This window comes from Podarcis pityusensis, assembly GCF_964106645.2.
Source record: "Podarcis pityusensis genome assembly, chromosome: 1".
Classification (NCBI taxonomy): domain Eukaryota; kingdom Metazoa; phylum Chordata; class Lepidosauria; order Squamata; family Lacertidae; genus Podarcis; species Podarcis pityusensis.
Window position 1 is genome coordinate 6,085,100 of NC_138028.1, and position 71,604 is coordinate 6,156,703.

General features: G+C 46.9%; 1 protein-coding gene across 3 annotated transcripts; it reads left to right on the forward strand.

Annotated features, from left to right (window-relative positions):
• The first annotated feature begins 973 nt into the window (after positions 1-973).
• Positions 974-56,676, forward strand: ARMH4 (armadillo like helical domain containing 4). Of its 3 annotated transcripts, none has more exons than XM_080971564.1 (8): positions 975-1,155; positions 11,054-12,368; positions 19,336-19,560; positions 29,406-29,630; positions 37,789-38,079; positions 49,205-49,236; positions 52,643-52,777; positions 54,608-56,676. In XM_080971564.1, exons 1-8 carry the CDS (start codon positions 1,141-1,143, stop codon positions 54,674-54,676), a joined length of 2,307 nt encoding a protein of 768 aa, XP_080827690.1. In that variant the 5' UTR covers positions 975-1,140; the 3' UTR covers positions 54,677-56,676. The 3 variants fall into 3 exon arrangements, with proteins under 3 accessions (XP_080827692.1, XP_080827690.1, XP_080827691.1); XM_080971565.1 differs by having other exon boundaries at positions 37,795-38,079; XM_080971566.1 differs by lacking the exon at positions 19,336-19,560 and having other exon boundaries at positions 974-1,155.
• The last annotated feature ends 14,928 nt before the right edge of the window (positions 56,677-71,604 follow it).

Here is a 71,604-nt window from a genome sequence, read left to right on the forward strand (position 1 = left end):
GTATTTTTATCTTGTGAACCACTATCTTCGGATGCAGGACGGTATATAAATTTAATAAATAATAATAATAACAATTAGGTGAAAAAACAACGATCTGAGTGAAAACCAATCGCATTCGCTTATTGAATTCTGTTCCTGACCACAGACGAACATGCGAACTGCAGCCGTTTCTGCTTCCTTTTCTCGCAGAATTCTCCTTTGCATCGAGAAACTCTCAAGCTCGATCTCCTGGTAAGCTCACCTGGATGGAGGCTGCACACCTGTAATTCATCGAGGGATGCATCAAATCCAGGAGGAAGCCATTGTTTCTGTTATTATTGTGGTGGTTGATTTGTCCATCCAGCATCCTTCTAGGGCAGGGGTCAGCAAACCTTTTCAGCAGAGGGCCGGTCCACTGTCCCTCAGAGCTTGTGGGGGGCCGGACTATATTTTGAAGGGAAAAAAAATCAATGAATTCCTATGCCCCACAAATAACCCAGAGATGCATTTTAAATAAAAGCACACATTCTACTCATGTAAAAACAGCAGGCAGGCCCCACACATAACCCAGTGATGCATTTTAAATAAAAGCACATATTCTGCTCTTGTAAAAACACGCTGATTCCCGGACCGTTAGTTTGCCTACCCATGTTCTAGGGTCTCAGGCAGGAGTCCTGTCCTTCACCTAAACTCTGCTCCTTTAGATGCTGAACTTGGGACCTTCTACATGCCAAGCAGGTGCCCTACCTCTGAGCTATATGGACCCTCCCTTTTGCAACCCAAGTGTTTTTTGCTTTTTTTTAAGACTTCAAAGTGCTGTCCAAGCTCTTGCTATTTATGATTCCACTGGAGGAACCTGCTGGCATGAGGAACACCCCCCCTCCAACTCCTATAAGCACAGCACAGGTCTGCGGCTGGTGGGCGGGGCGAAGGAGGGCCCCCATGGGTGGGAGTCTTGCTACTGCCGCCTGGCCCAATCCCCAAGCCAGCGAGGAGGAGTGGCTGATGAATATGAACAGCAGCCTCTTCCTTCCCCTCCCTCTTCTCCTTTCCTCCTCCCAGTCTCTCCTGGCCATGAAGGCAGCAGCAGAGCAGCTGAGAGGAGGATGCTGAGGACCAGCCCAGACAGCATCTTCCTGAAGATGCTGCCTAGCTGAAAGGATGGAGGACGCTCAGGTAAGGCAGGGATGATACAGAGGCTGCCCTGTTTCCTGGCAACGAGGGAGAGAAGTCTAGGTCCAAGGGAGGCGGCGGGGGGGGGGGGGGGGAGAACTTGTCTGCAGAGAGACTTCTCCCAAGTCACTTTGCCCAGTCGCAGCTAAAAGATCCCTAGACAAGGGATGCTCACTGCCCTGGGCTTTTTGAGGGCTGGGGATGGAAGGAGGCCTTGATGGGAGGATGCCCGGTCCTTCCCCTTTGCAAGCCTTGCATTCCACAAGAACAGGAGCACAGCTTCTTTGTGTACTGTTCAGCAAATGGAGGCTTGCTGCCTCTGCCTGCCTTTTGTTTGGGGATTTGCTTCCCCCATCCCTCCACCTCTCTTTCTCTCCACCTCTCTCTCTCCCCTTTCCTCCCAAGTTTCTTGGGCACAGATCGAATTCCCCCCTCCGATTCATGGCTTTGATTTCATTCATTTCTCTAGCTCTCCAGACTTTGGAGCAAGAGCCTCGTTGTGGAATTCCAAGGTTTAGACGATTGCAAGAAAGGGATAGAAAAAAAAAGAGATGAGAATTGCAAGCCTTTCTTTGAACTTTTTGTGCGTCGCAGAAATACCTCTGAAGGTTACCGTCTGCTGCTGTCCTTACAGCTCCTTTCCCTTGGAAAGGAAAATAATAATAAAAATAAGTGTTTGGCATTTAATGTTCAGAACAGCCACAGGGAATTGGTTTATTCGGAGATGGAAGCGAGCTGGTGGGGGAGGAGCGAAACTTCAGACCATTTGCCATTTGTCTGCTGTGCAGAGATGGTTCACCCCACTTTGAAAATAACAGAAGGCAGCATTCTGGTGCAATGATATATAACAAGAGACACATGCTGTGATCTTTGCAGATGGGGTGTTTTGGAGGAAGGGACGGTCATTTTCATGTGTGTTTTAATTCATAAAAACCAATAGATCTGCGTCCTGGAAATTTAAGGGGGCATCTTTTTCCCCACAGAGAAATAGCTAAGTGGATTATTAGTGCTGTTTGCATGTATCCCTGTAAAGCCGAATAAACATTTTTAAACATTTTGACTTGTATCCCTGTAGCAAATGGATCGCCAGATTTTGGAGAAGGTTGGAGGAACAGGGAGGTGAGGCCTGCAAAGCTAGCCACAGATTCACGCTTTAAAAAAGCAAACAATTTTTTTTGGGGGGGGGGGCGGGGGCACCTGTGCCCAGCCCAGATCTGATGCCATCAGTGCCAATGTTCTGCCTGGGGCTATGACAGGTTCGGTGAACATAAGCTACTAGCCATGTGTTGGTCCCAGGCCCATGCAGAAAAGGAAGGTTTTTTTAGCCCCTGGTTTGTGCGCTGGGTTTGGCTTAGCTGTGCAGCCCTGAGATATAGGATTGAGGTTGAATCCTGACAAGACAGAAGTACTGTTTTTGGGGGACAGGGGGCGGGCGGGCGTGGGGGATTCCCTGGTCCTGAATGGGGCAACTGTCCCCCTGAAGGACCAGGTGCGCGGCCTAGGAGTCATTTTGGACTCACAGCTGTCCATGGAGGCACAGGTCAATTCTGTATCCAGGGCAGCTGTCTACCAGCTCCATCTGGTACGCAGGCTGAGACCCTACCTGCCCGCGGACTGTCTCGCCAGAGTGGTGCATGCTCTGGTTATCTCCTGCTTGGACTACTGCAATGCGCTCTACGTGGAACTACCTTTGAAAGTGACCCGGAAACTAAAACTAATCCAGAATGCGGCAGCTAGACTGGTGACTGGGGGCGGCTGCTAAGACCACATAACACCGGTCTTGAAAGACCTACATTGGCTCCCAGTACGTTTCCGAGCACAGTTCAAAGTGTTGGTGTTGACCTTTAAAGCCCTAAACAGCCTCGGTCCAGTATACCTGAAGGAGCGTCTCCACCCCCATCGTTCTGCCCGGACACTGAGGTCCAGCTCTGAGGGCCTTCTGGCTGTTCCCTCCCTGCGAGAAGTGAGGTTACAGGGAACTAGGCAGAGGGCCTTCTCGGTGGTGGCACCCTCCCTGTGGAACACCCTCCTATCAGATGTCAAAGAGATAAACAACTACCTGACATTCAGAAGACATCTTAAGGCAGCCCTGTTCAGGGACGTTTTTAATGTATGACATCTTAGTGTATTTTTGGTCTTTGTGGAAGCCGCCCAGAGTGGCTGGGGAAACCCAGCCAGATGGGTGAGGTACAAATAATAAATTATTATTATTATTATTATTATTATTATTATTATTATTATTTTCTTCTCTCTCTCTCAAAAGCTGAAATTACATACCCTCCAACATCTTGAGTCCCAAAACTGGGGTGCCTATCTTCCCGCCCGAGTCACATGTGGCCCGCCCAAGTTCATGGAGCCCCCAAAGATGCACTTTTTGGGGTTATGCTTTCAGGCGCTCCAAAACATAAGATTGCAGCCCCGAAAGAGAGCTTTTTTTTCTGGGCGAGATCTAGGCACAAATAACACAAAATCGCAGCACCCAAAATGGCCACCTTGTTTTCGTGCAAGAAAGCAGGACGCCCTGATTTTTTCCACAGCGCTTGCAGAGTATGAAATTAGTTTCATACTGCGTGCTTCTTGATCACGCTAATTTCCTGCTTTTTCTCCAAGGTGTCCAAATTGTGGAGGTTGATGCCATATTATCTTCTCAGCAACCCTGCGAAGCGGACTAGGCTGAACAGTAAAGCTACCTAGCAAAGTAGGCCCCATCTTCTCCATACATTTAGAGCAGTGTAACACAACTTTAAACAGCCATGGCTCCCCCCCCAAAGAATCCTGGGAACTGTAGTTTGTTAAGGGTGAGAGTTGTTAGGAAATCCCTTTGTTTCCTTCACACAGCTATGATTCCCAGAGTGGCTTCCCAGGGATCTCGGGGAATTGGAGCTCTGAGAGGGCAATGAAGGGGTCTCCAAACAACCCCCGACACCCTTAATAAACTACAATTCCCAGGATTCTTTGGGGCAAGGGAAAGCCATGACTGTTTAAAGTTGCTTTTAGATGCATAGTGCAGATGGGGCTTAATTCCCCTGATTTCACTCAGGGAAGGTTTGTGTCTGACTGGGGACCTGAGCTGGACTCTCTTTGTTCAAACAGAACATTAATCTGAAGAGGTGAGGAACTTTTGTCAGTCTCAGGATATCACAAGTTGGTAAATGCAATACAGTGCCGTGCAAGAAAAAAAATAGTCTGGTAAGACTGCTGTCTGGAACGATTAAAGAAAACTTGTAGTTTATTGCTCTTAGCAAAGAAAGACATTTTTATGCATAGTGAAATATACTCGGAGTCGAGAGTGGATTTCATGCTTTTTATTCAGCTCATAGCGGTGAGGAGGAATGAAAGTTCCCTGCTTTATATACATTATATATTATCTGCTTTATATACATTATTTACACAATGGGCTGCACGTGATTGGCTAATTCCGGGATTCTTCTATAGGCCAATCGGGTTGTGGATTCACTTCCACCTGGAGCTGGATTGGGTGGCTCCTGCAGACCAATCAGACTGCTGCATTCTGAATCCTATTGTTCTAGGGCCAATCAGACTGCTGCATTCTGAATCCTATTGTTCTAGGGCCGATCAGACTGCTGCATTCTGAATCCTATTGTTCTAGAGCCAATCAGACTGCTGCATTCTGAATCCTATTGTTCTAGGGCCAATCAGACTGCTGCATTTTGGATCCTATTCAACTCAGTATATAGGTTTTCACATGTGGTCAAGGCAGAGCAAAGAAGTTAACACAAACGCATGCTAGCTCAGTGGTGTCCAAACTTTTTTCAAAGAGGGCCAGACTTGATGAAGTGAAGGGCCATGAGGGCCAACCAAAGTTGTTTACTTTTTTTAGGATTGAAGTTGTTGAGCTTTTTTTATGATTTTACCCCAAAGTTGTTGAGGAATAAACTGACACACGGACCAGATTATACAGACCGGGGGGCCGAATTAGGCCCCCAAAACAAACTCTGGACATGCCTGTGACACCGACTGACTTAGAGAAGAAGCAGGAGGAAGCGAAGTAAAGGAAGCGATTTGCTTCACCAACAATTAGTTATGAAGAAAGGAGGAATCGGTGAGGAGTAGCAGGTTTCCTTTCGATCTGTTGCCCCTCCACTGGTTCACGTAGCTTATTACAAGTGTTGTTGATTTACTCTCAAAGGAGGCAAAGTCCCCAAACACTCAGTGTCTCCATGCCCTGAAAAAAAACATAGCATTGTTGTATTGCCTTGCTGTTGCGATGCATTGATTATCCGGGATTCAAAGAACCCCTCTTTTTGTGTGATAAACCTTTTGCTTCCTTTGAGGCCGGGAGCAAAACTTCAAATCGTGTAATGATTCCTTTAAAAAGAAATAAATAGAAAAGCAATCTGGGGAGGCTGCAGTTTTAAAGTGAGAAACAGCGTGTGTGTTTGTCTGTTTGTGTGCATGCGGAGCTGCTTAAATTTTCTCCCCGCCATTCATTTCTGGTCAAATAACTCCCCTCCCAATATCATTCCCTGCTGCTGGGTTTAATAATAATAATAATAATAATAATAATAATAATAATAATAATTTATTATTTATACCCCACCCATCTGGCTGGGCTTCCTCAGCCACTCTGGGCAGCTTCCAACAAAATATTAAAATACCGTAATACATCAGAATACATTCTAGCTGCTTATTCAACTTGTAATTGTGCAGGGGGAGTGGATATGTCCCAGGGAGGGAGATTTTGTGTATCAAAATAGCTTACCAGTGTAATAAACGTAAATCTGCCCTTATTCCCTTATGGGGGACACAAGAGCCCTTATAGAGTTCTTTGCAGGTTCTCCATCTGTCGGAGAAAATAATAGAGGCCAACCAGAGAATATTGAGAAGCAAAGCAGCTAGTAAGCCTGATCTTTACTAACTGTTGCAACAGGGTGCTGCCCTCACACGCAGGAAAGGAGGAGGACCCAGAACCAAGGTGTGTCCACCCTTATATAGACATTTTAAATTGCCCGCCCCGGAATCCAAGACCACCCCCTAGACATATCATACCTACATCACAGAAAGGGTGGTCTACAACAGAAATCTGAGTGCATTGTTTACCTCCTGTCTGGCAGGTTACCTGTTAATCCTTACTTGATTGGATCCCCAGGGGAACCTGGCCAGTCTTTTGTAATGACAAATACTTAGTTCCTGAGCCAGGTCACTGGCTCACCCTATTCATACACAGACATACCCTTAAGACAGGATTTGTGAAGGAAAAGACAATGGGGAGGCTTTTCCATTTTCCTTGACCTTGCAGAGAAAACATTTGGTTATTTCACCAGAAAGGGGTTAAGCACACTCAGCTCCTGCTATCAGCTCAGAACAGCAGCTTTCCAAGGCTGCTTCTCAGGTTTAAAATACCACCCCCTCCTGGAACATCACTATATTGGATTCCCTCCTTTGTCACCTGAAGTGGGCTGGGCCAGAAAGAGCTATACCAGGTGGTTTGCCACCTGCAGATTTGAATAGACCCCAGGTCCCATCACCATGCTTGCAGATTAATCTTGCAGAGGAGCAACGGAGGGGTACAGATTTTCTTCAGAGGGCACTTACAGGCTGTCGCTCTTTTCCGGTGCAGATTCGATCAGGTTCCACAAATTTGGGTTGCACAATTATGTTGTTGTTTAGTCATTTAGTCGTGTCCGACTCTTCATGACCCCATGGACCAGAGCACGCCAGGCACTCCTGTCTTCCACTGCCTCCCGCAGTTTGGTCAGATTGTTTATAATTGTTTGCACAATTATAGCTGATTGTTATTGCCTTGCATAAGGAATCTGCTTCCCCGAAACATGGGAAGTACATTTTGCAATGGGTGTGCTTTCCCATAGAAAGTAATGCAAAACGGATTAATCCGTTCCAGACTTTTACAAGCAACCCCTAAAACAGCAATTTAACATGAATTTTACTATCTAACGAGACCATTGGTCCATAAAATGAAAGCAATAATCAATGTACTTTACTATAAAATAAATAAGACAGTATTGTAGATGATAAAAATTAATTTTTTTTCTTATCTGCACTGATGATAGTCATTGTTTGGATTGGGGGCGCTTTTATCCATTTCCGCAGTCACACAATCAGTCAGTCAGTCAGTCAATAGCTGAACTGGGTTCCACACCCAGTCAGAAAAACAAATTAACCGAAAAAGCCTCAAAAACAGCACCAACACTTTGAATTGTGCCTGGAAACGTACTGGGAGCCAATGTAGGTCTTTCAAGACCGGTGTTATGTGGTCCCGGTGGCCGCTCCCAGTCACCAGTCTAGCTACCGCATTCTGGATTAGTTGTAGTTTCCGGGTCACCTTCAAAGGTAGCCCCACGTAGAGCACATTGCAGTAGTCCAAGCAAGAGATAACCAGAGCATGCACCACTCTGGTGAGACAGTCTGCGGGCAGGTAGGGTCTCAGCCTACCTGTATGGGGAAAATATGACTTTTGAGCTGCCTTGGCCAAAAATGGCAACAAGGCATTCCGTTTTGGAGACTGTAATCCTGGTTTAAGGAGCCATTTGGCACCTAGCTTAAAGATGTGAATTGCCTGTTCTTGGCCACTCATGAAAATGCAACTTGCTTTTCCGGAATCTTAGCACATCCTTAAGCCCTTGAGATGTTTTGGACCACAACTCCCATCAGCCCAAGCCAGCATAGGCATCCTTGCTGGAGCTGATGGGATTTGTAGTCCAACAACATCATTGTCCCAAGTCAGGGAAGGCTGTTCTAGGGATTAACCCTGTTCTAGGGTTGAATCCTGACAAGACAGACGTACTGTTTTTGGGGGACAGGAGGCGGGTGGATGTGGGGGACTCCCTGGTCCTGAATGGGGTAACTGTGCCCCTGAAGGACCAGGTGTGCAGCCTGGGAGTCATTCTGGACTCGCAGCTGTCCATGGAGGTGCAGGTCAATTCTGTGTCCAGGGCAGCTGTTTATCAGCTCCATCTGGTACGCAGGCTGAGACACTCCCTGCCCATGAACTGTCTCGCTAGAGTGGTACATGCTCTGGTTATCTCTTGCTTGGACTACTGCAATGAGCTCTACGAGGGGCTACCTTTGAAGGTGACCTGGAAACTGAAATTAATCCAGAATGCGGCAGCTAGACTGATGACTGGGAGTGGCCGCCGGGACCATATAACACCGATCCTGAGAGATCTGCATTGGCTCCCAGTTCGTTTCCGAGCACAATTCAAAGTGTTGGCGTTGACCTTTAAAGTCCTAAACAGTATTCCTGAAGGAGCGTCTCCACCTCCATCGTTCTGCCCGGACACTGAGGTCCAGCACCGAGGGCCTTCTGGCAGTTCCCTCACTGCAAGAAGCCAAGTTACAGGGAACCAGGCAGAGGGCCTTCTCGGTAGTGGCACCCGCCCTGTGGAACACCCTCCCACCAGTTGTCAAAGAGAACAACAACTATCTGACTTTTAGAAGACATCTGAAGGCAGCCCTGTTTAGGGAAGCTTTTTATGTTTAATAGATTATTGAATTTATTGTTTTGTTGGAAGCCGCCCAGAGTGGCTGGGGAAACCCAGCCAGATGTGCGGGGTATAAATAATAAATTATTATTATTATTATTACTATTATTATTATAACTGAGCTTTTCGTTCCACTTACGAAGACCTTTTGCCTCGTCTGCGGTCTCCAAACACCCTTAACTGGGGAGCCCTGAGCAGGAGTGTGGAAATGTTCCGCTTTCCTTGAGGGAAGACGTACTTGTGCCGTTGGGTATTATTGATCTGCTGGTTTATACAATATACTCGCCTCCATCCTTTTCTAATTAGAAATCACTAAGGAAGACGATTGCCAAACAAGCTGAGCTTCTGCTTTTGGAGACCAGAGAGATATCTTTGTTTTTGTTTTAAATCGTTTCAGATCAATACGTTCCACCTCCATGGTTGGAGGCGGTGAAGGCAGAACAGCTATAGCTTAAATTTCTATTAATGTTTGATTGGTTTTTAAAACAATTATTATTATTATTTCCATGTTTTTAGCTGTTCTGATTTTATCTGTCAGCTGCCTTGAGATGCTGTCAGGGGAGAAGGTGGGGTATAAATAAATATATGATAATAACATAACGTAACATAACATAACATAACATAACATAACATAACATAACATAACATAACATAACAACAACATAACATAATGATAATAAACATTCAGCCAGTAACTTAAAGGGCTTGTTTGTATGGTTCAGTCCAGAACAGAATGGTACAGTCCTCTTCAGTCTGTAGAAATCTGATATGCAGGAGAAATTATCATTATTAACTTGCCTGTTTATAAGATTACTTACCTGCCATTTGCCGTAAGGTACCAGTAAGGGTTGCAAGTTTATAATAATACAACAGAAAACCTAATAAAAGAGTTGATGGATTATTAAAAAAATAAAACAAAACAATTCCCAACAAAAGCAGCACAGTATAGGTTCAACGAAACAGAAAAGGTAGGTGCCACAAAATTGCCCGTCTAAGAGCACAACTGAGTGTCTTGTGAAGTAGAAAAATCCCTTGCACGTAGAAAGCTAGCCTCTCCTGGAGAAGTGTCTTGGCCTGACCTTCTCCCTGATGTGCTAGTTTTCCACATGCAAGGAGATTTCCTATTTTTCTTTTTATGGCACCTTCTTAGTATGTTTGCATTTAAATTTCTCCCATCTCTCACCCCTTTGCAAAGCAGCTGCCCCTGGATTAAGGGCGAAAGTATTGTAGCGAAGCACGGTTGGGATGCTTTAATCGCTGCACCTACCAGTGTGCCTGACTGAGCCTGGCACCACAGGGTGGCATGTTTAGAGATGCCAGCTGCCAGCTGCTTGCAGTTCTCTCCATCAAGCCTGCCAACAGGCTGTCATGTTCCTTGAACTTCAGGGATGGAGGTGTTTGCGATGAGCAGAGCAAGCACCTCGATCATCATGGGTACCTAGTAGCTCCGCTCAGAGGATGGCCACATCTGGCTGTGCTCTGTTGTCCATCGATCCCACCTTCGTCGCCAGTGTTAAGTTGTGGGTGAACATATCAGACGAAACAGCGATTCTTCAAACAGCTCTTGTTTATTCACAGGCCAGAACAGAACTGAACTGAAGGGTTCAGCTAGCCTGCTTTATTATAGAGCTCCACTAGAACGCAACAGTAACCATTTTCTGTAACTATACAATCACTGAACGTCACTTTCGATCCCTTATTTGCATATGTGAACCTGAACTTTCTACAGTATCCCCCTGCTGGCCCAGGGTGAGAACTTCAGTACATAACAGCAACCAAACCTTTATCCCAGCTTCCAAATCTGCATCCTTTTGGTGGCATATCTGAACTGTAGGTAAAAGTAAAGGGACCCCTGACCATTAGGTCCAGTTGTGACCGACTCTGGGGTTGCGGCGCTCATCTCGCTTTATTGGCCAAGGGAGCCGGCGTACAGCTTCCGGGTCATGTGGACAGCAGGACTAAGCCGCTTCTGGCGAACCAGAGCAGCGCACGGAAACGCCGTTTACCTTCCCGCTGGAGCAGTACCTATTTATCTATTTATCTAAACCACAGAGCCTAGGACTTGCTGATCAGAAGGTCGGCGGTTCGAATCCCAGCGACAGGGTGAGCTCCCGTTGCTCGGTCCCTGCTCCTGCCAACCTAGTCAAAGTGCAAGTAGACAAATAGGTACCGCTCCGGCAGGAAGGTAAACGGCGTTTCCGTGCGCTGCTCTGGTTCGCCAGAAGCGGCTTAGTCATGCTGGCCACATGACCCGGAAGCTATACGCTGGCTCCATCGGCCAATAAAGCAAGATGAGCGGCGCAACCCCAGAGTCAGTCATAAATGGACCTAATGGTCAGGGGTCCCTTTACCTTTACCTATTATATGTATAAGTCCTTAAATTTTTTATTTCAAGAGCTTAACTGAACTGAGAGCTCTCTTTTGCTTCTCGCTTCCAGGTCTTGCTCCCCGGCACCGTTCGCTCTCCTCGTTCCCCCGCACAACGCTCCGCCAGGATGGGCCCCCATCCGATGGGTTTCCCTGTCTGCCTCTCCCTCTGCCTCATCCTGCTCAGCTCCTGCAGCCCGCAATGCCTCGCTTTCTGGGAGGCGGAGGGGCGGCCCGCGAGACAACTACGCCAGGCCTTTCCCGAAGACCCTGGAAACATGAGCGTCCCGGGTCCAGAAAGCCCCTTCAGCTCACCTGCGCAAGCAGCCGGCAGTGCAGCTTCCGGAAACCTCTACGAAGGCGCCACAGCCGAGCCGGCCGGGGAGCCGTTAAACACCGCCACCACCATCAAAACCACGCTGCCAACCAGCCTGGATGCTCAAAGTCCTTCAGGACGCCAGGGTTTGGATGTTGATGCCACTGCCTCAACCCCAGAGGTGGGTGGCAGCGAGCAGCAGTTGGACCCCAGTGTGCCCAGTAATGAACTGGGGAGCAACGGGCAAAGCGAAGTCCTGCTTGCCCCGGTTGTGACAGCTCCAGACCCGAACGTGAGGGGTGATGGGTTCAGCACCACCGCAGGAGAGCCGGTGGAGGGTGGCGGGGCAGGAGACGGGCTCGGTTCAACGGCGGACATTTTCGCGCCAGGCGTCTTGGAAGGAGGCAGAAGCGCCACATGGCGACCGGCCACAGAAGAAGCGCCCATTTCCAAAACGATAGCCAGCGGCCGCTCCGTGACTCCTTCCCCTCCAGCGGGTCAATATGTTGATTCTGAGCAAGGGCCGGACAGAGACGACCCCTCGGTTTTGAGCAGCACAGAGGGTCCTGTCTTGGCTCCGACTGACGCCGCCTCGGGTTTGCAAAAGGGGATCTCCACCGATTGGGAGCTCTTGAAAGGCGTTCCTAGTGCTGCGGCGACTGTCACGCCGCAAAGCGACGACTGGGATGATACAAAATTTGGGCCCGCCAGTCGGGTGGGTGCTCTGGGACCCGTGGCGGAGCTTTATCCCTCCGTGGGGGGAGAAGAAGAGGAAGACGATGTGAAGAAGGCTCTGTCGCCGAGATTATCGGCAGCCGCGGCGAAAGGAAGCAAAAATGTTCAGACCGGGTTGGGCCTGGCATCCGCAGCAAGCGGGGAGCCCACCTCGCCCTCTGCCAGCATGGATCCTGCCCGTGTCGCTGACCCATCAGCGAAAGCCCTCTCTGGGAGCGCAGTGGAAAATGGAGACCCCTTTGCCACTTCCCTTTCCAGATCCGTCGCAGAGACCACCGCTACGACGGACGCGACCAAATCAGATGTCTTCCAAACCCCGAGAGATTCGTCAAGAGGTAAATAAATTCCTCCTTTTGCTTTCAGTTTATTTGGTATGCGTCCCTATGACCCGGAAACTGTATGCCGGCTCCCTCGGCCAATAAAGCGAGATGAGCGCCGCAACCCCATAGTCAGCCACGACTGGACCTAATGGTCAGGGGTCCCTTTATCTTTACCTTTACCCTATCCTGCCTTCCCTTCAAGCTGCTCAACAGGGCATACACAATCCTGCCCCCCTCCCCATTTTATCCTCACACCAGTCCATTGGGATGGGTTATGCTGAGCGGCCGTTACTGGCCTGAGGTTGCCCAGTGACTTTCATGGCCAAGGGGGTGGGATTTGAATCCTGGCCTTCCAGGTCCTCATCTAGCACTCTAACCATTACACCACACTCCTCCTCCTTGGCAGTTCCTTTTTTCAAGAATGGCTTGGAATAAAGAGCCATTGGCGCGAGAGGACTTGGCCTACATTGCCATCAGGCAATGAGATCACCTCCTTAGGTGGCACTGTGGTCTAAATCACTGAGCCTCTTCGGCTTGCTGATCAGAAGGTCGGCAGTTCGAATCCCCGCGACAGGGTGAGCTCCCGTTGCTCTGCCCCAGCTCCTGCCAACCTAGCAGTTCGAAAGCACACCAGTGCAAGTAGATAAATAGGTACCGCTCCAGCAGGAAGGTAAACGGTGTTTCCGTGAACTCTGGTTTCCGTCACGGTGTCCCGTTGCACCAGAAGTGGTTTAGTCCTGCTGGCCACATGACTTGGAAAGCTGTCTGCGGACAAACGCCGGCTCCCTCCGCTTGCCTTCTATCACTGTGCCATTGAGAGCGTGCTCACTTATGGCTTATGTGTGTGGTACGGAAGCTGTACTACCCAGGACAGGATGGGGTTGTGCAGGGTTGTTAAGGCAGCAGAGAGCATTGTTGGCTGCCCACTCTCCACCTTAGAGCAGATTTATGCCACAAGGTGCCATAGGAAGGCACTGGACATAGTAAAAGATCCATCGCATCCTGGTCACTGTCCCTTCGAGCTCTTGCCGTCGGAACGGAGATACTGGACGATGAAGACAAGAACGAGCCATCTTAAGAACAGCTTCTTCTCCAGAGCGATCTCGGCCCTGAATGGGAAGCCCGGACTTTGAAAGTCATCTAATCTCCCTTGCTGTATTATATTGTATTGATTAATTAGAGTTTTTATGGAGCAGTCAAGTAATTTCGTTGTCCCCGAAGGGGGCAATGACAATAAAGATATTATTATTATTATTATTATTATTATTATTATTATTATGAGCGCTGCAACCCCATAGTCGCCTTTGACTGGACTTAACCATCCAGGGGTCCTTTACCTTTTTTTTTACCTGCACTTTGGAACTCCCTGCCTGTTGATACCAAGGAGGTGTCTTCAGTGTGCCCTTTCCGATGCCTGTTAACAATGTTTTTGCTTAGGAAGCCTGCCTAGATTTTGTGAAAGCTGACACGTCTTTTAATCTGTTTTTAGTCTATTGTAGTTTTTAAAAAATATAAATTCTGGTTGATTTTATTGTTCTATCTGTTTTGTAAGCCGCTTTGAGGGTTTGTTTGATTTTTTTACAGTCAAGTGGCATATAAATTTTATGAAATGAAAAAAATAAACCTTCCTTACTCTGTGTCCCTTATCTGCCCAAAATGAGCAGAAGAGATTTTATCTTCTTTGAGCCTCTTCCTTGATTCCATTCCCTGTTTGCTGGCTGAGGTCTGGCACCAGAGCCAAGACGTTTGCTTTGGTGTCCCAGATATCCTGTGTATCTGGGCTCTTTGGTATTTGACCCGTATTATAACACTGTTGCTGGCAGCATTCACTCATTCATTGGCCCAGATTGCTCAATAGAGGGTGTGTTCGCATTACTGCCTTCAAGGGGTAAGTTGCTGGGCTCTTATTTTTTGTGTGTGTGTGTTTTTCACATCTCCTTTCTGCTCACATCAGCACAGCTTCATTAGTGTCGGATTCATTTCTTTCTTTTTTCTTTTTGTATGGAATCTCCTGGCCCTTCAGGAATTTTATTTACAACATAACACAACCCCCCCCCCCCCATTACACAAACCCACCCTCATTAAACGTGAACATAACATGCAGCGAGCATAACATACAACAATACAAACAACCAAATAGAAGACTTCCTTTATCCTGTATCTGGCTTCCTTATTTACTTCTTATAAGCTGTTTCCTTTATGCATAATCATTAAGTTTTTTATAATTATAGTTTAAATATCCACAAAGTCTCCTGCAGACATTAATCAAAACAAGTCCAGGTATGTATTTTAGGGCACTGTTTTGTGAAGTATTCTCTGCATTTCCCCCATGCTTTTTGAAACTCTTGTCTAGTGTGATCTCTAATTGCCTCGTTAATCTAGCCAGTTCAGTATACTCTAACAGTTTGTCTTGCCATTCCTTTTTTGTTGGCACAGTTTCTTTTTGCCAGTTTTTAGCAGTTAGGATCCTTGCCGCTCCTGTGGCATAGAGGAATGTTTTCTGATCTTCTCTTGCTATACCTGTGTCTGTTATCCCTAGGAGATTCATTTCTGTGCGTTCCAGAGAGTGTTGACAGGGCAGGGATGCTGTTTATCCTACTGAAAGGTGTTCACACCTTGGCTTGAGATGAATTAGGTTTAAGGACTCCAATTGGTGTGAAACTGGTTGGAGAAAAACACATCAACGAACTGAGATGTATGCATTTTGGATAATGTCATGTTGACACAGACTAATGTTAATGGAGAAATCTGAGGGCTCCCTAGGACAAAAAACAAGGACACCAGCCAGGAATAGCAGAGCCAAACAGCAGCCAGTAGGCTTGGTCTTGATTGAAGACTGTCGTAACAGGACTCCCACCTGCCACAAGGTGGAACAAGATGGAAGCCTTGAACAAAAGAGAACCGAAACTTTTATTAGCTGTTAATCCCCATGTTACACCCCCCCAAACTACATCACTCATACATCACGGTTACATCATGAAAGGGGAGGTCTGGTGGCAGTAATCTGAGCATCCTGGACTCTGCCCCATGGTTCCCCTTGCCCTCCACCAAACACCCATCAAGTGTAACAAAAGAGATCTTTACATTTCCCTGTTTCCCAGCCAAGTGAATCACACCCTTTTGTCTTCATCTGGGTTTGTTATTTCTGGAATGGCACTCAGGTATCAGGATGCCAGGAATTATCACTCAGGCAGAGGGGCTGCTGAGTAGCTGAGCTCACTTGTCTACAGTCATACCTCATGTTACGTTTGCTTCAGGTTGAGTGTTTTCAGGTTACGTCCCACGGCGAGCCGGAAGTACCGGAAAGGGTTGCTTCTAGGTTTCGCCTCTCGCGCATGCGCAGACGCACAAAATGACGTCGCGCGCATGCGCAGAAGCGGCGACCCGCGCACCCGCAGATGTGGGTTGCGTTCCTTTCAGGTTGTGAACGGGCCTCTGGAACGGATCCCGTTTGCAACCAGAGGTACCACTGTATATGAATTTCTGAAGTTTTCCCAGTGAGCCAGTACATAGATACATTTATCAGTGAGTTCTTACATTTGGTATTGTGCAGCAGAGGCCCTTTGAATAGATAGGAAGAAACTGTGATGAAGTGTTTTGTGGGGACAAATCACAAAAGTCACAAAAGCGATTGTGCCGATTTTGGTAGTGGGCTGCATGTGCATGATATCTGCTGGAGGGGCAACCCCCCCTCAACCTATACATAAATTCCTGCAACTATTTTAATCAGGGTCACATGGAGGGAAAGGATTAAAGGACTGCAGTCCTGATTCTGCTCGAGAAGGGCTGCGCGGCTACTCCCATTTAAAAACAAAACACCAGGCGTATTGATGCAAGGACACATTTAACACCATGGTGCTACCAGTGGCAACTAGCCGCTGTCATGGCTGGGTGCTGCTGACGAGTCGGGGGGGGGGGCTCCAGCTGGGGAACCCCCCAAAGGGTCAAAAAAGAGGCAGGAATCGCAGTCATCGGGAAGTCTCATCGGGAAGTCGTGGGTTGCTGCAGCCCCGTACTGCCTGGCATCTGCTGGAGGGGCAACCCTCCCCCAAACCTATACATAAATTCCTGCAGCGCTAAAAACCCAGCCATGGAAATGCAGTGAGTGCTCAGTGAACGGTTGTGGTTTGACTGTCAGACTAAGACCTGGGAGACGAGGGTTCAAATCCCTGCCTCGGCCATGAAGATCACTGGGTGACCTAAGAGCCAGTCACTCACTCTTAGCCTAACCTACCTCACAGGGTTGTTCTGAAAATAAAAATGGGGAGAGGGGGGAGAAAATGATGCACGGCAACCTGAGCTACTTGGAGGAATAGTGGAATATAAATGAAAAAACTAAACAAACAAATAAATCTTAGCTTACTTATACTGCAAGCCGAACCATGCCTGCTCAGAAGCCACTCCTGCTGAATTTGATGAGAGTAGGATAAGTGGTGTTTGATGTTTGAAGCTCAACATCAAAAAAAACGGAGATCATGGCCACTGGTCCCATCACCTCCTGGCAAATAGAAGGGGAAGAAATGGAGGCAGTGAGAGATTTTACTTTCTTGGGCTCCCTGCAGATGGTGACAGCAGTCACAAAATTAAAAGACGCCTGCTTCTTGGGAGAAAAGCAATGACAAACCTAGACAGCATCTTAAAAAGCAGAGACATCACCTTGCCAACAAAGGTCGGTATAGTAAAAGCTATGGTTTTCCCAGTAGTGATGTATGGAAGTGAGAGCTGGACCACAAAGAAGGCTGATCGCCGAAGAATGGATGCTTTTGAATTATGGTGCTGGAGGAGACTCTTGAGAGTCCCATGGACTGCAAGAAGATCAAACCTCTCCATTCTTAAAGAAATCAGCCCTGAGGGCTCACTGGAAGGACAGATCCTGAAGCTGAGGCTCCAAGACTTTGGCCACCTCATGAGAAGAGAAGACTCCCTGGAAAAGACCCTGATGTTGGGAAAGATGGAGGGCACAAGGAGAAGGGGACGACGGAGGACGAGATGGTGGGACAGTGTTCTCGAAGCTACCAGCATGAGTTTGACCAAACTGCGGGAGGCAGTGGAAGACAGGAGTGCCTGGCGTGCTCTGGTCCAGGGGGTCACGAAGAGTCAGAGACAACTAAACGATTAAACAACAAAGGATAAGTGGTGTTAGGTTTGCATTCTACAGCTCCCAGGATTCCTGATGCCCTTGCAGGAAACAGAGACTGGTAAATAGGATTGCCAGGGCATATATTTTGCTTCCCCTAAAGTTTCATTCCCCTGATTCCCAAAGAAGAGGCAGGGGAGCTTTCAAAATTCTGGCAAGTTTGCATTTTTAGCCAGCTGCCACAATCAGATGCTGGTCTGGCAGCAGCAGCAGGAGGAGATTTTTTTGACCTTCAGTCTCTGCATTCTGGAGCAACTGCTGCCGCTGTGGAATTTTTCCTGCAAGCAGCACAGAACTTCTGCAGCCTCTATCCAGTGTTTTTTGGCTGTTTCTTTGCCACTGCAGTGAGCTAGTTTGGGCAGGCCCAGGCTCTGGCGGTGGCTGGCTGCTTTGACGGAAATGTCCCCAAATGAAAAATGGAAAAAACCCCAGAGAAAGTGTCATTGCAGGAGGGGAGCCTTGGTTACGCTAGGGTCTGACGCAGCTGGAGAGATGGCAATTGCTGCCATCTGTCTTGCTCTCGCTTTCCGGACGGGAGGCCGGGTGATCAATGGAGACCATGTGGGTGTGAGGATATTGGAACATATCCGGCTCGGCTCCTGCAATGAACGGCTGTTTCTGCAGCAGGAGGACTAGGTCAGCAAACGCTTGCTGCAAGAAGAAAAAAGGGAGAAATTCCTGCCAACTTCTTGCACACGTTGTCTTCTGTACAATGTGCATAGGGGATAAAATTGAACCCAGAAGAACCCCACATTGAAGGCTCCATGCGGCTGAAGAGCACTCCCCAAGCTGCTGCTTCTTTGGCAATCACCTGTAGCCGAGTCAGATTGTCTTCCATAAACACAGTTTTAGCAGTGAGTCCGTAAGTGACTGTGGAGGCCAATTCTGGATCCACACATCCTTCCACAGTGGGGACATAGGTTTCCGGGCAGGAGTTGATCACCGTGAGGGTTTGTCAAGCGTGCCTTCCTCTTAGCACGTTTCTCCCTTTCGTCCTGAGTTCGAGTGTCTTCAAAGCCCAGGACACCTTTGGTCAAGGCTGTTCTCCAACTGGAGCACTCGCAGGCCAGTGTTTCCCAGTTGTCTGTGTTTATACTACATTTTTAAAGATTTGCCTTGAGAGAGTGTTTAAGTCAGTGTGAGAGAGCCAGTGTGGTGTAGTGGTTAAGAGCAGTAAACTCGTAATCTGGTGAACCGGGTTCGCTTCCCCACTCCTCCACATGCAGCTGCTGGGTGACCTTGGGCTAGTCACACTTCTCTGAAGTCTCTCAGCCCCACTCACCTCACAGAGTGTTTGTTGTGGGGGAGGAAGGGAAAGGAGAATGTTAGCCGCTTTGAGACTCCTTCGGGTAGTGATAAAGCGGGATATCAAATCCAAACTCCTCTTCTCCTTCTTCTTTTGCTGACCACCGGCACTACATATTCCATTTTTAAGTTCGGAATAGAGTAGTTGCACCCCAAGTATTACCTTCTGGAAATGTCTATCCAAGTAGGACTGGAACCACTGCAAAATGGTGTCACCCACCCCTAGTTCGGATGGCTGTTCCATTAGGATACCGTGGTCGATGGTATCGAAAGCCACTGAGAGATTGAGGAGAATTAACAGGGATACATAATACAGTTTCTGTTCCAAAACTGGGCCTAAACCCCGACTGGAATGGACCTAGGAAATCACTTTCTTCCAAATACATTTTAAAAAGAATAAAAAATGAATGAATGAATGAATGAATGAATAAATAAATAAATAAATAAGGGTGCTCTCAATGCATTCGGCTTTCCCTAAATGGGTCGGTCCAGTAACAGATATTTTATCTTCTTCTGTGTTTCCCACCCCACACCCACCAGGCGTTACTCCTGGGGCAGCAACATCCTTCCACGAGGCGGGTGCCGTGCTTCTTCCAGCTGTGACACAAGGCGACTTTAGCACCCAGCAAGCCGCAGGGCCAGAGAGGGTGATGGAGGGAGAAACACCAACAGTTTTCAGAATCTCCCAGCTGCCAGAAGACTCTGTGGCTGCTGCTTCCCCCCTTGCCACCAGTTTGCCTGTTCTTAAAACACCGGATGCAAAAGGTTGGTAGACTCTTCTTTCTTTCTTCTTGGCCGTGACTCCATAATAATATTACTTTTATTATTTATATCCCGCCCATCTGGCTGGGTTGCCCCAGCCACTCTGGGCAGCTTCCAATACATGCAAAAACATGATAAACCAGCAAACATTTAAAAAAAGAAAACACTTCTTGATACATGGTACAGCCCACAGCTTGTGTTATACGAAAAATACTGTTCGCTTTCCCTTATGGGGTATCTAAGAGCCCGTATAGAGTCCTTATGTAGGTTCTCTATTGGTAGGATAAAATAACAGAGGCCAACCAGAGAATATTGAGAAGCAAAGCAGCTCATAAGCCTGATCTTTATTGAACTGTTGCAACAGGGTCCCCTGCTCACCCCACGCAGGGAGGGAGGAGAGGAACCCAGAACAATGGTGCGCAAGCTTTTATATAGACTTTTGAAATTGCCTCCCCTGTAGCTCAAGACCACCCCCCAAAACATCATACATACATCACAGAAAGAGGTGGTCCTCAGCAGAAATTTGAGTGTGTTGCTTCTCTCCTGCCTGCCAGGATACCTGATAATGCCTTATCTGATTGCCTTTTCTGGGTAGCCTGGCCATTCCTTTGAGATGGTAAATACCGTAGATTCCGGCGTATTAGGCGACTGGGCGTATTAGACGACCCCCCAAATTGGCAGCTGCAATTTGGGGATTTGCTCAGCTCCGTGCCGGGAGAAAGCCGCCCGGTACGGAGCTGAGCCTGCCGCTCGCTGCTGCTGCTTCGGGCGCCACCACCAAGAAGGCCCTCTGCCTGGTTTCCTGTAACCTCACTTCTTGCAGGGAGAGAACTGTCACAAGGCCCTCAGAGCTGGACCTCAGTGTCTGGGATGAATGATGGGGGTGGAGACGCTCCTTCAGATATACTGGACTGAGGCCGTTTAGGGCTTTAAAGGTCAGCACAAACACTTTGAATTGTGCTCGGAAACGTACTGGGAGCCAATGTAGGTCTTTCAGGACCGGTGTTATGTGGTCTTGGCGGCCGCCCCCAGTCACCAGTCTAGCTGCCGCATTCTGGATTAGTTGTAGTTTCCGGGTCACCTTCAAAGGTAGCCCCACATAGAGCGCATTGCAGTAGTCTAAGCGGTGTAGACAATATTGTATAGCCAGTCACCAGGCCTTCCATGCATGTTGAAAGACTTCAGTTCATTCGGCCTTCCTTCTTTGGTTCTGTATAGCAATTAGGATGCCTCCAACTCTGATTCTATGACTAAACCAACAAACAGCAGCAATAGTAGGAAGAACTTTCTGGCAGTAAGAGTTTTTTGACAGCGGGACAGACTCCCTTGGGAGGAGGACCACGGAGGACCTTGCGGTCTTCAAACAAAAACATCTTGGAGGTCCCGGACCACAGGGAGCTTATGCTGGCCTCAACCAGAGCCAGGGCTTTTTTGGCCGTGGCCCTGATCTGGTGGAAGTCTCTGTCACAAGAGACTAGGGCCCTGCGGGACTTGACATCTTTCCGCAGGGCCTGCAAGACGGAGCTGTTCCACCAGGCCTTTGGCCAAGGCACAGTCTGACCCCCTCCTTTGGTGATCCTCACAGTACTCTAGCCCAATGGTTGCCATCAATTTGATTTTTAATTGATTTTAGAGTGAATTGGTTTTAGAATGCATTTATATCAATTGATTGTGATTTTATTTGAAGTGTGTTACTTTTATTGTTGTTAGCTGCTCTGAGCCTGGCTTCGGCTGGGGAGGGCGGGATATAAACAAACAAACAAACAAACAAACAAACAAACAAACAAACACCGTATTTTTTCTCTATAAGACTCACTTTTCCCTCCCAAAAAAGTAAGGGGGAATGTGTGTGCATCTTATGGAGCGAATGCAGGCTGCGCAGCTATCACAGAAGCCAGAACAGCAAGAGGGTTGCTGCTTTCACTGCGCAGCGATCCCTCTTGCTGTTCTGGCTTCTGAGATTCAGAATATTTTTTTTCTTGTTTTCCTCCTCCAAAAACTAGGTGTGTCTTGTGGTCTGGTGCGTCTTATAGAGCGAAAAATACGGTAAATAATAATCTGCCATGGATGCTCTAGTTGAGATTCCTGCATTGCACAGGGTTGGACTAGAGGACTCTTGGGGTGCCTTCCAACTCTATGATCCTGTGCAAGAGGTTGTTTCCTCCCTCTGCCAATAATCAATATTCCACCCCACCGAGCATGCTCAGTTCTTGTCGGGCTGTTTTGAGAGGGTTCCTCCCCTCACTCTTTTTGGGTGTTTCTCCTAAAGATTTTGTGGTACAGTGGTACCTCAGGTTACATACGCTTCAGGTTACATACGCTTCAGGTTACAGACTCCGCTAACCCAGAAATAGTGCTTCAGGTTAAGAACTTCGCTTCAGGATGAGAACAGAAATCATGCAGCGGCAGCAGGAGGCCCCATTAGCTAAAGCGGTGCTTCAGGTTAAGAACAGTTTCAGGTTAAGAATGGACCTCCAGAACGAATTAAGTTCTTAACCCGAGGTACCACTGTACTTCTGCAAGTCTAGAGGTCCCTGCCACCTGCTGATAACTGCGAGCCCCTCGTGCACTACCCTTCACAGGTGCGCCTGGTCACGCAGCTGCCAATCATCTTAGCATCCCGATGATGTCATGTGAACCGTTTTCCTCCCCCCCTTAATTTATTTATTATTAATGTCGCGATACATATATGAAATCTTTACACATTGATACATATACATTATTCAATTTTTCGCAATCAAATAATTGATTGAAAAATTGGAAAAAGTGGTTTTATACCGACAAAAATAGAGTGGCTTGCCAAATTATTGGAGTATTACAATATATCCAAAACAATGGGAGAAATTGGAAGGATCTCAAAAGAGAAGATAGACAGGGACTGGAAGGTATTTAAAGGATACTTGCAAAACCATATTGAAAAATCAGAACTCCTATTAGAATAAACAAGTTCCGTTCTAAATACTGAAATACTAAATAAGATTGATAATAATGTCTAATAGAAAAAGCATGAAATTAGGTTAAAAGTGTGTGAAGGAAAGTCACAGAAGTGGATAGAAATTGCAACTGAGTAGATTGGAAGTCTAACACAAAGGTGGGGTGAGGGGTGGTGGATGGTGATGGGAAAAGGAATTATCTGTGGGATTGAGTGTAGGTATGTTTGAACATTTTTAAGGACTGTATGAAATGTATGTTTGTATGCTTGTATATTCACAATATGTGTGTATTAATGTTGAATTATTTTAATCATAAAAACTAAATAATAAAAAAACGAAATAAAAAAAAGATACATATACATTATATACCTAAATTCACATTTTCGCATTTCATTATGTACCAACATTTATCCATTTCTTGTTTCTTGCCCTGTGTCTTCCCTCCACCCGTGTGTGACTTCCTCGTTATTATTTTGTAACTATTATTGAGATTGTAATTTTGTATCTTAATAATTAAACATTCAATCTTAGTGAACCGTTTTCCTTTCCCTGCGCAGTTTGAGATCCAGTGGTGCGGGCAAAGGCACAGCCCGTTGCGACCACGAACGGTCAGCTGATTTTATGCGCTGGCAGAAGTTCTGGCCTCTGCAGGAACTGCCCTGCACACCTGACATCATATAGGATGTCATGCAGAGGGCCAAATAGGGAGTCTGGTGCATTGGATTAGGCCCAAGGGCCGAGTTTCTCCACCACTTACCATATTTTTCGCTCTATAGGACACACCTTTTCCCCTCCAAAAATTAAGGGGAAATGTGTGTGCGTTCTTGAGCAGATTGATTTATTGCTCAGAGAAGCCTGACGTCCGGCACGCTTCAACTGCGCAGCTCTTGCTGGCCAGGCCTCTGCATTCCAAAGTCCACATTCCGATGCTCTGAGCAAAGCAGAGATCAACAGCGGCAAGAGAAAGACTGCAAAAAGCTCCAGAGCATTCTTCAGTGTGCTTAAATAAAGTCCACTCAGGATCTTAGCAGCTAAAAGCAGTTTTATTTACAGCAGACTATCCATTATCTATCACAGCGAACAGCATCGTGAAAACACGTCCTCTCTCCTCAAAAGCAAAAGTAGAGAGAAAAACAAAGGCTTGAGGCTCTCGGAAATGACGAACCTCCCCCCTCCCAACAGTAGGCAGGGCGTACACTCTGAGCTGTTTAACCCTGTAAGCTCAGGTTCTCCTCACTACAGAGCAAATGCAGGCTGTGCAGCTAAGCCCAAATCCAGAACAGGAAGACGGAGCGCTCCGTCTCACTGTTCTAGCTTGGGGACGGCTGCGCAAAGCCTCCGCAGGGGCCCTTCACCCCGCTGCCGTGCGGAGGCCACAAAGGCTGTCCCGGAAGCGTCAAGCCTTTGGAGTGCAGCGGGAACTTGCGCTGCGCTCCAAAGGCTTTGGGTCAGCGAAAGGAACCCGAAGCCTTTGGAGCGCAGCGCGAAGTCTCGCTGCGCTCCAAAGGCTTCAGGGATCTTTGAGGCTGGGGGTGGGGGAAAGCAGCGCTTCCCCCCACCGCCAACCCCACAAGCTCGGGGGGCAGCGGGAAGGCGGCATGCCGCCTTTGTGCTGCTCCTCAGCCTCTTTGAGGCTTTTCCCTGAGGAGGGAGAAGGGACTGACTGGCCATGTCAGTCCCTTCTCCCTCCTGGTCGAAAAGCCCGCAGGAGCTGTGCGCTCCTTAAAGGGTGCGCGGCTCCTGTGGGCTTTTGCGGGAGATGGGGGAATTCCCCCACCTCCCACAAAAGCAAGGAGAAGATCTGGGAGTAGTGCACAGGCTGCGTGCAGCCTGTCCGCTGCTCCCAGAGCTGGGGGGGGGGGAATCATATTTTTTTCCTTGATTTTCCCCTAGGTGCGCCCTATGGTCAGGTGCGCCCTATATAGGATGTAGTCCTATTCTCAGCTCCTGCTTCCATCTGCATTTTCCAAGCTGTAAAGGCAGAGGATCCAATTGAGATCTGAGCTCGCATTTCAGCCCAGAGCCTTCCCCGGAGGTTCAGTTCACTTTGCCTCATGGTGCACAAAAACGGAATACTTTTTGGTTTTTTAAAAATAATTTTTATTAAGTTTCTTTTTTTTTTAAGAATATTTTTTTATTAACTGACCAATCACATCAAATCAAACCAAATTACATAAATTCCAAATTACACAGCCGAATTTTAAATTTTTGTTGGGGGTACCCATATTTCAAGTTCCGAAGGGATCCAATCAACTTCTTGCTTCTTACTGCTGTGTTAATGTCCACGAATCTAACCTTATGATGTTCACAGTACTATCCAGTCCTTTCTTATTATTTTTCCACATCTCTTGTTGTTATTTTCATATATTTTTCCTTTCTCTTTGTGACCTCTGATAGTCTCCGCAAGCTGGTTAGAACAGTTTGTAGTCCTGCGTGGATATATATATTTTTAATCCAGTAGCCATATACAGACTTTTTCCATATAACATCACTTCCATACATCAAAACAGTCTTAGCGTCATTAATCTTCACCAATCTGCCTCCTTTCTCAAAACCTCTGAGGAGATTCACTAGGAATGCAGTCTGAAAACAAATCCGTTCTTCCTCCCGGCTGTAAATCCTTTGGCAAGATGGTGACTCCGAATTAATTGCTGAGCCATTCCCAAAAGCTCTTATTGCTTCTCGGTCTCCATAAAGCATACTTTTGGTTAAAGTTTATCTCCACACAGACCTTAATCATCCTGCTTGGGCCAGTTCAACCGACGGTTCTAATGAGGAGGGGTTCTTGTAAATCACATAGAAGGAAAGTAAAAAAGGTTTCCTCCCTCCATTCAGCCCCGTTGTCAACATACCCCGCCTTTGGTGTATCTTCATCGTAAAATATTCCTGTTTCTCCAGCCCGTCGTCTTCTTTCGCAGAGGTCACTTAAATTAGCAGACTTCACTCCCCTTCTTCACTTGAAATATGTGCATTTGCTTCTTTTGTAATTAATTATTCCAAATTGCTGCAGCTAGTGCGCGATCAGAGACAGCGTCCAGGAGAGCCGAGGTCCACACGGGGGCATTCTGCCTAGGGCCCTCACCCCCTTCTTTTGAATTAGGGGGTGATTTATGGGCACAGCAGGCAAGGGCAGTGTTCCCCATTTCCTTGGGGCAACAAGGGAGGCTGCCTACTCCCATAACAGCCTCTTAATTACCCTGTGTGGGTCGGAGAGATGGTATTGTCGCCCCCTGTAAGTTTCTTACAGATATAACGCATATGACAACAAAAGAAAAACAGAGAAAAAACAAAAGAAAAAAGACAAGATAAACAGAAAATAAAATAAAAGCAATACCTAAATACCTAAACAACCTAATCACCTAAACAACACAAATTAATTATTATTTAGATTTCTAACCCCATAAACATATTTTGGGCTTCATCTGAACCCTCCCATGTAAATTTCCTTGTAATTAAAATGTAGCAGTTTTCTGGTATCATTTTTTTTTAAAAAAACACAGTATTCCAATTAAGATAAAATTTCTTCACTTTCCTTTAGGTTCTAAATCTTTTTATGAAAACGGAACACTTTGGAGAGGGAAAATTTAAAAAACCAAGGGGTGCATCTTTCTTACCGCGCTGCTAAAATATTTAATAGGGATGCATTTATAATTAAGCTTGCTGGAAGCAAACTAATTGCGTGGGGACTCTGACGGTAATCTGTTAGCGATGGGCCCTTGGTGTGGCTCAGACCAGCTCCTTGGGATCACCACAAAGAAGAATTTGAATAATAATAATAAATAATAAATAATAATAAATTATTATTTATACCCTGCCCGCCCCTGTTTAAAAACCAGGCTCAGGGCGGCTAACAGCAAATATAAAACATGGATTAAAATGCGACTTAAAAAGAGCATAAAACAGAATAAAGTACAACATAAAATGCAGCATCAATATCAATAAAATTCTAAAATTCAGGGGTCATTTTTTTTTGGGGGGGGTGAACCCGGTCAGTAGACATCAAGTGATAACCAGGGCCAACTGGCCAAGTTGGTCCTGCTAGGGCCAGCAAGGAGACCAGGGAAGAATTTAAATGTGGGGTCCCAGAAAGGGTTTCTTCATAGAAGAGGAAAGGGGAAAAGGGAATAAAGGATCAGGCTAATTCAAATTGAAGGCCAGGCGGAATAGCTCTGTCTTACAGGCCCTGCGGAAGGAGATCAAGTCCTGCAGGGCCCTAGTCTTGTGGGACAGAGCATTCCACCAGGTCGGAGCCATCACTAAAAAGGCCCTGGCCCTGGTGGAGGATAGTCTGGCTTCCTTAGGGCGCTGGGACCTTTAAGCTGTTATTACAGTATTCATTTGAAGGCATTTACACACACAGACCCTGATGTTGGGAAAGATGGAGGGCACAAGGAGAAGGGGACGACAGAGGACGAGATGGTTGGACAGTGTTCTCGAAGCTACCAGCATGAGTTTGACCAAACTGTGGGAAGTAGTGGAAGACAGGAGTGCCTGGCCTGCTCTGGTCCAGGGGGTCACAAAGAGTCGGACACGACTAAAAGACTAAACAACACACACACACACACACACACACACACACACAGTGTTTACAAGTGAAAATCTGCATAGGGAGCTGGGTAATAGCCTCTTCCAGAACTCATAGCTGGAGCGTGTGATTCCTGGTGCTTTGACCTCCCACTTTAGAGATAAACTTTTTGGCTCATTCCATGTTCTTCTGGCAGTTAAACATTGTGTTTCCTGCATATAAAAGCAGATCTGGTGTGTTTTAAAAATTGCGTCCTACCCTCTCAGCATGTTATCTTTTTGCTTGTTGTAGAACAGGCACCCCCAAACTTAGCCCTCCAGATGTTTTGGGACTACAATTCCCATCATCCCTGACCACTGGTCCTGTTAGCTAGGGATGATGGGAGTTGTAGTCCCAAAATATCTGGGGATGGCTGTCATAGAAGCATGGAATGATAGAGTTGGAAGGGATCCTGAGTGTCATCTTGTCCAACTCCCTGCAATGCAGGAATCTCAACTAGGTCATCCATGGCAGGTGGACACCCAACCTCTGCTTCAAAACCTTCAAGGAAGGAGACTCCACCACCTCCTGAGGAAGACCGTTCCCCTGTCGAAGAGCTCATACTGTTAGAAATTTCTTAGAGAGATAGATAGATAGATAATTTATTACGGTCAGAGACCAGCTTATAAAACACACTTGGGGGTACAATCCCAGAAAGAGAACAAACAGTTAAAACAATGTACAACAATAAATTTAAAATTTATAAATGCAGTAAGCATGTTGTTGTTTAGTCGTGTCCGACTCTTCGTGACCCCATGGACCAGAGCACACCAGGCACTCCTGTCTTCCATTGCCTCCCGCAGTTTGGTCAAACTCATGCTGGAAAAGCCCCCACATGCTCCACACGGCTCTTTAAAGGGAGCGCTGAGCAGAGCCTCCCGCCTGCATTCGCTCCATAAGACACACACACATTTCCCCTTACTTTTTAGGAGAGGAAAAGTGTGTCTTATGGAGCAAAAAATACAGTATGTGTTTATGCCTTTATTTTTGGTGACTCACTGGTCCCAAATTTTTTTGCTCCTTGTTCCAGCCATTTTGGGATGGCAGCCACAGCACTTTTATCAAGATACGCATGCCGGAAGCTCATTCTTTATCCCCCCCCCCGAAAAAAGCACCACTCAAATCACTAAAGGAAATTAAAAGAAGATAAATGCAGCAAACAAATACTCTGTCTGGCTGCTCCTCAGAAGAGAATGCCAGGACCAGGACGACTGACTCATGATGATGACAAATCCTTTGGGAGAATACTTTGTTCCTAAACTCTAGTATGCAGTAAAGTTGCCTTAGTTAATAGCATCTGTGGGATGTAAGCCACTGGGAGCAGTCAAGTACAACATTCCTCGTAATGCTAGAGAAGACATGCCGGGTAATGTTTGGTCCAGCTAGTCGAAAACTTCCTGTTTCCTCCTGGCTGGAGCATCCTTCCTTTGCATGTGTCTAGAGGTGGGCGTGACCTTATCTGTCCAGGTGACAAAAGGACAAGTCACGCAGCACTCTCTCCCTATTTTTCACTTCCTTCTTTGTTTGACCACCTTCTTAGCTAGGAATGCTCTGCTAGCTTCTCAGAAGCACTGGGATTATTCCCCCATATGGGGTAGATCCACATGTACATATTTGTAACTAAATCTGCCTTCAGGAATCCAACTGTGAACTGATGTGAGTAAACATCTTTTATTGACTTTGAATAAGATTGTCGTGTCTTTATTCTTTTAAGAGCGATTAAAGGGAACTTACCAGGAACATACAATTCAATACTGAATTGTATAATAGTGAGAGGCTTACACAAGCCTGCAACCAGCTATCTGCTGTGCATGTATGAAAAGGGAATGTAAACTCTGCTACATAAAGAAACTTCCTAGCGCAAGTTAGGAAGGATATTAATAGACAACATAGCCTCTTCTGCCACCCTGGACGTTGCTTGTGATGTTCTTGGGCTAGTTTGTGCTCATTATCCTTTTTTTATTTATTTCCAAAACCGAAAAAAGAAACATTACAAACATCAAATTCAACATCCATATTCATTTTCTAACATAAACCTATTACATAATTAACTAAATTGAAATATACCTAAACTTCCCTTTGCTGTATACAAATACAACGCAGTTAGAAATTTTATACTAAAACTTTTATATTATAAATAATATTTCAAATTCCCCTATACCCCCTGTTCCCCTTGTGCAGGGGTAAGCAAGGAAATAATAAAAGAATCAGCTGAACAAGGATTAAATTATAACAACACAACAAGATGGAAGAAGTAAAAATAAAAATGAGATCACACATGGGTTTGTGCTCATTATCCATGTGGCTGTTGGGTACACACCAATCTCCTGTTTTCTCTTCCTCTTGCACAGGGTCCGTCACTGCCCTTAGTGGAGAGGAGGAGGAAGATGTTTCTGTTGCCAGCTCTCCTGCAACTCTGGGGGACCAGAGAACGCAGGACGAAGGGATTCTGGGAGCGACCGAAGCCATGACAGTTCCGCCGACCTTGGCGTCTTTGACGAAGAGGACCACTGTCCCAGCCACGCACCGGATCACCACGGCTGCAACCTATGAGCTTGATAGGCTGGAATCAGAAGGTATCTATGTTAAGGCCTCGGATCTCAGCGCCAGACCACCTGCTCTACGTGCAGAAGGTCCCCGGTTGAGTCCCCCTTAGCATCTGCAGGTAGGGCTGGGAGAGATCCTCCTTCCTGGAGAGCCACTGCCAGTCAGTGTTTTGCAAGCTTGGTTCCCCAGCTATGGTTGGACTACAACTCCCATGATCCCTGCTAGCTGGGGATGATGGGAGTTGTAGTCCAACCACAGCTGAGGACCTAAGTTTGAGAAACACTAGGTGGACAACACTCACGTCTGGTGGACCGCTGGTTTGACTTCGGTATAATAATAATAATAATAATAATAATAATAATAATAATAATAATAATTTATTTATACCCCGCCCATCTGGCTGGGTTTCCCCAGCCACTCTGGGCGGCTTCCAACTGAATATTAAAAACAGTACAGCATCAGACATTAAAAACTTCCCTAAAGAGGGCTGCCTTCAGTTGTCTTTTAAAAGTCTGAATGTCAGGTAGTTGTTTATCTCTTTGACATCTGATAGGAGGGCGTTCCACAGGGAGGGTGCCACCACCGAGAAGGCCCTCTGCCTGGTTCCCTGTAACCTTACTTCTCGCAATGAGGGAACCGCCAGAAGGCCCTCGGCGCTGGACCTCAGTGTCCGGGCTGAACGATGGGGGTGGAGACGCTCCTTCAGGTATACAGGACCTTATCACGTTCCCAGGTCCAGTACAATCTCAGTTAACTTGTGCGTTTTGACTTTGCACTGGTTGAAATTGTCCAGATTACATGCACACATTTAAGCTCTTTTTGCGCTGAGTTTTCCCGGTGTGGAGCCAGCTTTTGAACTCTCCTCCTTGCTTACTGCGCAAGTCCCACTCAGCGCAGGGACACTGGGATGCTCTCGCGAGATCTCACAGGAGCTCGGACAGCCCCCGTGAGATCTTGCGAGAGGAGCATCTCAGAGCCCCTGTGCTTAAAAGCTCTCTGCTTTGCTTTGGAGGTAAAGACCACTCAGAATGCTGGCTCTGGAAGGTAAGGATGCCTGACCAGGACAGGACAGGACAGTAGGGCTTACATTTTGCACACAGTCAGACCCTGGTACCGCCAGCCGAACGGATCAGGGAGTAGCCGATGGAAAGGTGAGAGCTGGTGGTGTCCACCTTCCTCTGCATGGAACAAGTTAAGATTTAGCAAGAGGTGTGGGATATAGCTATTAATGATAAATCAACGTGTGCCATTAAGGTAAGACGGGGAATATTCAGGAGAAATGATTTTGAGGAGATATGGAGGGTGTTTGTAGAATTTGTACTGTTAAAACGGAAAGGGGTCAAACCATCGCAAGAGGTGTTGAAATTTTGGGAGGTTGCATAGTTACAATGGAATGGTCTCAGTGGTGGGGTGCACATTTTTATTCTTATTTATTCTTATTACTTTGTCAAAACAAAATAATAAAAAATAACAACAACAACAACAACAATAAAATAAATAATAAAAGTTAAGATTTATCTGCGAAAGAGGATTCCCCCCCCCTTTTATGTTTTTGTCTAGATTAGTTGCTCTTTTACTGTAATATATTAGGAAAGGTCTTAATAAAAACTTATATTGATAAATGGATTTAACAGGAAATAAAGTAGAAGAAACAGCTGGATCTTCTAGTGGCCTGTCTAGTCCAGCACTCTGTTCTCACAGAGGCCAACTAGATGCCTGTGGGAAACTCAAGCACAAGAGAACCTCTCTTGCTTTCCAACAGTGGAGGCATAGGATCGCCATCCTGGCTAGTAACCATGGGCAGCTTTGTCCTCCCTGATTTTGTCCAGCCCAATTTTAAAGCTATCCAGGTTGGTGGTCATCCCTGTGGGAGGGAGTTCCATAGTTTAACTATGCACAGCATTCTTAGTTTTACTGAACCACCATTCGGCTCTACCCAGTTGAGTCTTCTTCTCCTTGTTTGGCGATCCCTTGTAGTCAAGTAAGATTGTCTTCCATGAGCACAGTCTTAACAGTGAGTCCGTAAGTGACTGTGGAGGCCAATTCTGGATCCACACCTCCTTCCACAGTGGGGACATTGGTTCCTGTGGGGGAGTTGATCACAGTGTGGATTTGCCAAGCGTGCCTTCCTCCTAGCACGTTTCTCCCTTGCGTCCTGAGTTCAAGTGTCTTCAAAGCCCATGACACCTTTGGCAAAGGCTGTTCTCCAACTGGAGCGCTCACAGGCCAGTGTTTCCCAGTTGTTGGTGGTTATACTACATTTTTAAAAAGATTTGCCTTGAGAGAGTCTTTAAACCACTTTTGTTGACCACCAGCATTACGCTTTCCATTTTTAAGTTTGGAATAGAGTAGTTGCTTTGGAAGACGATCATCAGGCATCCGCACAACATGACCAGTCCAACGGAGTTGATGCTGAAGAACCGTTGCTTCGAAACTGGTGATCTTTGCTTCTTCCAGTACACTGGCATTAGTTTGTCTGTTTTCCCAAGAGATGTGTATATTTTTTGGGAGACACCAGGAATCTTTTGAGGAGTTGGAGATGGCATTTATAAGTGGTCCATGTTTCGCAAGCATACAGTAAGGTTGGTGGTACAATAGCTTTGTAAACAAGCAGTTGAGTAGAACTGGGGTGGCCAGTGTTGTGGAGCACGACTCCTACCCCCCAAAAAAATCCTGGCCATGGTGGCTGCAGCGGCAGCCTGAAACATCTGGAGGGCACTGAGTTGGGGAAGGCTGAGCCCAGTTCCTGCTCACTGCGGCTCTGCTGCATCAGCTCTTGTTTACAACATGTTCACCAGAATGGTGTTATGAAAGCTGTTACCTGCCTGGGTCCTAGTGGGACAGATGGACTATGAATCATGGAGAGAGAGAGAGAAATAGGACGTTCCAATTATGATTTTCCTTGCTTGAGGGTAAGACTGGACTTGTTTCCTGCTTGTTCTTCCAATTAGCAATCACTCTTTGGACTGGGCTGCAGGCTTGTTCCTTTGATATAATAACCAGCATCCCATTTGGGCTCTTATAATTAATGTGCTAATGGGCTTCTGAGCAGGATTCGTTCCAAGGACTGGTTTCTCCCAAGCAACTTATTAAGAACAGCTGCAGCCTAGTGGGTGGTTTGTGGCTGTGTGTGTGTGTGCTGGAAGCAGTAATGCTTCTGAAAACATTGGAAAGGGAGCGTGGCTGGGGAAACCCAGCCAGATGGGCGGGGTATAAATAATAAATTATTATTATTATTATTATTATTATTATTATTATTATTACTATTAGTGTGCTATTATTCAAAAAGATAGTAAAGGTAAAGGTACCCCTGCCCGTACAGGCCAGTCTTGACAGACTCTAGGGTTGTGCGCCCATCTCACTCAAGAGGCCGGGGGCCAGCGCTGTCCGGAGACACTTCCGGGTCACGTGGCCAACGTGACAAGCTGCATCTGGCGAGCCAGCGCAGCACACGGAAACGCCGTTTACCTTCCCGCTGGTAATCAGTCCCTATTTATCTACTTGCACCCGGGGGTGCTTTCGAACTGCTAGGTGGGCAGGCGCTGGGACCAAGCAACGGGAGCGCACCCCGCCGCGGGGATTCGAACCGCCGACCTTTCGATCGGCAAGCCCTAGGCGCTGAGGCTTTTACCCACAGCGCCACCTGCGTCCCCCATTCAAAAAGATAAGAACCCATAATAAACAGCAAATAAAAAGCATCTGGATAGGCTTGTCTAAACAAAAATGTTTTCAGTAGGCACCAAAAAAGAGCACTGTACAGGTAGGGATGTGGGTGGCGCTGTGGTTCGAGCCTCTTGGGCTTGCCGATCAGAAGGTCGGCGGTTCGAATCCCCGCAACAGGGTGAGCTCCTGTTGCTCGGTCCCTGCTCCTGCCAACCTAGCAGTTCAAAAGCACGCCAGTGCAAGTAGATAAATAGGTACTGCTCTGGCGGGAAGGTAAACGGCGTTTCCGTGTGTTCTGGTTTCCGTCACGGTGTTTTGTTGCATCAGAAGTGGTTTAGTCTATGGAAAAACGCTGGCTCCCTCAGCCTGAAAATGCTCCCATCATCGCCAGCCAACACAGCCAGTGATCATGGATGATGGGTGTTGTAGTCCAACAACATATTGTGAACCGCACTGAGATCTATGGATGAATGGTGGTATATACATTAAACAAACAAACAAATGTGGTGGGGGCACAGGGGTCTCCCCCTCCCAATTCTACATGAATCTACATATGTGTCTCAACAGAGGCTTTCCCGTGGGGCCTCCCGATTTTCCTTTAAAAAAAAAAAGCTGCAAAAAGTAAGAACGTTTTTGTTCTGAATGCAAATCATTGGGAGGGAGATGCATGTATACGAAGAGAAAAGAATTAGAAGGCCATCTGAGCCCTAATAGCAAACTGTTTTCCAAAAAGCAAACGTTCTGCTGATTCTCTGCAGTGCTGTTGAAAAGGAAAATGAGTTTGCAAAGAAGGTCGTTTGGCTCAGCAAACTTCTACCTTCCCTCTCTCTCTCTCTCTGCATTTTCAAACAGCGCCCAAAGAAACCCAAACTTGCGTGAAAGACAGGTTCTTGTGTGATATATGAAAACTGCCTGATACTGAAACAGACCATTGTCTAATCTTGCTCAGGACTGTCTGTACTGTCTGGCAGCCGTGTCAGGCAGGGAATATTTCCCAGCCCTACCCGGAGATGCCATTGAATATTGACCTTCTGCAGTGAGCTTCATGGCCAAATAGGAATTTGAACCCTGGCCTCCCAGATTCTCCTCTGGTGTTCTAACCGCAATACCACACAGCCCATCATCTGGCGAATAACCCCTGCATGCAAATCCTAATGAACACACAAGCATTGTGGTGAGAAAATCAGGATGAATATTCAGTAAAGGAGGTTGTTTTAAGGAACCTTTCGCTGAGTCGGTAGAGCACAGGACTCTTGATCTTAGGGTTGTGGGTTCAAGACCCGCGCTGGGCCAAAAGTTTCCTGCGTTGGACTAGGAAACCCGAGTCCAGCTCTACAATTCTATGGTTCCGACTTTGTTGCATTTCTGCCTGCAGTTACCGTATTTTTTGCTCTATGAAATGCACTTTCCCCCCTCCTAAAAACTAAGGGGAAATGTGTGTGCGTCTTATGGAGCGAATGCAGGCTGCGCAGCTATCCCAGAAGCCAGAACAGGGAGAGGGATCGCTGTGCAGCGCTCCCTTTCGCTGTTCTAGCTTCTGGCTTAACCCCTCAGTCCCTTCCCCCACCTCCCGGAAAAGCCCCCAAGGTCCGCGATCCCTTTAAAGAGCCGCGTGGAGCGTGTGTGTGGCTCTTGGGGGCTTTTCTCCCTCCTTGGGGAAAAGCCTACAAGCGCCGCACACAAACTTCGTGCGGCTGGTGAAAGGGAGTGCTGAGCAGAGCCTGGGATGCATAGAGGCTCTGCTCAGAGCTCCCTTTAAATAATATATTTTTTTCTTGCATTCCCCCTCTAAAAACTAGGTGCATCTTATGGTCAGGTGCGTCTTATGGAGCGAAAAAAACGGTAGGTGACGACAACCTCTGCGCTGGCGAAACTTTATCTGGAAGACTGCACTTCCTCCCGGTGACCAAGAGATGGCAGTGTTTCCTATTGTTTCTGAGCAATTTAACCAGGAGCAGAGCGTTAGGGCAAAATGTTTTAGGAGAAAACAGAGCCATTCTGGATAGAATTGTAGAATTGTAGGTTTGGAAGGGACCCTGAGGGTCATCTAGTCCAACCCCCTGCAATGCAGGAATATGCAGACGCCCCATATGGAGAATCAAACCTGAAACCTTGGCACCAAGTTCTAACCAGCTGAGCTATCCGCTGGCCCCAGATGCCAGGCAGTTTGGGGCTGCAGCAACCCACAACTTCCCGATGAGACTTCCCGATGACTGCGATTCCTGCCTCTTTTTTGTCCCTTTGGGGGGTTCCCCAGCTGGAGCCCCCCCCCGACTCGTCGCAGCACCCAGCCATGACAGCGGCTAGTTGCCATTGGTAGCACCATGGTGTTAAATGTGTCCTTGCATCAATACGCCTGGTGTTTTGTTTTTAAATGGGAGTAGCCGCGCAGCCCTTCTCGAGCAGGATCAGGACTGCAGTCCTTTAATCCTTTCCCTCCATGTGACCCTGGTTAAAATAGTTGCAGGAATTTATGTATAGGTTGAGGGGGGGTTGCCCCTCCAGCAGATATCATGTGCATGCAGCCCACTACCAAAATTGGCACAATCGCTTTTGTGACTTTTGTGATTTGTCCCCACAAAACACTTCATCACAGTTTCTTCCTATCTATTCAAAGGGCCACAATACCAAATGCTAACAATTCACTGATAAATGTATCTCTGTACTGGCTCACTGGGAAAACTTCAGAAATTCATATAGACATGTGAGCTCAGCTACTCAGCAGCCCCTCTGCCTGAGTGATAATCCCTGGCATCCTGATACCTGAGTGCCAGACAGGTATTTCAGAAATAACAAACCCAGATGAAGACAAAAGGGTGTGATTAACTTGGCTGGGAAACAGGGAAATGTAAGATCTCTTTTGTACCACTTGATGGGTGTTTGGTGGAGGGCAAGGAGAACCATGGGGCAGGGTCCAGGATGCTCAGATTACTGCCACCAGACCTCCCCTTTCATGATGTAACCATGATGTATGAGTGATGTAGTTTGGGGGGGGTGTACCATGGGGATTAGCAGCTAATAAAAGTTTGGGGGCTCTTTTGTTCGGGGCTTCCATCTTGTTCCGCCTTGTGGCAGGTGGGAGTCCTGTCGCGACCGTCTTCAATCAAGACCAAGCCTCCTGGCTGCTGCTTTGCTCTGGTATTCCTGGCTGGTGTCCTTGTTTTTTGTCCAAGGGAGCCCTCAGATTTCACCATTAACAAAATATCATCATCATCATCATCATCATCATCATCATCATCTCCAGGCTGGGCTCCTCCATGGAGGAAATGGCTACTAGCTACTTACGATGGCTTGGCTTGGCTTCCACAGTCAGAAGCCCCCAAGAGCAGAAATGGTCAGAAATACTGAAAGGGAAGGGAGTTATTAAACCGCTTCTTAAAAAAACATCTTTAGACCCAGCCAATTTGGCCAACTATCACCCAGTCTCAAATCTTCCATTCTTGGGCAAGGTGATTGAGCGAGTGGTTGCTGAACAACTCCAGGCACGCCTGGAGGAAGCGGACCTTTTGGATCCCTTCCAGTCGGGATTCAGGCCTCACCATGGGACTGAAACCGCCTTTGTCGCGCTGGTCAGTGATCTCCGGGGGGCTAGGGACAAAGGTGAGAGCTGTTTCCTAGTTCTGCTGGATCTCTCAGCGCCTTTGACACCATCAACCATAACATCCTTCTGGACCGTCTAGAGGGGCTGGGAGCTGGGGTATACTGTTATACAGTGGTTCCGCTCTTTTCTCCTGGGCCGTGTCCAGAAAGTGGTGTTGGGGGATGAGTGTTCAGACCCCAGGGCTCTCACTTGTGGGGTGCCTCAGAGATCTCTCCCCCATGCTTTTCAACATCTACATGCAGCTGCTGGGAGAGATCATCAGGGGGTTTGGGCTGGATGTCTATCAGTACGTGGATGATACCCAGCTCTACCTCTCTTTCAAATCAGAACCAGTGAAGACGGGGTATAAATATATTATTATTATTATTATTATTATTATTATTATTATTATTATCTGCCCTGGATGCTGTAACTGAGATTCCTGCATGGCCTCTAGCACAACAAAATGGTCATCACCCGTCCAGCCTTTCTGTTCCACTTTGCTGCAGCCATCCCTCTCGTGGACTCTGGTTATATCAATGGACCGCTGTGTCTTTCTCAATATTGTGCTTGTTCTTCTCTCTCCTGCCTTTCTATTAATAAATATTTTTTTTATTAGATTTTCCATTAAAAAAAAAAAATATGACCAGAGATTCTCCGAGGACTGGAAGAAATTTACAGAGTATATCAAACATTTCTGTGATGAGCAAATAACGTTCGTTGGCTTTCAAGAAGCTCTGTGAAATTACTGTTAGAAATATTGTTTAAAAAATATGATGTGATTAAGAGTATTTGAGTGCAATATAATATTGGGAAATGTGAGACGAGGATAAAAAATAAATGGAAAATTATCAGACAAGCTGAGGGAAGTTCTGGAAAAAAGGGTTTAAGTTAAAAATGGATGTATAATTTTGTAAAAATGTTTTTTTTTATGGCCTTTCTAGAGGTAGAGGAAGAGGAGGAGGAGGAAGAAGAAGAAGAGGAGGAAGAGGAGGAAGAAGAAGAGGAGCCGGAGGAGGAAGAAGATGAGGAAGACGATGGCAACGAAGAGGAGAGGGACCCAAATTCCATGGACGAAAGCTTGGACGAAGACGCTAACCTGTCCAGCTTCACTCTTCCTGGGGAGGCGTCTCATGAACCCCTGGAAGGGCTTGAGAACCCAGCCGGGGAGCTCTCTGGGGTCTCCTACCAGGTGCCAAGCGCCATCGAATGGGAACAACAGAACCAAGGGCTAGGTAAGCAACATGCGTTCTCTGCTGCGGCGGGCAAGTTTTGCGGCAGCGATCCGTCCCAGTCCTTTTCTGAGCACAATTCAAAGTGTTGGTGCTGAGCTTTAAAGCCCTAAACGGCCTCGGCCCAGTAGACCTGAAGGAGCGTCTCCACCTCCATCGTTCTGCCCGGACACTGAGGTCCAGCGCCGAGGGCCTTCTGGCGGTTCCCTTGCTGTGAGAAGCGAAGTTGCAGGGAACCAGGCAGAGGGCCTTCTCAGTGGTGGCGCCCACCCTGTGGAACACCCTGTCATCAGATCTCAAAGAGAAAAATAACTACCAAACTTTTAGAAGACATCTGAAGGCAGCCCTGTTTAGGGAAGCTTTTAATGTTTAATAGGTTATTGTATTTTAGTGTTTTGTTGGAAGCCGCCCAGGGTGGCTGGGGAAACCCGGCCAAATGGGCGGGGTATAAATAATAAATTATTATTATTATTATTGAAAGTTTGCCGGGGGTGGGATTCATTCTCGCAAACTGAACACCCGCACCCCAAAACCCCGTTGTAAATGTTTCAGGCAGCAGCTCAGAGTTAAGCCAGATGTTTGGCTGTGTAGGCGACCGACACCCTGTTTTGCACCCTGACTGAAACGCCGTTCCAGTTTAGGGAATTTGACATGCTGCGATGTTTGCTTTGCACTGGGGCCACATTACAGGTGTTTGGAGCCTGTTCTTTGGGGGATTCTGGGTTCGGGAAGACATCTAAATATGGCTGGGCAAACCTGTCCATTCCAGTGCATCATTTCCTCACTTTTTTAAAAATATTAAACCATGCTTCTAGCCGTCATGTTGGGTGTTTGTGCACAAGGCAGCAGCCGGGAAGGACTTCCAGCGTTTGAACCACTGTTCTGTTTGTTTTCTTTTTCTATTTCCTATTTCTCTTGTTTTGTCTTGGTATTTTTAACATTCATAAAAAGCTGGGGGGGGGGGGCAGTGGCGGTGTGGAGAAAGAATTCCTTTTCATTGGACTGAGAGGGACACAAACAGGAATGGGACGGTCAGAGGAGGGGAGTTACTGCGGGAAAGGCAGGGTAGAAAGGATTTCCTAGGTGGGAGATGAGAGGGTCTATATCTCTGTTTGTGGATAAATGACAGGATATATATGCTATAAAGAGAATGAAGGGCCTTATAGATATTTTCCCCCATTTTGCCCCCTCTTGCTTTTATATCTTTTGGTTCTTTTTAATATTCTTGTTCTCCAAACTAGTTTGATTCTTACTGTATTTTACGTCAAAAATTGCCAATATATATATATATTTAATGGAAAGAGTGAGGTATAATAATAATAATAATAATAATAATAATAATAATAATAATAATGGAGGGAGATGGTCCTTGAGTTATTGGGATCCTGAACTGCACAAGACACAAGGTAAAATGTGGGGAATAATAATAATGATAAATAATAATAATAATAATAGTGGGAGGTGGTTCTTGAGTTATTGGAGCCCTGAGCTTCACAAGGCTTTACAGGTAAAAAAACACACTTTTAATTGGACGTGGAAACTAACTGGTAGCCAGTGCAGTTGCGCCCGGAATCATACAGTGGTACCTCAGGTTACATACGCTTCAGGTTACACACTCTGCTAACCCAGAAATAGCGCTTCAGGTTAAGAACTTTGCTTCAGGATGAGAACAGAAATTGTGCGGCGGCGGCGTGGCAGCAGTGGGAGGCCCCATTAGCTAAAGTGGTGCTTCAGGTTAAGAACAGTTTCAGGTTAAGAACGGACCTCCAGAACGAATTAAGTACTTAACCTGAGCTACCACTGTATTTAAAAAACCAGAACAGAAATAGGAGCATTATGTGTGACGTAAGTGTCTTGCGAAAAGTTTGCGTAGCAGCACAAACATCAACGCACCATGTTCCTATCATCGCGATACCTTCCTTCCGTTTATGATATTTTGCCCTTTTTGTGTGGGTGGGTGGGCCATCTTGAGAGAAAGGGATATGAAAACCTCCCGCAGAAGCCTTTCGTTTCGGTAAACAAATCAATCACATTTTGTTTGCCCTGAGACCCCGAGAGAGGGTTGCGCTGGAATCCATTAGGAAAAAAAAAAATGTACGAAACCGTGTAGTTCTGGGTTTCCAATAACAGGATAATTGCCTCTGACCTCGAGCGGCCGTTGCTTTTCAAAACTTGGAGATCGGCATTAATCAGCGGGGGAATCGATAGAGCGGGTTTTTCCAGAGAGGTCGTTCTGGCATTGGTACCTGATAAATAGAGATCAAAGCGACTCCCAAGCTCCAAACTGTTTCCCATTAGTCTATTAGCAATTTGGAACCACCTGACATTTTGCTGTCAGCAGCGGCTGGCCAAAAAGGTTTATTGATCCGTGGGGATCGTGGCACAGTCTCCTCCAACCTGGTGCCCTCCAGCTGCCAAGAAGGACATTGGAAAGCTGGAAGGTGTGTAGAGGAAGGCGACCAAGATGATCAGGGGTCTGAAAGCCAAGCCTGATGAGGAACGGTTGAAGGAGCTGGGGATGTTTAGCCTGGAGAAGAGAACGCAGAGATGACATGATAGCCATCTTCAGGTATCTAAAGGAGGATGAAGCAAGCTTGCTTTCCGCTGCTCCAGAGGGCCGTGGATTTCAATTACCATATTTTTTGCTCTATAAGACTCACTTTTTCCCTCCTAAAAAGTAAGGGGAAATGTGTGTGCGTCTTATGGAGCGAATGCAGGCTGCGCAGCTATCCCAGAAGCCAGAACAGCAAGAGGGATCGCTGCTTTCACTGTGCAGCGATCCCTCTTGCTGTTCTGGCTTCTGGGATTCAGAATATTTTTTTTTCTTGTTTTCCTCCTCCAAAAACTAGGTGTGTCTTGTGGTCTGATGCGTCTTATAGAGCGAAAAATACGGTGCGTGAAAGTAGAGTGCAACTAAATTCAGGAGGGAAATTCTAGCAGAAAGACCTGTGGAATGGACTCTCTGAGGAGGTTGTGGGTTCTCTTTCCTCAGAGGTTTTTAAGCAGAGGCTGGAGGGCCACTGACGGCCACTGATATGATTCTATTACTGCAGTATTGCGAAAGAACGATGTCAATCAATGTTGGATGATCTCCTTCTACCGGTCCACAATAGAAAGTGTCCTTTCATACTGCATCATGGTGTGGTACGCTGGTTTGACATCAACTGATAGGAAGTGCTTACAGAGGGTGGTGAATACAGCACAAGATATTATGGGCTGTCCTGTGAATCTGCTGGATGAAATAGCGGAAGAACGTTGCCTCAGGAGAGTGAGGAAAATTCTCAGGGATGGTTCACACCCTGGCTGGCACTTTCTTGATCTCCTCCCCTCAGGCAGAAGGTATAGAAGCATGATTAGTCGTGCCAACAGGGTAAAGAACAGCTTCTATCCGTGGGCTGTTAGGCTGCTGAATGAAAAGATAACAACAGGGCAACTGACTTTTGGGTTTGGTGGGTGTGCGTCAGTAAAGGAGGAGAATTAAGACTAAGAGAGCTGAGTGGGGGGTGCTCGCGTAATCTCACTGTATACAAGTTGTACAAGTGACAATGAAGTATTTAAATATCTTCAATTTCCCATTAGACCCAGCCCAGCTTAGCTTGTCCCCTAGCTCCTAATCATGGACTCTGTTGTTGTTGTTGTTGTTGTTGTTGTTGTTGTTGTTGTTCTTCTTCTTCTTCTTCTTCTTCTTCTTCTTCTTCTTCTTCTTCTTCTTCTTCTTCTTCAAAAGTAAATCAAACAGATCAATGCAATAAAAATAACAGGCACACAAAAAAGCAGTGCAGGATATCCGAGAGAAACTTAAGATTAGGTTTGTGGTGTGCTTAAAGACCATTAGGGAAACCAAATTTTACATTGTCCCAGTGCCAGATTTACGTATAAGCTAAACAAGCTATAGCTTAGGGCCCCACTCTCTTGGGGGCCCCCAAAAAAATTAAAGAAAAAAACACACCACTGGATGTAGATTTCAAAATTACTTAGATAAAATACATATTTTGTTATGTGCGAATGGCTTTAGATGCCTATTAGGTCCATCAATTACCATATAGCATATATTCAACACAAAAATCAGTGAGAATTTGTTGTTGACAAAGGACAGCTGGACATATAAAGGGCCTCATTACCTTCAGGAGCTTAGGGCCTCATCAAACCTAAATCCGGCCCTGACACCTGTACAGGGAAGTTTTTTAATGTTTAAAGTTTTATTAAGTTTTTATATATGTTGGAAGCCTTCTTATTTTCTTATGGACTGAATTTCCCCCTCCCCACCCCTAATTGTTGCCTAAGATTCTTGTCTGCAGGCTAAGGCAACAAGAAGAAAGGAGCGACCACTTTTAAGGCTCTAGTCCTCAGCCTCTGATCTCAACGCAGTGCCGGATTTACGCATAAGCTAAACAAGCTATAGTTTAGGGCCCCGCTCTCTTGGGGCCCCCCAAAAAATTATAGGAAAAAAACCTGGGTGTACATTTCCAAAATATAAGATAAATTAAAACCTACATACAGCAACAGTGTTTTGTGTTGTGTAGGCTCCTATGATGTAAGTCATGGACCCCGCCTGCTAGCCTGCTCCCTCAAATATCACTGGTTTGCTCCTTTCTATATATAGGGTGCCTACATTCTGCATGGACTGGTCACATGGCAACATGTGGCATGCGGCTGCAGACTGCAGTCCAGCACAGTTCCATTCAGGTCAAGCTGTTGCACCTGCTATCTAATATTACAGAGTGCTTGCAGACTGATGATCAGGCAGCATAAACTAAGGGTATGAGTCTTATGCCTATTGGTTGATTTCATGTAATACATAATTTATTTATTTTGATCCCATTATAAAAATATTCATCTTTATTATTTAGTAGGCCTATACAGCGGTACCTCTAGTTGCGGACTTAATCCATTTCAGGGTGCCGTCCACAACTAGGGCGTCTCTTCTGCACATGTGCGCGGAGCGATCGAGTGCTTTTGCGCATAGCGTGCATAACGCTTCTGCGCATGTGTGCGTGGTGAACCCGGAAATAAACACTTCCGGGTTTGCTGCATTCGTAAGCTGAAAGTCCGTAACAAGAGCGAAATGCAACTAGAGGTAAAGGTAAAGGGACCCCTGACCATTAGGTCCAGTCGTGGCCGACTCTGGGGTTGCGCCGCTCATCTCGCTTTATTGGCCGAGGGAGCCGGCGTACAGCTTCCAGGTCATGTGGCCAGCATGACTAAGCCACTTCTGGTGAACCAGAGCAGCGCACGGAAACGCCGTTTACCTTCCCGCTGGAGCGGTACCTATTTATCTGCTTGCACTTTGACGTGCTTTCGAACTGCTAGGTTGGCAGGAGCAGGGACTGAGCAACGGGAGCTCACCCCGTCGCGGGGATTCGAACCGCCGACCTTCTGATCAGCAAGTCCTAGGCTCAGTGGTTTAACTCACAGTGCCACCCGCATCCCTGCAACTAGAGGTACCACTGTATTATTATTTACTCGTACAGTTCCCTATTACCCCCACTTGCTACTATAATACTATATATAAATATTATAATCATATTAAATATTTTACATACTTATAAAGGGCCCCATTACCTTCAGTAGCTTAGGGCCCCATCAAACCTAAATCCAGCCCTGTATTGTCCTGTGGAGACCAGAGTCCTGCGTGTCTGTATTTGTCGTGTATAAGGTACAAAATGTAGTGAAATAGCTCTGAGCATGCAGATCTGAGCTTGTAGCGAGGGGGCTCAGGCATGCCTATCTAGGTGAGTTAACATGGCAAAAGGGAACAGGAAAAGCAGGAAACGTAACTTCCTTCCTTCCAGGTGAGGGGCGTGGCCTTATTGAGTCTAGGAATACACCTCTGTGGTCTTAACCCTTTCATGCATTAACTAGCTCCGTGCCCTCTGGTTATATTTGACTACAATTTCCCACACGAGCTTCAGAGCTTCTGAATGACTCATGAGATCTTAGCGACACTTTCACCTTTTTTTTGAAAACCAAATTTTCATTTTCCTCCGCTCAGTTGCACAAACTCTGCTCTGGTTCATTATCCCCCATTATCCCTTTGAATCTTAATGAATAGCTGCGGTTGTAATTGCAGCCTTGGTGGGAAATGTCACATTAACACCACTCTGTGTTTACAAAGCCCTGGCGTTTCTCTAAACGGGGAAAGGTGGAATAATTATTGCTTTCACTCGGTCCTGTGACGGATATGTTAAAAGCCGGCGCTCGTGAGAGAGGAGCTTCCCTGCGATTAAGGGAACCAGGAAGTGTCTGTCAAAAGTCTGACACAATGCGTTGATAAATTGTTTTGCATGGTGTGCGGCCAGCATCCGATTAGGACCTGGGAGACAAGGGTTCGGCTCCTGCACTCAGCCGGGAAATTCATACGATGACCTTGAGCTAGACACCATCTCTCGGTTGCGACAGTAAGAACACGGAGGGAGGGAACCAGGAACACTGCCTTGAGCTATTAGCGGGAAGATTGGGATGTTAATGTAACAAGTAAATAAAAATAATAATAAAATCATAGAATGCAGGAATGTGTAGCTGTCCCATACAGGGATCAAACCTGCAACTTTGGTGTTATCAGGACTATGCTCTAACCCACTGAGCTATCCAGGCTTCATGTAAAACGTGGGAAGGTTTTCTACCACAGTTTTACTCGGTTGTCTTTGCTATTTAAAATGTGTGGTGTGGTGTAAGTGGGCATTATTGTCTTGGAAGATGTTTATTAAGGCCAATTCTGGGGTGCTTTCTAATACTTGCTTGGTTATTTTACTTATTTCTCGTATGGTTGTTGTCCAGAATAGTTGGATTCTGGGGCACTCATCTTTCACCCCCCTCCACCTCTTTCCCCCTTTTCTCCCTAATGTCTCAACAAATGAAACTGATTTGTAAAAATGTTACATGGGGAAAAAATATGAGAGAGGGACATTGCACACACTTTTTGTAAATCAACAAAATCATTAATAATAATAAAAAATAAGTATACAGAATATTTTTATTTTTATTTTTAAAAGTACAATGAACCAATACAGTTACAGTTCTCGAAAGCAAGTGAAAGCAATTGTAATAAAAAGTTAAAATTAAAAAAAAAAGTGTGGTGTTTCGCCCCCCTCCTTTCTCTCCTATCAGAAGGAGATTGCAAACCTAGATCGAAATCTCCGTTTTGCTATTAATCCAAAGCTGGGAGGTTAATATTCCCCCTAAACCCTGTTAATCTTTTTAAAAAGTCGTCATTGCAAGTTGCCACGGTTGATGCCGTAAGTTATGGGCTTACGCCGCAGGCATGTCCAAAGTCCGTTTTGGGGACCTAATCCGGCCCTCTGGTCGATTTAATTTGGCCCCTGTGGCAGTATATGTCCCTGGGGTAAAATCCCCCCCCCCAAAAGCTCAGGAACTTCAATCCTAAAAAAAGTTCAACAGCTTTGGGGTAAAATTGTAAAAAAAGCTCAAGAACTTCAATCCAAAAGAAAGCTCAACAACTCTGATCAGCCGTCACGCATGTTCACTTCATCAAATCTGGCCCTCTTTGAAAAAAGTTTGGGCGTTATATCTGAGAGAAATAATTGTCTCCCTACAGCCTTATCCCTGTTCCAGGTACCACATAAAACCAGTTCTGCATTTGTAAGAAATCGACCCCCACTTCTTCTTCTTTTCCTCCAGAGATTTCCCTGCGAAAGCCTGCTCTTTAAAGCTCAATTGGAGCAAACAGCAATCCGCAGAAAACCTGGGCGCTAAATGAATGAATGCTAAAGAGCAAGTTTTTATGGGGAAAACATGGGGCACTGAATAACTGTGAATACTGGTCTACCTTAAAAAAAAAAAAGATTTAAGAAAGTTTGCTAACAGTAAACATCGAGGTAGCTTGTCATGTGGCTTTTTTTGTTCTGCCTCTAGCAAAATTCAGTTTTGTTCATGATCGTGTTGTAAATTAGGACTTTAGCATTCGGGTGTTTTTTTAAATCAGTGACTGGCTGGTGCCTAGCCAAGATTTCACACTGTGAAAATCTTGTTGTTATGGCTAATGGCTCAAACAGTAAAAAAGCAGAGAGAAGAGAAAGTAATATTAATAAGGGATCTTTCTGTCTAACAAGGAATGATGGCTTTTGTTGATTAAATCTAAAGTTTTTTCACAATTCCTCTCTTAGAAAGGGCACCTGCTTGGGGTATTGAATAATAAGGAAACTGATTTCAATTAAATTGATTAATTGGAGAAAGGCAGTGACTAATACACTAAAAATGATTTTGTCAGTTGACTGCCCTGTTGGAAAATGGATGCTCGAGAGCTGAGTCACACCTAATGAAAGCCGCCAGGTCTCATAGGTGTTTATAGGAATTGCAAATATTTTGTAACCTGCCTTCTGTTCTTTCATCTGATTTTTTTCCAAAAAAAGAGAAAGCATTATTGGCAATTAATTAAGTTACACAAGAAAAATTATGTGCCGAAGAGGGACTTCCAGTTGAAAAAGACAAAACTTGTTCCTATAGCTACACGTATAATTAAAGACACTCGCCTTCATTGAAAAAAACCCCTATTAATATTCCGTGTACATAATTCAACAAATTATTAGATTTTGACCTGTGCAATCTCTGGAGCTGGGAGGATAGCTTCATATTTCGTTTTCCTTACTTTCTCATGCTTAGAAATATAGAAAATCTATTCCCTGCCCTAGGTACCCAGATCTTTTATTTTGACTTGGCAAGACAGGTCCCTGCCAATTTTCATTTTAGCAGACAAGTAGACCGAAAGCAAGAAAATGAGTCTGAGTTAGAGGAGGGTGTTTAACCTCCGTTGTCAGAATGAGACTCTGTTGTGTTAGCCCTGTGTCCAGGGCAGCTGTTTATCAGCTCCATCTGGTACGCAGGCTGAGACCCTGTCTGCCTGCGGACTGTCTCGCCAGAGTGGTGCATGCTCTAGTTATCTCTCGCTTTTACTACTGCAAGGCACTCTACGTGGGGCTACCTTTGAAGGTGACCAGGAAACTACAACTAATCCAGAATGCAGCAGCCAGACTGGTGACTGGGAGCGGCCGCCGAGACCATATAACACCGGTCTTGAAAGACCTACACTGGCTCCCAGTACATTTCCGAGCACAATTCAAAGTCTTGGTGCTGACCTTGAAAGCCCTAAATGGCCTCAAAGGCCCAGTAGACATGAAGGAGCGTCTCCACACCCATCGTTCTGCCCGGACACTGAGGTCCAGCTCTGAGGGCCTTCTGGCGGTTCCCTCACTGCGATAAGCCAAGTTACAGGGAACCAGGCAGAGGGCCTTCTTAGTGGTGGCACCTGCCCTGTGGAATGTCCTCCCACCAGATGTCAAATAGAACAACAACTACCAGACTTTTAGAAGACATCTGAAGGCATCTCTGTTTAGGGAAGCTTTTAATGCTCCTTCAGGGATACTGGGCTGAGGCCGTTTAGGGCTTTAAAGATGATCCTCAGGGTCCCTTCCAACTACTTGACTTGATGCTGCCCATCTGATCGGGTTGCCCCCAGCCACTCTGGGCAGCTTCCAGCAGCTTCCAGCAGCGTCAAACACAGACAAACATCACTGTGTCAGCAGTGGGGTTTGTGTGTGAAGTTTCAGTAGCCAAGGTATATATAATGCCAAGGCCGACTGAGCCTCTTGGGCTTGCTGATCAGGAGGTCAGTGGTTCGAATCCCCGTGATGGGGTGAGTTCCCGTTGCTCTGTCCCAGCTCCTGCCAACCTAGCAGTTCGAAAGCATGCCAGTGCAAGAATATAAATAGTTACCGCTGTGGCAGGAAGGTGAACGGCGTTTCCGTGCACTCTGGTTTCTGTCACGGTGTCCCGTTGCGCCAGAAGTGGTTTAGTCCTGCTGGCCACATGACCCAGAAAGCGAGATGAGTGCAGCAACCCCATTGTTGCATTTGACTGGACTTAACATGGGACGTGGGTGGTGCTGTGGGTTAAACCACAGAGCCTAGGACTTGCCGATCAGAAGGTCAGCGGTTCAAATCCCCGCGACGGGGTGAGCTCCCGTTGCTCGCTCCCTGCTCCTGCCAACCTAGCAGTTCGAAAGCACAAAGTGCAAGTAGATAAATAGGTAACGCTCCGGCGGGAAGGTAAACGGCGTTTCCGTGCGCTGCTCTGGTTTGCCAGTAGTGGCTTACTCATGCTGGCCACGTGACCCGGAAGCTGTATGCCAGCTCCCTCAGCCAATAAAGCGAGATGAGCGCCGCAACCCCAGAGTTGGCCATGACTGGACCTAATGGTCAGGGGTCCCTTTACCTTTAACTGTCCAGGGGTCCTTTACCTTTACCTTTACCTTTACCTGTAATGTCACCTGACTTCAGGTGAGATGCTTTTCATGCCCACATCTGTCAAATAAACTTCATAGTAGCACCGTGTGTGTGTGTGTGTGAATCATCTCTGATATCAACACCTGCCCCTTGATCAAAGCCTCTTGCCGGATAGAAGCTCATTGATTCTTCCCCGGAAAAGACAGCCTTTCATTTATGCGATCACAGCGTGAGTTCCTAAGGGGAGTCTCGCTTTATCTTCCGTGTAGGCTTAGTGAAAGGAACTCCCTCCGTTCCGTCGCTTTGATCGCTTGGAAAGTAGCACAGATGGTTTGTAAGTGCCACCAGGAAAGACGTTGCTAAGCTGGCAGGTGAGACAAATCGTGGTTCGAAGCCCCCCACATCTGTTGCTGCTTGGGAGAGAAAATGGTTTTCTCCCTTTTGCACTGGTCTTCGCGATTCGGCGCTTCTGCGCATGCGTGTGACATCATTTTGCGCTTCTGAGCGGCGAAACCTGGAAGTAACCCTTTCCGGTACTTCCGGGTCGCCATGGGACGCAACCTAAAAGAACGCAACCTGAAGCAAACGTAACTTGAGGTATGACTGTAGAGAAGAAACTTTCATGGAATAAATTAATGCAAGAAGGAACTCCTTGCGCATGCCTATGATGTGCAGGGAGTGTGGCTGCAGGGGGGCTTGGCAGTGAGGGCAGGGGACCCCTTGACTTCCTCTCCCTGCATTCCTTGAATCTAGATATGTGTAATCCCCACTATGCAAACTGCAGTAACTTTTAACAAAGCTGCTTTTCGATCTCACACCCTGCTGCTGCTGCTACAGTGCTGTTCTAAGGTTTATGACTGCCATAAACATTTATGTCATTGTTTTTCTAGTGAGAAGCTGGATGGAAAAGCTGAAAGATAAGGTAGGGAGATCTTCCTTTGTCTCGCTTTGTGTTTGAAGGCAGGTGCTGTCTTTTGCTTTCGGAAACCAGGGCTCCCAAAGGGCGAAATTTGTGGTTTCTGGTTCAGGGGGTCCTTCTGGATGGGCAGCTGGAGAGCAGATCATGAAGAAAGCACACCAAGAACTCAGGCCAATGTAAGTTTCAATAGTGGGAGTAGTCCCTACTTGCAAATCAATAGTCAATTGTCAAAAACGAATCCATTCAAAAGTATGTATTCTGCGGCAGCAAGAATATTATTGGCACAAAAATGGAAGCAAGAAGAATTACCGACGAAAGAAGAATGGAGGATGAAATTAATGGACTATGCAGAATTAGATAAACTAACGGGAAGGATTCGACATCTCCGGGACCAGAAATTCACAGAAGACTGGTGTAAATTTACAGACTATTTGAAAAGTAATTGTAATGATCAGACTACGTTTGTAGGTTTGCAAGAAGTTTTGTGAGGTGAATTATTGGAACTATTGCAAAAATGGATGAAGGGGAGGATGGTTAGTTAGGATAATTAAAGGCAATATGAATTTAAGAAATGCATAAGAAGTGGTTAAAACGGTGGATCATCAGAGGTGCTGATGGAAGTCCCCCCCAAAAAAAATTTGTATAAGTGGTGAAGTTTTGTGGTATTATAATTTATATGTTAAAATTAATAAAAAAAAATTATATATATATAAAAACAAAAGTTTCTGACAAGGATTATAAACTCAAATAGAGATTGCAAACTCAAATAGAGATTGCAAACTCAAACTCATAAAGATATGTGTAACATCATAATTCATTTCAGAATCAGAGATAAGAGTTTATGAGTAGAGATACGTTCATGTTAGTCCATAGGAAGATTTGACGTGGAGGTCTTAGTTTCAATCATTGAGCAGAAGTCAGAAGTCAGTTATGGATCAGAAACCAGGACAGGGCCCTGTTTCAATGTATTCACCTTCATCAGCTATTGAAACTTACATTGGCCTGAGTTCTTGGTGTGCTTTTTTCTTGGAGACCAGATCCTGACATAGGTTTGAAGGATGGCGGTGACAACCTTCTGCTGTTTGCAGAAAATTGGAAGCACTGAACGCTCAGCTCGTCACTGGACCTCCTAAGCTTGTTGACCTCCATCCTGTTGCATCCGAATTGGACCATTTTCGGTCTATTTCCTGGTTCTCAACACACACAGCTCACAACCATGCTTCCATAGCAGCTGCTTGCTGAGGGTCTCTGGATTTGATCCTCCTCCCTGAGAACCAGAGAGTTTTGACCATGCCGGTCCTCAGGTCAGCTGTTCCCCATGCTGATCACAACTGATCGGGGTAATCCGAAAGACACCCATGCTAGCCAAAATGCTAGCCAAAATGGAGAACGTTTGTGGTCCTTCTACTGCTGCTAAGACCCCAAATCCCATCAGCCACTGCCATCAGCTGGGAATTCTGGGATTTAGAGTCCATCAACACCTGGAGGACCACAGTTTCCCCATCCCAGGCCAAGGGCTGATTTGCACTTCATTTTGGCAACACACCATCTGTTGTGTTCGAACTGGGATTGATTGTGGGGTATTTATGGGAGGGTTTCAACATCGTGCTAAGATCTCCAGTCTTGGTTATCCCTCAATTCCCATCCTCTTGGCGTGTTACTCATCTCCTGACTACTCCTGGTTTCACCACCACCACCACCAAAGCAGCTACCTAGTCTGAGTAGCATTCCCATGTGCTGACATTCCTTCCTAGACTTGCCATTTTTGTTCCCCATTCTTGCTTGAACGTCCACGATCCCATTCAACACTTTCAGAGGCAGCAGCACCTCTTGCTGGGAACAGCAGCAGGGGAGGGTGCTATTGAGCTCACGTTCCGTTTTAGGCCTTCCCAGGAGCATCTGTCTCTTTGGCCACTCTGAGAAGAGGGTTTTGGACTAGATCAGTAAGCCTGATCTTTATTAAACTGTTGCAACAGGGTCCCCCATTCCTCCCACGCAGGGAGGGAGGAGAGGAACCCAGAACAATGGCGCGCAAGCTTTTATATAGACTTTTGAAATTGCCTCCCCTCTCCCCTGTAGCTCAAGCACCCCCCCCAAAACATCGTACATACATCACAGAAAGAGGTGGTCCCCAGCAGAAATTTGAGTGTGTTGCTTCTCTCCTGCCTGCCAGGATACCTGATAATGCCTTATTATCTGACTGCCTGTTCTGGGTAGCCTGGCCATTCATTTGAGATGGTAAATACTTAGTTCCTGAATCTCTTACGCATATTGATAGTGTGCTCAGCTTAACACGGGTCGGCAAACTAAGGTCTGCGGGCCAGATCAGGCCCAATTTCCCTCTGAATCCGGCCAGCGGACGGTCCTGGAATCGCTGCTTGGATTGTTGTGATCGTTCGGGCTGCGCCATTTTTTTGCAATTTTTGGGGGGTCGCCATTTCCCCCCCCCCCACCGCGGTGGCGCCTCCTCCCTCCCTCCTCCTGCCTTCTCCCTGCCCTACAGAGGAAGGGAGCTGGGCTTGGATTGGGGCCAGCAGCCAGCCAATCCAAAGCCTCGCTGCCCGTGCGGCCCAGACTCGCCCACCAGCCTCTCTGTCCATGGCATCATGATGGGCGCACCATCGTGGGGCTTCAGCTGGAGCTTGGCGTGTCTGCTGGCCCCACGCCTGGTGCCCGGGAAAGCTGGTCCGGAAAGGAGAGGCGCCGCCACTGCCGCCGGCTCCCAACCACAGACAGAGCAGTGGAGGAGGTAGGAAAGGGAGGTGAGGTGAGGGGCTGGGGGAGGGGGGGGGAGAGAGAAGCCCCCTCCGGTGCATGTGCGCTCCCGCGCAAGCAGTCCGGCCTGCCACAAGGTCTGAGGTGTGGTGAACCGGCCCCCTCCTAAAAAAGTTTGCTGACCCCTGGCTTAACAGATGCTTGCCAGACTGTATTAACAGGGAGGTGTAAGCCCCTACAGTCCAAAGACAATTGGAAAGCTTTTCCCATTTCCTTGCTCCTTGCAGAGAAATATTTGAGGTCAATTAGGGAGAGTCAAAATGGCTTCAGGATTGCTCTCTTGTACTATTTCAGACACGTGGTTTATACAGTGGTACCTCTGGATGCGAACGGGGTCCGTTCCGGAGCCCTGTTTGCATCCAGAAGCGATTCGCCGCTTCCTCGCATGCACGTGATGTAATATTGTGTGTCTGCGCATGCACGAGCGGCGAAACCTAGAAGTAACGTGCTCCGTTACTTCCGGGTCGCCACAGCACACTACCCAAAAATACTTATCCCGAAGCTACTTCAACCCGAGTATGACTGTATACTTATGTATGTGTTTGCATTGTACATTTGTGAACATTTATTATATATATAACCTTAGAATTCCTATAACACTGAAGTGGCCTCTTTTCCCTACCCTCTTCTGCAGGCTGGTTACATGTCTGGGATGCTGGTGCCCGTTGGGGTTGGCATTGCGGGGGCCCTTTTCATCTTGGGCGCTCTCTACAGCATAAAGATTATGAACCGCCGGCGAAGGAACGGCTTCAAGAGACATAAGCGAAAGGTAGGCTCCCAACCGCCCCACCCTCCGGCCTTTGTGATTCTCTGAGGCCCCGGACAATTTTGGCTCGTGGAAAGTGCCGCTCTGCCATTCAGACCGGAAGCGGCAACACCAGGCTTCCTCAAACTCGGCCCTTCAGATGTTTTGATACTACAATTCCCATCATCCCTGATCACTGGTTCTGCTAGCTAGGGATCATGGGAGTTGTAGGCCAAAAACATCTAGAGGGCCGAGTTTGAGGAAGCCTGGGCAACAAACCATAAGTGGCTTTTTAAACTAATAGAATTTTCTACTTCTTCTTCTTTGGTGATCCCTCGTTGCTGAGTAAGATTGTCTTCCATAAACACGGTTTTAACAACGAGTCCGTAAGTGACTGTGGAGGCCAATTCTGGATCCACACGTCCTTCCTCAGTGAGGACATAGGTTCCCGGGCTGGAGTTTATCATGGTGAGGGTTTGCCAAGCATGCATTCCCTTGTTTCTCCCTTGCGTCCTGAGTTCGAGTGTCTTCAAAGCCCATGACACCTTTGGTAAAGGCTGTTCTCCAACTGGAGCGTTTGCAGGCCAGTGTTTCCCAGTTGTCAGTGTTTATACTACATTTTTTTAGATTTGCCTTGAGACAGTCTTTAAACCTCTTTTGTTGACCACCAGCATTACGCTTTCCATTTTTAAGTTGGGAATAGAGTAGTTGCTTTGGAAGACTAATAGACTTTAACTAATAGAATTTATAGAATGAGCCAATATGACAGCTGCAATGAGGAATATGGATGAGAAAATAATAGTAAGTGAGTGGGAATTACTGGAAAAAATAGTTCAAAAAGAGCAGAATAAATGTTAAATATACAAGCGGGGATCAACTTATGAACACCAGATTAAAAAGGGGAAAGGGGGGTGGGAATGGCGGGGAATATGCCTTATGATGCCTTATGAGGAACGGCTAAGGGAGCTGGGCATGTTTAGCCTGGAGAAGAGGAGGTTAAGGGGTGATATGATAGCCATGTTCAAATATATAAAAGGATGTCACATAGAGGAGGGAGAAAGGTTGTTTTCTGCTGCTCCAGAGAAGCGGACACGGAGCAATGGATCCAAACTACAAGAAAGAAGATTCCACCTAAACATTAGGAAGAACTTCCTGACAGTAAGAGCTGTTCGACAGTGGAATTTGCTGCCAAGGAGTGTGGTGGAGTCTCCTTCTTTGGAGGTCTTTAAGCAGAGGCTTGACAACCATATGTCAGGAGTGCTCTGATGGTGTTTCCTGCTTGGCAGGGGGTTGGACACGATGGCCCTTGTGGTCTCTTCCAACTCTATGATTCTATGATTCTATTCTAATATAAACCAAGGAGTTGCAGCAAAGTTAAGTGAAAATGTAGGCTGTCAAGGAAAGATAGACTGGGAAGTCTTCTTATGACAGAAAATGGCTAGAGATGTTTTATGGTTGTAACCAGTGTAACCTTCAGGCCATAGGTGCCAACTCCCTTGAGCCCTGGGTGCCCCAGCACCCGCAAAATTCCCCATGAAGGGGGCGGGCACCCACAGATTTCTGTGCCAGGGCCATGCACGCTGCGTGGCACCCAAGTCACGGGGCAAACTGGGGCTCCTGCTTCAGGTTTCATCAGAAATTTCCCCGAAGGACCAAAGTCCATCTTCTTTGGCACTCTAACAGTCCTGCCCGATCCTAAGCCCAGTTTCTGACTTACCCACCCCTTTTAAATGTGCCAATGTACCAGGCAGGGAGTTTGGAGGAGGGGAGGGGAACAAGCAAAGGAAAGAAGGTTTCATTCCTTGGCGCTGATGTCTTCCCTTGCCTCTCTCTCTCTCTCTCTCCCCACCACAGCAGAGAGAATTCAACAGCATGCAAGACCGAGTGATGCTTCTAGCGGACAGCTCTGAAGATGAATTTTGAACCAGGCTGCGGTGCCTCGTTTCCTGCCCTCCCGTGACTTTTATTTCCTTCTCCCCCCTCTGTTTCCCTTCTTTCTTGTCGCCGAGGGAGGTGCGCAAGCGTTTCTGCTGCACCGCCACGGAGGCCAGCCACCTTCCTCTCGCTCACGGGGCAGCGGTGCTTTTACACAACCTGCCCCTATAAGAGGAAAACACACACACCGATAACAGCATGCTGCAGCCCCAGTGTAACACACAAATATTGTTATTTTTAAAATATATGTATCTCTGTACGGTCGCGCACGTTCATTTTCCACGCACGGCACGCTGTTCCGAATGCGCAGCAGGCAAAGGCGTGGACCCAAAAGACAAAGGACGTTTGTTGGGTGTTTTTATTCCATCTGCTGGCAGTTGTGCTGCCGTCCTTCTGGTGTGAGTCCCTGGAGAGGGCAAGCTTCAACCCAGATAACTCCTGTCTCTCTCTCTCTCTCTCGCTGGGGAGCAACTTCTGAATACGTTGCGTTACCTGAGCTGGAGTTCGCAGTTTCCAAAATTAGCTGCTCTGTTTAATTGATGAAGTGCCGCCCCAAAGCAGATCCCACCCCCATTGTCCAGGTAGGAACTAGGTAGAGTACAGCACAGTGATATGTAGATTAAGATACACCGAAGGCCCAAACTAGACATTTATGTGGGAGACACACGGAGGGCCCCCCACTTTTGTAAACTGCAAAGCAGTTTCGGAGGCTGCAGTTAGGAGATAGGGAAACAGCTCTCCAGGGTTTCAGATGGGCGGCTTTCCCCATCCCAAAACTTGTGTTCTGGGATCTATTGCAGGCAAAGCAGGTTCTCGTCCACAGATCCCTTAAAAAATAACGATAAGGTCCTAGTCCTCATGGATCTGAACAAAGGACTGATCAATCCTGCCTCCACTGGCTGGCAGCAGGTCTTGAACCTGGGACTTGCTGCGTACAAAGCAGATTTTCTGCCGCCGAGCTACGCTCCTTCCCCAAATCTGGCAAGCTGGGAGCAGAGAATGGCAGGGGGAATGCTTAACCCGTTTCCTTTCCGCTGGTCCCCCCCCCTTCCCTCCCTCCAGCAGCTTTTTCACCCGTGGAGGAAAAGATACAAGACCCCTGCATCTTTTTCCTTGACAAGGGAAAAACAGCAGGGTGTGTGTGTTATGATGATTTTGAGTGGACAAACAGGAGGAAGGGGAAGGGTCAAGCATCCCCTCCGCTGCTTGTGTTCCTACTGACCTCTTGTGCTTCCAACTTATCGTGAGGTTTCGCCTTCTAAGCATGCCAGCCTACATTGCGGAGCGGCTTATTTAAAGACACAGACAACCCATTGTTATGTGGGATTTTTCCAGGGCTTTTTCCCCAGCTGGAACTCACCGGAGCTCAGTTCTGGCACCTCTCATGTGTCGCCATTGCTATTATAAGAGAACAAGGGAGGCATTTGCGGTGAGTTCCAGTGCCTCTTTCTCTAGAGAAATAGCGCTGAGATTTTCTTCCCGTTGTGAATAGCAAGACCATGGGGTGCTGATTCTTTTTGGAACCACGGTGTGTGGGGTCCCTTTGCGGCCCCCCCATGCTCCCAGTGCATCAAGGCCCTCCCCTTGCCAGCTGTTGAGTTTTCTTTCACCATGACAGCAGCGTGGTGCCAAAATGCATGACAAACGCCACGTCTCGCTTGGCCCTGAGGTCACAACCCTGATGATGACGGTCCTGGGATCAATGCTGTCATGGGACACACACCCCCCTTTCCCCTGCGGCGGATGCTTCTGGCAAGGCAGCCCAACTCGTTACCGGTATGCCGCCCGTTGGCTTGGGAACTGCCGGCCAAAGGCTTCTGCGGCCCGTCACCTGCAGTCATGTAGTGTCAAATTCGGAAGCGCCGAGTTCCCTTTGTGATAGTCGCAGCCACTCACCTCTTCTGAGATTATGCAACCTTCTAAGAATATACAATAATATTATAATGATACAAGAATAAGAATAAATAGAGATGCATTGCCGCCATCAATGCAGATCTCCGTTGTGTTGCGTTTCAGCCAGATCTGCTATTTTCTGTGCACGTAAATATTTTGGACGGCTCCAATAATATCTTCCATTGGAGACACTACGTTGTGTTTTCCGTGAAGTTCCGTTCCACGTAGCAGAACTTCCAAGCACGTGGTGTTATTGTTTTTCTTAAGCTGGAGCACCTTACGTTTTCAGTGCTCCTAAATGCTTAGTTTTGCAGCATGCAGAATCGTTTCTTTCTTGGTCCTTCTCCAGATTGACCCCCAGGAGCCCATCCTCAGTGGCCAACTCACATCCTTTCCCTTTGCTGGTCTCCGGTCAGCACAGAGGGTGAGAAGATGTCTTCTCAGTGGTTAAAAGCTCTCCTTTTATGCTGACCGGGCAGCTCTAAGATGCTGGAGACAGGTACCCTTCTGCAGAAATAGTATCAGGTCTTTTCCTACACCTGGAACTTAAATCCACTGCACTTTGCCTGGTGTAAATACACCCCACATGTGTTCGCGATCACTTGGAACATTACCAAGACTATGCTCATCTCTGTCCTGTTGTTTCATGGGTCCTCCTTTACGGCTCCATCGAAGTGGACTGGAGGAGGACACCTGCAAACGGCTGATGCCTTCAGCCTTGTGAAAGGTCGCCCAGGGCCCCTGACCACCTGAGAAGCAGCAGTCAGCAAGCGGCTTTTGGGGTGGTAGGGAAAGGGGAACGTGTGTTCTAGGTTGCTTTCTGGAGAGGAGCAGCTCAGCTGAAAGAGCGTGAGCCCAAACAAGGCCCCAGGGAACCATAACGTAGCGGAGGGGAAGCGGTTTCAAAAGCAAGACTGAAGTAGATCGGAGCTGGCTTTCAGGCTTCTAGTCCATAGTGAGTAATTCGTAAAGCTGCACTAAAAAAAGGTGCAAGGGAGGTGGACTACATATGCCGAGAGCAGCTTCCCAGCCAAGACGGCAGATGGCGAGGCCAGGGTGAAGCCAAGTGGCTGCTTTGCAGGGGTGTGGCAGCCGTGCATCAGACTGGATTGGTGGGTGCTGTTGGACTACAACTCCCATCGCTCCCAGCCGGCTTAGCTGAGGAATTGTAGTCCCCCAACATCTTCGCAGGCCAAGGTAAGCGGGGCATTGCCCAGTTTGCCCTAATGGACCAACCTCTGCTGATAGGAAGCTTAGGACCAGGTTGTTTACCCCACACAGCTCAGGATTGTCCATCCCAGCCTGGTGCTCCCTTCCGACTGTTTGGGACTACAACTCCCATTAGCCCCAGTCAGCACAGCTGGAGGAGAGGCTACTAGGTTGGGGAGCTCTTGTCTTCCTCAACTGGCAGCTGCTCTTCAGGGTCTCAGGTAGAAGGAGAGAGGTCTTTCCCATCACCTGTTAACCGGGGTCATTTAGCTGAAGGTGGTTAGAACAGAATCGGCAGGCTGGCACAGGAATGGCTTAGAAAGCTACCGTATTTTTCGCTGTATAGGACACACTTTTCCCCCTCCAAAAATGAAGGGGAATGTGTGTGCGTCCTATGGAGCGAATGCAGGCTTTCGCTGAAGCCTGGAGAGCAAGAAGGGTCGATGCGCACCGACCCCTCTCGCTCTCCAGGCTTCAGGCAGCTATCCGCCTGGCTCCGAAGGTTTGCGGATAGCAGCCTGTTCTGGGGGCTGGGGTCGTGGGAAGCTTGGGCTTCCCCCATCCCCATCCCCGCAAGCTCCGGGAGCGGCGGCGAGGTTGCACGCAATCTGGCCGCCGCTCCTGGACCTGTTCTGGGGGCTGGGGGGGGGGGAATAATTTTTTTCCTTTATTTCCCCCCCTAAAAACTAGGTGCACCCTATGGTCCGGTGCGCCCTATGGTGCGAAATGACCAGGATGGCCCATCCAGCTCTATAATGCCCACACAGACTGGCAGAGGCTCTTTGGGGTTTCCCTAGCCCTACCTGGGACCTTGTGCACACAAATCAGAAGCACTACTGCTGAGCTACGGCACTTCCTTTAAAATTAATAGTAAGAGTCTAGCCCTCAAGGTTCTGAGGGAAGGGCTGGTTTAAATTGGAATGGAAGCTGCCTTATCCTGAACCAGATCATTGGCTTAGTGTTGTCCACACTGACCTGCCAAAGGAGATGCTCTGTCATTGAGCGACAGTTTCTCCTGCAGCTCAGACCACCTAGGGTTTCCCAAACATGGGTCTCCAGCTGGTTTTGGATGACACCTCCCATCATCCTTGACCACTGGTCCTGCTAGCTAGGGGTGATGGGATTTGTAGTCCAAAAACAGCTGGAGTTTCCCAAGTTTGAGAAACCCTGATCTAGGAAATCATTAATGCCCAGTGATATCTGAATCGTCCCCTGGTCTGGAATGGGATGCCTCTGAATATTTTTAATGTGGGGTTGGAAAGGAAAAAGAAAAGGAAAAAGAAAGTTCGTGGCAAATGTATATCCCAACTAGTGTAGACTTTACATTTGAATTACTGCAGTGGAGGAAGGATTGGACCAGCACGGGGGGAGGGGTGGGGGTGGGGTGGGGTTTGAGGTCCAAGACCCATCATCACCATGGAACCACCTCAGGGCCTTGGGATGCGTCACTTTTGCCCATTTCCCCCCCTCTGCGGCAGGGATTTTAGTGACCTACCTCACAGGGTTGTTGCGAGGGCAAAGAATAAAGCTTGACAAGCACTTGGCAAATGGAAAGGGCTGTCTGAGAGACGCGAAGCAGTGGCGCCACAATAAATGGATTTAGGTGTCACGTGTGGAAATGGGCTCGAAGGGGGACGTCAACTTGGAAGGCGCAGTCTAAGGGGGCTACGTCAGCTGGTCTGGCTACAGCCAGTTATGTGAACACAAAACAACAAGGAACAATCCACTCCGGTGAGCAGGAAGAGGGTGTGGAAAATTAACTAGGTGGTTTCTGTTTCTGGGGATACTTCCATTTCTCTGACCAGGCCCTGGAAGCTTTCGAATGCAGGGCTAGGGAACCTGAGGCCCATTACACCAGTGTTTCCCATACTTGAGTCTCCAACTTTTTTTTGGACTACAACTCCCATCATCCCTAGCTAGCAAGACCAGTGGTCAAGGATGATGGGGATTGTGGTCCAAAAGCAGCTAGAGACTCAGGTTTGGGAAACACCGCTCTAGAGATGTTGTTGGACTCCAAATCCCATCAGACTCAACTGGCATGGCCAAAAGGCAGCCAGGGATGATGGGAGTTGTAGTCCAGTCATCTTTGAGAATTCCTGGAGAACAGGCGAAGTCCCGGCAGACTGGAGGAGGGCAAATGTTGTCCATATTTTCAAAAAGGGGGAAAGAGAGGACCCAAATAATTATCGCCCAGTCAGTCTGACATCAATACCAGGGAAGATTCTGGAGCAGATCATTAAGCAAACAGTCTGTGAGCACCTAGAAAGGAATGCTGTGATCACCAATAGTCAGCATGGATTTCTGAAAAACAAGTCATGTCAGACTAACCTGATCTCGTTTTTTGACAGAATTACAAGCCTGGTAGATGAAGGGAACGCAGTGGATGTAGCCTACCTTGATTTCAGCAAGGCATTTGACAAGGTGCCCCATGATATTCTTGTAAAGAAGCTGGTAAAATGTGGTCTTGACTATGCTACCACTCAGTGGATTTGTAACTGGCTGACTGACCGAACCCAAAGGGTGCTCATCAATGGTTCCTGTTCATCCTGGAGAAGAGTGACTAGTGGGGTGCCACAGGGTTCTGTCTTGGGCCCGATCTTATTCAACATCTTTATCAACGACTTGGATGATGGACTCAAGGGCATCCTGATCAAATTTGCAGATGACACCAAACTGGGAGGGGTGGCTAACACCCCAGAGGACAGGATCACACTTCAAAACGACCTTGACAGATTAGAGAACTGGGCCAAAACAAACAAGATGAATTTTAACAGGGAGAAATGTAGAGTATTGCACTTGGGCAAAAAAAATGAGAGGCACAAATACAAGATGGGTGACACCTGGCTTGAGAGCAGTACATGTGAAAAGGATCTAGGAGTCTTGGTTGACCACAAACTTGACATGAGCCAACAGTGTGACGCGGCAGCTAAAAAAGCCAATGCAATTCTGGGCTGCATCAATAGGAGTATAGCATCTAGATCAAGGGAAGTAATAGTGCCACTGTATTCTGCTCTGGTCAAACCTCACCTGGAGTACTGTGTCCAGTTCTGGGCACCACAGTTCAAGAAGGACACTGACAAACTGGAACGTGTCCAGAGGAGGGCAACCAAAATGGTCAAAGGCCTGGAAAAGATGCCTTATGAGGAACGGCTAAGGGAGCTGGGCATGTTTAGCCTGGAGAAGAGGAGGTTAAGGGGTGATATGATAGCCATGTTCAAATATATAAAAGGATGTCACATAGAGGAGGGAGAAAGGTTGTTTTCTGCTGCTCCAGAGAAGCGGACACGGAGCAATGGATCCAAACTACAAGAAAGAAGATTCCACCTAAACATTAGGAAGAACTTCCTGACAGTAAGAGCTGTTCGACAGTGGAATTTGCTGCCAAGGAGTGTGGTGGAGTCTCCTTCTTTGGAGGTCTTTAAGCAGAGGCTTGACAACCATATGTCAGGAGTGCTCTGATGGTGTTTCCTGCTTGGCAGGGGGTTGGACTCGATGGCCCTTGTGGTCTCTTCCAACTCTATGATTCTATGATCCAACGAACACCTCAAGGGCAAAATGAGATTTCCTCATTTCTGTTGTGAAGGAAACCACCTGCTCCTCACGAGCGATTTGGAAATGGTGACTCTCCAGATGTTGGACTCTTAAGAAGACACCAAGAGCCGGCTGGATCTGCCTAATTCAGCATCCTGTTCTCACAGTGACCAACCAGATTCCTGTGAGAGATCTGCAAGCAGGATTCAAACACAGGACCAACTCTCCCCTCCTGTGGTTTCCATATTGAGCTTTCCATATTTAATTACATCTCATAACACAAATCTGTAACATGAAGCATTGCTCAGACAGAGCACCGACTTCCTTCCCTCCCTCTTTCTGACTTCCAAACATCTTTTACTAAATTCTCGCATTTCTATAACCACTTTTTTCACCTTAAATCTTTTTTTTATAGAAATTGCCTCCTTATATGTAAATCAGTTCCTTATTTTCACGTTACAAAACATTTCAATTCAAACCTACAAACGTTTTCAAATGCTTACAATGTTCTTTCATATAGAATATAAATTTGCTCCAGTCATTTTGAAACTGTTCGTCTCGCCGATTCCGGATCTTCCCCTTCAGCTTTGCCATCTCCACATATTCTACCATCTTTATCTGCCAATCTTCCAATGCAGGAAGTTCCTGGGAATTTGTCTAATCCTTTTAAAAAGCCATCCAAGTTGGTGGCCGTCACTGCAAGTTTCATAGTGTGAAGAAGGACTTCCTTTTATCCATTCCTGAATCTTCCCAGACTCTGCTTCGCAGGGTGTCCAGGAGTTCTGGTGTTATGGAAGAGGGAATACACACCCCTGTACAGTTGTTGTTGTTTAGTCGTTTAGTTGTGTCCAACACTTCATGACTCCCTGGACCAGAGCACGCCAGGCACTCCTGTCTTCCACTGCCTCCCGCAGTTTGGTCAAACTCATGCTGGTAGCTTCGAGAACACTGTCCCACCATCTCGTCCTCTGTCGTCCCCTTCTCCTTGTGCCCTCCATCTTTCCCAGCATCAGGGTCTTTTCCAGGGAGTCTTCTCTTCTCATGAGGTGGCCAAAGTCTTGGAGCCTCAGCTTCAGGATCTGTCCTTCCAGTGAGCACTCAGGGCTGATTTCCTTAAGAATGGAGAGGTTTGATCTTCTTGCAGTCCATGGGACTCTCCAGAGTCTCCTCCAGCACCAGAATTCAAAAGCATCCATTCTTTGGCGATCAGCCTTCTTTATGGTCCAGCTCTCACTTCCATACATCAGTACTGGGAAAACCATAGCTTGAACTATACGGACATTTGTTGGCAGGGTGATGTCTCTGCTTTTTAAGATGCTGTCTAGGTTTGTCATTGCTTTTCTCCCAAGAAGCAGGCGTCTTTTAATTTCGTGGCTGCTGTCACCATCTGATTTGGTATGGGGCACCCCAAAAGCCAGCGAGGCACAACCGCCAGGTTAGCAAAGGACTGGGAGCGCCTGGGAGCCCCTTTGCAATGGTGCGGAAGGTGGTTAAGGCAGGTTCCTAGGTTCTTGTTTGAATGGATCTTCGTTTTTTTGATGTTGAGCTTCAGACCGTATTTTGCGCTCTCCTCTTTCACCTTCACTAAAAGGTTCTTTAATTCCTCTTCACTTTCTGCCATCAAGGTTGTGTCCTCTGCATATCTGAGGATGTTGATATTTCTTCTGGAAATCTTAATTCTGGTTTGGGAGTCATCCAGTCCAGCCTTTCGCATGATGAATTCTGCCCTGATTGCGACTATTTCTTCTTCCCTGTGTTTGTAGACTTCACCCAGGTTGGTTGGTTGACCTTTGAAGAAACAGCAGCCTTAAAATATAATACCTAGAGACAAAGCTCATGGCCACTGACTCCTCCTGCCCCTCCTCGCAGCTGCCTTTTGTTTTTTGTTCCCCTTGAGAATCTGGCAGAAAGCAAGTTGGGCTCTAGTGAGGTTTCCTCCCCAGAGACCTCCTTGCTCTTTCCATTTTGCAAGCCCTTGCCTCTGCGTGAGCAGCAGCTTCCAATCTGTCCGTCATCCTGTGGGACAGAGACAAGGCAGGCATGAAAACCTACTGAGGTGGGGTGGGGAGGAAACAGGCAGGCGGAGAGGAACATCTTTCTCTCCAGGCACATTTAAAAAATATATTTTTTAAAGGGGCCTTTTCAGATGTCCCTCCCCTCAGTGAGGGAACAACACTGGAACCCACAAACCAAAGTGGAATACGTTTTCTAACAAGGATGAGAAAACTGTGCCCCTCTGAAGGCTGTTCAAATCCAGCTCCCATCGTCCCACTGAGGATGGCCACTGGGCAGGAATGATGGGAGCTGGACCAGAATGATCTAGCAGGATGGAACAGCTATCCATCCTTGATCTGGAATTGAAGCCTGATGAGGAACGGTTGAAGGAGCTGGGTATGTTTAGCCTGGAAAAGAGGAGACTGAGAGGAGACAGGAGAGGCACCTTCAAATATTTCAAGGGCTGTCACACAGAAGATGGAGCAAGCTTGTTTTCTCCACTCCGGAAGGGAGGACTTGAACCCATGGCTTCAAGTTGCAAGAAAGGAGGTTCCAGTTGAACTTTCAAAAAACTTTTGGGCATCAAGAGCTGTTTGGCAGTGGAACAGACTCCCACGAGAGGTTGTGGACTCTCTTTCTTTGAAGGTTTTTAAGTAGAGGTTGGATGACCATCTCTCAGGGATGCTTTAGCTGAGATTCCTGCATTGCAGGGGGCTGGACTAGACCATGGGTAGGCAACCTAAGGCCCGGGGCCAGATGCGGCCCAATCGCCTTCTCAACCCGGCCCGCGGACGGTCCAGGAATCACCATGTTTTTACATGAGTAGAATGTGTGCTTTTTAAAACGCATCCCTGGGTTATTTGTGGGGCATAGGAATTCGTTCATTCCCCCCCCCAAAAAAATATAGTCCGGCCCCCCACAAGGTCTGAGGGACAGTGGACCGGCCCCCTGCTGAAAAAGGTTGCTGACCCCTGAACTAAGGGATCCGTGGGGTCCCTTCCAACTCTACAATTCTATATGATTCCAGCGAGGAAATGTTGCAGCGTTTCGGGCTTTTTAGTTTAGAGAAAAGGCGAGTGAGAGGCATCGTTACAGAAGTTTATAAAATTATACATGGCACGAAGAAAGCAGATACACTAGTGGCCAGAACTGTGGAAACCTTGTGGGAAAAGTGTATTTGTGAGGTTTGATGGCTCATAACACCTGATTGGCTCTCTAAACACTCCTGCTCATTGGCTACATTCAAATGAAGGAAAGCTACTGCATAGCAACCTAAGCAAGTTGTGCTTCCTTTTTCTGGTTATTTGGCTATAACTTTTGACCCTTCATGCTCAAGCCCCAGCCCCGGCTCAGCTGGTTCTGGAGGCGGGGAATCCTGTGCAGGCTGGGATCCCTCAGGCTCAGCATCTGAGTCCGAATCCCAGGCCATCACAGCTGCAGGCTTTCAAGCAAGAAAGTAGTTTCTCTCTCTTACAGGGAATCAAGGCAGTCTCCCCCCCCCCTTAAATACAACTGTTCACTGGCAAGACAGCCTTAATCAAATGAAGTGAGGCCGCTCATTTAGCTACTTAAATCCCTCTGGCTCTGAGGGAGGCAGAAGAGATAAAGGGTTTTGAGAATCCGATTGCGGGAGAGGATTGAATTCTTTGCAAAGGTGAAAAGGGCTGGCTGTTGGCCAAGGAAGGAGCGCAGAGGGAGAGAAAGAGACATGTGAAGAGACTGCAATGCAGGGAATCCAAAACTGAAGAAGTCCACCGATCGATGGAAAGCGGAGGCTCGCTTTTTTCAAGGTGGCACGCCAAGAGTGCTGACACCCAGGGGCGTAGGCACACCCCTTATCACTCCCAAAGCTTGCCAAGCCTCATTTGAGCAGTGACTGTTGCGATGCATCCAAGGGAATGGGGGCAATTGGCAGGCCCCCAGCTGGCTCCAGCCCACCGGCTGGTCGAATTCCAGTCCTCAGTTCTGCATCAATCAGCGACTGTATCAGTCAGAAGCCTTTCAGAAGCTGGGCACACAAGTCAGCAGAGATAACAAACTCTTCGCGACGGAAGGGCGGACAGAGGCATATGTAAAGCATATTTACAAGCAGTTTATTCAGCATAGATCAGGACAAAGAAAACATGTCTGCTCTCCTTCATGTCCAAGCAAGAAGGCATAAGGCAAAAGCTATACACAAACGGAAGTTCCCAGCAAGCTGGGCTGGAATGTAAACAGACATGTGACATACAACAGCTCCACACATCTGTTTAGGTGGAACGGAACGTCAATATCCTAACAGTGATGGCAGGAAGAGAGGAGAACTGGGCATCCCCTTGGTGCTATGTTTCTTCACAAGAAAACACAGTTATACTATGGACTCCTCGCCACAAGAGGCAGTGACAGCCACCAACTTGGATGACTTTGAAAAAGGATTTGACACATTCATGTAGGAGTACTTCAGTGCTGTTTGCTAGTTTGCCAGAGGCATCTAGATGGCCTCTATGAAAACAGAATGTTGGACCAGATGGCTTGATCCAGCAGACTCTGCTTATGATGTTACGTTCTCATCAGTTTGTAGATTTTTTTATTTTTTAAGTCCACATGAAAAAGTCCTCCTAATGTACATATCTCATTATGTACATTTGCATGGAAACCAAAATTCTTGCTTACAAAGCTTTTGTACTACCAACCTTACTGTGTGCTTGTGAAACATGGACCACTTCTAAATGCCATCTCCAACTCCTCGAAAGATTCCATCAACGGTGTCTCTGAAAATTTTTATACATCACTTGGGAAGACAGGCGAACTAATGCCAGTGTACTGGAAGAAGCAAATATCACCAGTGTTGAAGCAATGATTCTTCAACATCAACTTCGTTGGACTGGTCATGTTGTGCGGATGTCTTCCAAAGCAACTACTCTATTCCAAACTTAAAAATGGAAAGCGTAATGCTGGTGGTCAAGAAAAGATGTTTAAAGACTCTCTCAAGGCAAATATAAAAAAACTTGATATAAACACTGACATCTGGGAAACACTAGCCTGCGAGCGCTCCAATTGGAGAACAGCCTTCACCAAAGGTGTAATGGACTTTGAAGATGCTCGAACTCAGGAAGAGAGGGAGAAATGAACTAAGAGGAAGGCACGTTTAGCAAACCCTCACAATGATCAGCTCCTACCCGGAAAGCAATTCCCCACTGTGGAAGGACGCATGGATCCAGAATTTGCCTCCACAGTCACTTATGGACTCACTTTTAAGACCATGTTTATGAAAGACGATCTTACTGGGCTACGATTGATCGCCAAAGAAGAAGACATATCTCAACACTTTCTTTTAAAATACACAGTTTTCCTTGGAAATCTCCACTGTGAAGCCTGGAGAAGTGTGAATTTTTGAGGGACAGCTGCATTTTGATGCACAAATTGGTTTGGGAACTGGGAATGAGGTGGGTTCAAATGAAAGCAAACTCTGAACATTAGGTGCAGATAAATCAGTCCCCTTTGCTTAAAATAAAATATCTTTCTATTGTGCAGTTAAAAAAAAAGAAAGCAAGCTCTCCCACCCCTAGGTGAGGCTGAATAGGGCCCCCTTCACAAGAGAATCTCTTGGGAGGGTGGTCTCCTTGCTACTCAGTTGCCATTGCAGTTGATGATAGAGTCTTAAACCCCGGGAACATTTTTCCTGTGAACCTGCAGATTGGGCTCTTACTCCTGCAACCTTTCTGAAACTGATGAGAGTGTTGCTGCTGCTGCTGCTGCAGCAGCAATAATCTACTGACTCAGAAAAGGGCCGTCTGTTATTTGTTGACATCTCCACCTGGCATTTCCTTATCTTGTAGAGTCTCGGTTTTGTCTCAGGATGGAAAAAGGAAGCTCTGACGCTTCACCTCCAAAGGGAGAAACAAGCCGACTTTATGTGTCAGGCATTTTGACAACGGAAGCCCTTTGCTTCTGACCAGCTCCTGGCTTTCAGAGATGTCCCAAATGCCTGATGCTCACCTGCATGTAGATATTTCCTTGGACTGCGATGCTTCCTGCAAACGGCTGCCAGGATGCTTACAATAACATCATCCCCACTGAAGCACCAGGGTTGCACTCCAGAATGGCAAAACGCAGACTATCTGTGCTTTCAGATGCATCGCCAGACTTTAGGTTTTTGCAATTAAAGTGGTGCAACCGATCCAATGCAGAAAGACATAACAGACTTTTTGAAAATAGGGAAGAGATGGGGAAATGAACTGAAAAGTGTGGGGTGAATGATCAGCAGGAAGACATGTAAACACCATGCAAGCAAATCTCGGCGAATGCTCTTTGCCATATCAACTCCCCACAAACAAATTAGTAGGAATAATTCGTGTATAATCCATTCTCCATGTAAACTTTGCACAGGCATTCCTCTGGGGAACTACACACAGAGACAATCTAATCTATAAAAGGTTATAGCCCATAATTTATTGACTGTATTTATTTTAGAGATTTATACTCTGCCTTTCAACAAGTTCCCAAGGTTGATTTGTTTGCGGGGAGGTTGTAAAACGTTGTGAAAAACAAGCGTCACCCCACACATTTCCAGGACACTTTCCTTATTGCAAAAAGTCTGATTTTGTTGTGGGGGAGGGAGACATATTTGTTATGCAAAATCAATTTAACATAAGAACATTAGGAGAGTTCTGATGGACCAGGCCAAGTGAGCATGAACCTTCTGGCAGAAGGGGAGATCTTGCTTCTTTTAAAGTGTGTGTGTGGGGGGGGGGTTTCAGCCTGGGGGCCTTCTTCCCTAGAGGGCAGCTTTCTTAGGGCTACATGCCAATGGTGGGTGGGGCAGCTAATAATAATAATAATAATAATAATAATAATAATAATAATAGAGTGGTACCTCAGGTTACCTACGCTTCAGGTTACAGACTCTGCTAACCTAGAAATATTACCTCGGGTTAAGAACTTTGCTTCAGGATGAGCACAGAAATCGTGCATTGGCAGCGGGAGGCCCCATTAGCTAAAGTGGTGCTTCAGGTTAAGAACAGTTTCAGGTTAAGGACGGACCTCCAGAACGAATTAAGTACTTAACCCAAGGTACCACTGTAACAACAACAACAACAACATACCACTTAAAATAATCTTTAAGCAGTGTAAAGGTAAAGGGACCCCCGACCATTAGGTCCAGTCGTGGCCGACTCTGGGGTAATAATAATAATAATAATAATAATAATTTATTATTTGTACCCCGCCCATCTGGCTGGGTTTCCCCAGCCACTCTGGGCGGCTTCCAATAAAGATGAAAAATACACTAAAATGTCACATATTAAAAACTTCCCTGAACAGGGCTGCCTTCAGATGTCTTCTGAATGTCAGGTAGTTGTTTATCGCTTTGACATCTGATGGGAGGGCGTTCCACAGGGCGGGCGCCACTACCGAGAAGGCCCTCTGCCTGGTTCCCTGGTTCCAGAAGGCCCTCGGAGCTGGACCTCAGTGTCCGGGTAGAACGATGGGGGAGGAGACGCTCCTTCAGATATACTGGACCAAGGCCATTTAGGGCTTTAAAGGTCAGTACCAACACTTTGAATTGTGCTCGGAAACGTACTGGGAGCCAATGTAGGTCTTTCAAGACTGGTGTTATATGGTCTCGGCGGCCGCTCCCAGTCACCAGTCTAGCTGCCGCGTTCTGGATTAGTTGTAGTTTCCGGGTCACCTTCAAAGGTAGCCCCACGTAGAGCGCATTGCAGTAGTCCAAGTGGGAGATAACCAGAGCATGCACCACTCTGGCGAGACAGTCTGCAGTCAGATAGGGTCTCTGCCTACGTACCAGATGGAGCTGGTACACAGCTGCCCTGGACACGGATTTAACCTGTGCCTCCATGGACAGCTGTGAGTCCAAAATGACTCCCAGGCTGCGCACCTGGTCCTTCAGGGGCACGGTTACCCCATTCAGGACCAGGGAATCCCCCACACCTGCCCGCCTCCTGTCCCCCAGAAACAGTACTTCTGTCTTGTCAGGATTCAACCTCAATCTGTTTGCCGCCATCCATCCTCCAACCGCCTCCAGACACTCACACAGGACCTTCACCGCCTTCACTGGTTCTGATTTAAAGGAGAGGTAGAGCTGGGTGTCATCTGCATACTGATGAACACCCAGTCCAAACCCCCTGATGATCTCTCCCAGCGGCTTCATATAGATATTAAAAAGCATGGGGGAGAGGACAGAACCCTGAGGCACCCCACAAGTGAGAGCCCAAGGGTCTGAACACTCATCCCCCACCACCACTTTCTGAACACGGCCAGGAGGAAGGAGCGGAACCACTGTATGACAGTGCCCCCAGCTCCCAGCCCCTCAAGACGGTCCAGAAGGATGTTATGGTCGATGGTATCAAACGCCGCTGAGAGATCCAGCAGAACTAGGAAACAGCTCTCACCTTTGTCCCTAGCCCGCCGGAGATCATCAACCAGTGCGACCAAGGCAGTTTCAGTCCCATGATGAGTCCTGAATCCCAACTGGAAGGGATCGAAATGGTCCGCTTCTTCCAGGCGTGCTTGGAGTTGTTCAGCAACCACTCGCTCAATCACCTTGCCCAAGAATGGAAGATTTGAGACTGGGCGATAATTGGCCATCGTGGCCGCATCTAAAGATGGTTTTTTAAGAAGCGGTTTAATAACCGCCTCTTTCAGCGGGTCTGGGAAGGCTCCCTCACGGAGGGAAGCATTCACCACCCCATGAAGCCCATCGCCCAGTCCTTCCCGGCTAGCTTGTATAAGCCAGGATGGGCAAGGATCCAGGAGACGGGTGGTTGGCTTCACTCGTCCAAGCAGCCTGTCCACATCCTCGGAGGTAACAGATTGGAATTGATCCCACACAACTTGACTAGACAGGACTCTAGCACTCTCCCGCCCTGGCCCTTCTCCCACGGTGGAGTCTACTTCTTCCTGAATCTGAGCGATTTTATCTGCAAAAAAACTTTGCAAAATCATTGCAGGAGATCATGTGGCCTGTACTGGGCCCCGATGTCGCAGGTGGTTCCGCTATATTGTGAACCACCTGAAAAAGTCTCCTGCTGCTGTTTTCTGCAGATGCAATAGAGGCGGTGAAGAAAGTCTTCTTCGCTGTCGCTATCGCCACTTGGTAGGCTACCTTCCCGCTGGAGCGGTACCTATTTATCTACTTGCACTTTGACGCGCTTTTGAACTGCTAGGTTGACAGGAGCAGGGACCGAGCAACGGGAGCTCACCCCGTCGCGGGGATTCGAACCGCCGACCTTCTGATCGGCAAGCCCTACGCTCTGTGGTTTAACCCACAGTGCCACCCGCGTCCCTCCTAAGCAGTGTATAAGTGACTTAATACAACAAAAATTCAAACCAGCAGTTAAAACTGTAAAATCAAAATTTGGTTAAAATGCCTGCATGAATTTTTGTTTCAAGTCTTCGGCAGCTGCCAGAAGTTCAACAGGTAGCGACTCTTACCTTTGCATAGTAGGTTACAGCCTAGCCATGCAAAAGTCAGGGGTTTCTATTCTACTCCTCTCTCCCTCCAAGCATTCAAGAGGCGTCATTCATAGAATCATGGAACTGTCGAGCTGGAAGGTCCAACGCAGGCATCTCATCTAAAACTAAAGCATCCATGACAGATGCCCATCCAACTTCTGCTTAAAAACCTCCAAGGAAATGAGAAATTCCAAAAAGAATGGTTCAAATTTATGGTATACTTAGAGAAAACCGTACATCAATAAAGACACTCACAGGACTGAAATAAAACTCATAACGTTTATTGTAAACATTTGGTTAGACCACAAGATGGAATGCTGTAATATATATATATTTTTTAAAGATATTTATTGAGGTTTTCAAGGTATTACAAAAAGAAAAGAAAAAAAAAGAAAAATACAAAATAAAAATGATTAAAAACAACACATTCTTTCCATTACTTATTTTTCATTAGCTTGTTTCCTGGACCTCCTCACGCCTCCCTTTTTTGTATTCCAGTTCAGTTTGTTGGTTCAGCAAATCCTTCCCCTCTTTGTTTATCCTAGTCTTTAATCTTAAAATATTGTAACATTAGATTTTTAACTGTTAATAATCCATTTTTCATATTCCCTTATGGTATTACAGCTAAAAACCACTTAATTTCTATCCAACATCATTCTAACATTCATTAATTTTGCAATATTTCTGTAAGTAGTCTTTAAATTTCTTCCAATCCTCTTCCACCAACTCTTTTCCCTGGTCTCGGATTCTGCCAGTCATTTCCGCCAATTCCATATAGTCAATCACCTTCATCTGCCATTCTTCCATAAGGAATGTATGTCTAAAGTATAATACAG

What these genes read in the sequence shown, in the direction of transcription:
- ARMH4 (XM_080971564.1), top strand. An exon ending in CCCGAGAGATTCGTCAAGAG is followed by an intron (nt 12,369 to 19,335) that starts GTAAATAAATTC and finishes CACACCCACCAG; the next exon opens with GCGTTACTCCTGGGGCAGCA. An exon ending in TAAAACACCGGATGCAAAAG is followed by an intron (nt 19,561 to 29,405) that starts GTTGGTAGACTC and finishes CCTCTTGCACAG; the next exon opens with GGTCCGTCACTGCCCTTAGT.